At 49.0% G+C, this 64054-nt stretch overlaps 3 protein-coding genes and 1 non-coding gene across 5 annotated transcripts; 3 read left to right on the top strand and 1 right to left on the bottom strand.

The window, feature by feature from the left end:
* The first annotated feature begins 901 nt into the window (after nt 1-901).
* On the top strand, nt 902-17896 carry NLRC3 (NLR family CARD domain containing 3). The gene is made up of 17 exons (XM_069486214.1): nt 902-1094; nt 1192-2941; nt 3910-3996; nt 6676-6759; nt 7340-7423; nt 8824-8907; nt 10259-10342; nt 11062-11145; nt 11773-11856; nt 12349-12432; nt 13004-13087; nt 13471-13554; nt 15663-15746; nt 16198-16281; nt 16935-17018; nt 17438-17521; nt 17790-17896. Exons 1-17 carry the CDS (start codon nt 917-919, stop codon nt 17878-17880), a joined length of 3198 nt encoding a protein of 1065 aa, XP_069342315.1. The 5' UTR covers nt 902-916; the 3' UTR covers nt 17881-17896.
* Nucleotides 17897-20063: 2167 nt separating this feature from the next.
* On the bottom strand, nt 20064-50360 carry CLUAP1 (clusterin associated protein 1). 2 transcript variants are annotated; one of them, XM_069486215.1, is made up of 13 exons: nt 50319-50360; nt 47026-47137; nt 46059-46143; nt 44996-45175; nt 41806-41901; nt 38420-38503; nt 33752-33885; nt 31621-31762; nt 29415-29487; nt 26361-26468; nt 23989-24044; nt 23668-23724; nt 20064-20387 (listed from the first exon to the last, which is right to left on the bottom strand). In XM_069486215.1, the coding sequence occupies exons 1-13, from the start codon at nt 50338-50340 to the stop codon at nt 20238-20240; spliced, it is 1299 nt and encodes a 432-aa protein (XP_069342316.1). In that variant the 5' UTR covers nt 50341-50360; the 3' UTR covers nt 20064-20237. The 2 variants fall into 2 exon arrangements, with proteins under 2 accessions (XP_069342316.1, XP_069342317.1); XM_069486216.1 differs by lacking the exon at nt 23668-23724.
* Nucleotides 37301-37404, top strand: LOC138394921 (U6 spliceosomal RNA). The gene has a single exon (XR_011235438.1). It is a non-coding gene; the product is annotated as a U6 spliceosomal RNA (small nuclear RNA).
* Nucleotides 50361-57775: 7415 nt separating the features above from the next.
* C14H16orf90 (chromosome 14 C16orf90 homolog) lies at nt 57776-59360 on the top strand. Its single transcript, XM_069487168.1, has 3 exons — nt 57776-57791; nt 58319-58672; nt 59203-59360. The coding sequence occupies exons 1-3, from the start codon at nt 57776-57778 to the stop codon at nt 59358-59360; spliced, it is 528 nt and encodes a 175-aa protein (XP_069343269.1).
* Nucleotides 59361-64054: the final 4694 nt, after the last annotated feature.

Here is a 64054-nt window from a genome sequence, read left to right on the forward strand (position 1 = left end):
ATAGTAAGAAAAGCAGTAGCGCAGCTGCTCTGAGAAGTAGCTTTCCCTCCCTTTCAACTTCTCCTTTCTATTCTTTTCTGATTCATAAACTTTACTTTTCAGAGAAGTTTTAGGATTACAGAAAAATTGATGGGAAATTACAGAGATTTCCCTTATACCTTCTGCCTGTGCCCCCTCCAAATTCCACCACTATCAACATCCCCACCGTGTGTGGTCCGTTTGTTACAATCAAGAAACCTGCACTGACACTGCACTATCACCCAAAGTCCAGGATTTACACTGGGGTTCACTCTTGGTGCTGCATATTCTGTGTGTTTGAACAAACACATAATGATGCCTATCCACCATTAGCAGTGGTTACTACCCTAAGAGCAGTGTCACTATCCTAAGGATGCTCTGTCTCCACCCCTAGCCCCTCCACCCAACCCCTGACCTCATTACTGGCTCTATGTCTCCATACTTCTGCCTTTTCCAGAATGTTAGTGGGAATCATGCGATGCAATCTCCTAGACTAGCTTCTTTTGTTCCTCCCTCCTTTTGAGAGAATCTACTTATAACTTCATCACCATTTTCAGGTCACAAATGAAGACACCAGGGCACAGACCAGCGACACAACCTGCCCAGGGTCACCCAGCTGGTAAGTGACAGGGGCCTGGGTGCGAGCCCAAAGCCCCAGTTACTATCCACTTGGCCCCTGCCTCCTTGTGACTGTTTCATCATCTGGAAACAAACTGCCCTTCCAGCCCCTTCTTGGAGGCCAGACCAGTGGGCCACCTGCAGGCTGGGGAAGGTGGAAGGGGAGGTTCCCCGGCCCCTTCCTGGGAGTTCACTCACCCATCTCAGGCCACTGAGTGGGGGCAGCAGACAGCAGAGTTGGGCCCTCTCTTCACAGCTCCTGGTGCTAATCCCAGACTCCATGAGGAAGCAGGAGGTGCAGACGGGCGGGGAGGCTGGCCAGGGCCATGGCACCAGCTCCCCAGCTGAGCAGGTGAAAGCCCTCATGGACCTGCTGGCCGGGAAGGGCGGTCAAGGCTCCCAGACCCCACAGACCCCTGACAGGACGCCGGACTCCCTGTTGGGGCCCCACAGCAATGGTAGGACTGGCTTGGGAGGCCACAGAGGGGTCTACCCTGGCCCTCTCCCCTCTACCCTTCCCTGACCCTGCCCTCCCCTCTGGCCTCTGTCCTGCAGACTCAAGGATACAGAGGCACCGAGAGGCCCTGCTGAGCAGGGCGGGAGGCGGCCTGGTGCTGGGCAGTGCCTCGTCCCGGCTTCCCACCCTCCTGCTGGTGGAGGGCCTCACCGACCTGCAGCTGAGGGAGCACGACTTCACACAGGTGGAGGCCACCCGCGGGCGCTGGCGCCCTGCCAGGGCCATCGCCCTGGACAGGCTCTTCCTGCCTCTCTCCCGGGTGTCCATCCCACCCCGCGTCTCCGTCACCATCGGGGTGGCCGGCATGGGCAAGACCACCCTGGTGAGGCACTTTGTCCGCCTCTGGGCCCGAGGGCAGGTCGGCAAGGACTTCTCACTGGTGCTGCCTTTGACCTTCCGGGATCTCAATACCCACGAGAAGCTGTGTGCAGACAGGCTCGTCCGCTCTGCCTTCCCGCACATCGGGGAGCCCAGCTTGGCGCTAGCAGCCCCCACCAGGGTCCTCCTGATCCTGGACGGCTTGGACGAGTGTAAGACGCCTCTGGACTTCTCCAACACTGTGGCCTGCACAGACCCCAGGAGGGAGATCCAGATGGACCACCTGATCACCAATATTATCCGCGGCAATCTCTTCCCTGAAGTTTCCATCTGGATCACCTCCCGCCCCAGTGCGGCTGGCCAGATCCCGGGGGGCCTGGTGGACCGGATGACTGAGATCCGGGGCTTTACGGAGGAGGAGATCACACTGTGTTTGGAGCAGATGTTTCCCGAGGACCAGACCCTCTCGGGCTGGGTCCTGAGCCAGGTGCGGGCCGACAGGGCCTTGTACCTGATGTGCACCGTCCCAGCCTTCTGCAGGCTCGCAGGGTCGGCGCTGGGCTACTTGTGCCGCAACAGGCCGGGGCCCCAGGACGCAGAGCTGTGGCCTCCCAGGACCCTGTGTGAGCTGTACTCCTGGTACTTGAGGATGGCTCTCAGCAGGGAGGGGCAGGAAAAGGGCAAGGCGAGCCCTCGGATTGAGCAGGTGGCCCATGGCGGCCGCAAGATGGTGGGGACGCTAGGCCGGCTGGCCTTCCACGGGCTGGTCAAGAAGAAGTACGTGTTTTACGAGCAGGACATGAAGGCGTTGGGTGTGGACCTCGCTCTGCTGCAGGGGGCCCTGTGCAGCTGCTTCCTGCAGCGGGAGGAGACCCTGGCCTCCTCAGCTGCCTACTGCTTCACACACCTGTCCCTGCAGGAGTTTGTGGCAGCCATGTATTACTACAGCGCATCCAAGAAGGCCATCTTCGACCTCTTCACAGAGAGCGGCGTGTCCTGGCCCAGGCTGGGCTTCCTCACGCATTTCAGAAGCGCAGCCCAGCGGGCCATGCAGGCTGAGGACGGGAGGCTGGACGTGTTCCTGCGCTTCCTCTCGGGCCTCTTGTCTCCGAGGGTCAACGCCCTGCTAGCTGGCTCCCTGCTGGCCCCAGGCGAGCACCAGGGCTACCGGGCCCAAGCGGCTGAGCTGCTGCAGGGCTGCCTGCGCCCCGACGCCGTGGTCTGTGCCCGGGCGGTCAACGTCCTGCACTGCCTGCACGAGCTGCGGCACACGGAGCTGGCCCGCAGCCTGGAGGAGGCCATGGAGAGCGGGGCCCTGGCCGGGCTGACCGGCCCTTTGCACCGGGCCGCCCTGGCCTACCTCCTGCAAGTGTCTGATGCCTGCGCTCAGGAGACCAACCTGTCCCTGTGCCTCAGCCAGGGTGTCCTCCAGAGCCTGCTGCCCCAGCTGCTGTACTGCCAGAGCCTCAGGTGGGTGCCGCGTGGGTCGAGGGGATGCGGGGGGCAGAGGAGAGAGAAAAGGACCTGGATGTTCCTACCTTCACCACGCCCCTCTCTGTCCGTTTGCTGGGGCTGCCGTAATAAAGGACCACAAATTCAGTGGCTTCAAACAACAAAAATTTGTTCTCTCACAATTGTGGAGGCCGGAAGTCCGAGACGAAGGTGTCGGCAGGGCCGCGCTCCCTCCGACACCTGCAGGGGACAGTCTCTCCTTGCCTCTAGCTCTAGTGCTATAGTAGCACTGCTCCGGTCCCTGCCTCTGTGTCACGTGCCGTCTTGTCCCTGTGTGTTTCTGTCTTCAGACAGAACTGTCCTCTCTTAAAAGGACACCATCACACCGGATTGCAGGCCCGCTCTACTCCTGTGTGACCTTATCTTAAAGAATTACATCTGCAACGACCCTCTTTCCAATTAAGGCCACATGCTTGAGGCGCTGGGGGTCAGGACTTGAACATATCTGTTTGGGGGACACAATCCAATTCCTAACACCCCCGACCCATCCTGACTGACGGAAGCCGACTCTGCCCTTAGCCGTCCTCCGTCCACTGCCCTGTACCTTGGCGAGTGGGCAGGCCAGGACGTGGGCCAAGGGGCCTCAGGACTGAGAGCAGCTTGGGGGCCCTCAGAAGTGGAAGAGCTCGCAAACGGTGTCCTGCAGAGGCATGCAGTGTGCGGGTTGCTAGGACGACAGCCAGCAGAAAAGATGCCTCTGGACAAGAACCGCAGGGCTCACGGGCACCCCACCTCCCGCCCCCTCTGGGAGAACAGTCCGAGCACGTGGGCATGCTAAGCAATCCCCCAGCTGCAGCAAGGGTGCTGGGGTGGGCAGCAGAGAGGCGGAGGGTGACTCTGCCGCGGACGCCAACCCTGGGCCAGGGCCTCTCCCGCTGCCTGTGGGCGGCAGGACCACACTCACTGTCACTACTCCCCTTTGCCAGGCTGGATGCCAACCAGTTCCAGGACCCTGTGATGGACTTGCTGGGCAGTGTGCTGAGTGGGAAGGACTGTCGCATTCAGAAGATCAGGTAGCGCCCGCCTCGGAGTCCCCCAGGGTGCCCACCTGTCTTGAGAGGTGTGGGGCCCCCTCCCCATCATCCTCCTTCTCTGCTCACCTGGCCAGTGGCGCCTTCGAGGAGAGGTATCTCTGAAGCGGGTGCCTCAGGATGCAGCCTGCTTGTTTCTGCCCATTCCAGAAAGTGCCAGGGACTCAGGTACCTCATCTGTAAGAAGGAAATGACCGGACGCTGTCGCGGGCATGGAAGCATCTCTCTCTGTATGTGCTGACGCAGCACCGGCATGAGCATCTCTACGCTCTTCTCAGCGTCTGCTGTCAAACAGCATTGTGGGCACAGGATTGCATTTTTAATTCAAATTAAGAATTTGAATTAAAAAATTTTAATTTAATTAACATTTAAGTCTAAATTAGTTTAAATAATTTTTAACTTAAAAACGACATCTTTAATGTTGTAATTAGACAAAAGTTCATACAATGACCTATGCCCTTACAAAATCTCTCCTGGAGTACCATTTCCAGATGTGAGTAAGGCGCTGGCTTGTAGCTGAATCGATGCGACGTTCTGAGGGTGGCTGCTGGGGGCCGAGGGAGGCGAGAGTGGAGAACAGGCCCAGGGAGTAATTTTTGATCCTCACGCAGCCTCCAGGTTCTGAAATCATCATTATCTCAATTAACAACAACTTAGACTGAGTCGGGAACAAGAGCCAGTCATTGAGGACAGCGGTTAGAGTTATGGGCTCTGTGTGCCCTTGAGCAAATCACCTGGGGTAAAAATGGGGTTACAAGGGTGAGTTTGGGGGTCCTTATGACCACCCTCAGGTTCGACAATTTGCTAGAAGTTCCCAGAACTCAGAAACGCCATTATACTCATGGTGATGATTCATTACCCTGAAAGGACACAGATTAAAATCAGGAAAAGAAAAAGGCACAAGGAGCCGGGACCAGGAGAGACCAGGCGTGAGTGAGCTTCCGGTTGTCCTCTCCCAGCGCAGTCCTACAGACAGTAGCGCTTACTCCTCCCAGCAACAATGTGTGGCAACAAACAGCAAATACTGCCAACCAGGGAAGCTCATCCGAGCCTTGCTGTCCGGGATTTTTTAGTGGGGGTTTGGTCACAAAGACATATCTGACCACTTGCATGGCTGGCCTTAGTTGACAGCCCCTCCAGAGGGCAAGCTGATATGGGTTGGCCCAAGAACCCTACCATAAATCACACTGTGAGATAAACTGTGCAGCGTGGCCAAGGCCCCCAGGTAAACAAAGACATTCTTATCCGCCAGGACATTCTAAGGGCTTAGAGGTTCCCACTTAGGAGCCAGGGGCAAGGTCCACACCTTTCCTTGCGCAAGGTTAATCCTTCAGTGCAGTTACCTCTTAGGGTGGTTGTGAAGGCCAGGCAGGAGAAAGCACGGGTAAGGGCCAGTCATTATAATATCAACAGGATTACTTTCGCCTTGTTAGCAGAAGATACAAATGTAACTCCTTTAAAAGAAAAATGACAATGACAACTCATTATTAATATTTTTTTTTCCTTCATGGGAGCCTCCAGCATTTTCAGCACATGACAAAATAGTCAACTTTTAGTTTTGCTTAAAGGAAGCTAGGTAGTGCTCAGAAACTGTCCCAAATGAAGCCAAAAATTTCCCCTACGGCCACAGGCTCTTCTTTACCTCTCCCTGGTCAGTTCTCAATGCCATATCCCTGTCTGAAACGTCCAAGGCACCCTTGAGAAAACACGCATGGCTGCTCATTAGATAATATTTATAAAATATTATAAAGTACTGGAGGGAAAAAAGCCTCTTTAGAATTTGAGAACATTTATATAGAAAATGGCTTGGATGAATGGTGTGAACAAAAGTTCTCTGAACAGGAATTTGGAGAAAAGAGACTTTATTTTGGTGAACAGTTTGCAAACAGGGAGACACAGCCTTTCCAGAGGACAAAGCCCAGCCAGTTCGTTCCCCTCATCCAGCTTGAGAATTGTAATTGTAATTCAGTAAATTGAATAACTATATCCCACAGGCTAAATGCCTACAAAACTGTCAAGAACCTCAACAGCTACTGTTTCTGAGACATAAAGCAACATTAAGTTGATCTACCAGCAAATTCCTGGCATCACCCATTCAAGGCAGAAACAGATGTACAGTTGTGGGTTTTTTTAAATTAGTTTCATAATGACTTTACCACTTGCCATTTTGTACCAGAGCAGAGGCTGGTGTGCTGGAACTAGTTAGTACCAGGTCATGAAAGCAGATAACCTTTTTAGGAAGTCTGCAAGCTGGAGATGCTTGAAATTGGCCACGGGGGGAGTATTTACACCGTGGAAATAGGCAAATGCTACAAATCAGTTGTTTTGTCCTTTGTTTTTTCCTGAGAGTCAGTTTACCAGCACAGGCTGGCTGGCATCCCTACAGCAGACTTCTGTAATCATCCATGCTCTCTGCTATGTTATTGGTGTCAAAGCTGCTGTGCTGGATTCTGGCCAAACTTTTCCCTGGGACCCTTCTCCAGGGTGAGGGTCTGTCCGCCTACTCTGGCCCTACCCTGCCCAGGGGCTTTCCTTTGGCATCCTGCTCCCGCAGTCACCTCATCTCCACCTGTGTCAGCCCTGTTTAATCACAAGCACAGAGGAAGAGGTGACAAGATTTACATGTTTGAAATGACCTCTCCTCTCCCTTGCCTTTGGCAGCTTGGCTGAGAACCAGATCAGTAACAAAGGGGCCAAAGCTCTGGCGAGATCCCTCCTGGTCAACAGAAGTCTGACCTCTCTGGAGTAAGTAGGACACCAAAAGCCACACTTCACCACTGGGACCAGGAAAGTTGTGAGCCATCCTGGGAAGCCTCCTCCCCTCCCCTGACATGACTGGGGTCTTATCCATCCTTCCCTGATTCTCCGGATTCAGCCTCCAGGTTGCACCTGGGCATAATACCCAGATTTTATCTGGAACTGATTCCAAGGTCTTTGGGCTCCTGTAGGAGGAGGACACAGGGAGGACACCCCCTGGCCCACATGCTCTCCTGGGTGGGTCAGAAGGACAGCTGGGCCCCACCCTGTGAAGCACCAGATTCCGAGCCCTGAATCTGGGGTTAGCTTATCCTCATCTCCACTCTTGCCCAAGCCCACTAGCCCATCGGGTCCTGCTTCTTTCCCCGTCACTGGCTGTCTTGGAAACTCCTTCCTTGTTCACTATGCAAGGATCTCTGCCTTGGTTCCACTAAATGTGAAACCTTAAATCCTGACGCATTCCCTCCAAGGACCATAGATGTGAAGGTCGGTGTCACTTCTGTTCCCCTTCCCTCCCTGGGAGTCAGAGGAAAGAGAACAACAGTACTTTCTCTCATCCTTCCGCCAGCCTCCGCTGTAACTCCATTGGACCACAAGGGGCCAAGGCGCTGGCAGACGCTCTGAAGATTAACCGCACTCTGACCTCTCTGAGGTATGTGTCCTGCTGCCCCCAGGAGAGCGCCCAGAAAACCCTCTCCTCAGTGACTGATAGAGTGGGAGGCGACTCAGACTGGCGGGCCTGGGATACCGGCTCCCATCCCACTGGGCACCAGGGATCTTGCATCCTAAGCAAGTTTCCAAGTTCCAGCTCTTCCTCAGTCTTTGTGTGTCGGCCTGAGCAAGGGAGCGAGAAGTGGGGGCGGGGTATGTAGCGATGGAAAGGCAGAATCATCCCTTAGGGAAACCTCAACCTCTTGTCCTCCAGTGCGGGGGGAGCGGATTTCCACGGCCGTGGTGTCAAAGTTTCCCCCCCCGAGACGTTTTCCAGAAGGTGCCCATGGTTTGGTGTGGTTTGCTGTGTCCCATTTAGGAGCCTGTGGTTGTATCCCTCCTTAGTTGAATGGGTACTGCTGTTCTGTTCTAGTTTTATTTGTATCCAAATGAAATTCACATTTTACATTTACCATTTTAAAGTGTACAGTCCGGTGACATGTAGTACCTTTGCAATGCTGTGCAACCATCACCTCTATCTAATTCCAAAATATTTTCATCACTCGTAAAGGAGACCTTGTACCCATAAGCAGTCACTTCCGATTCTCCCTCCTCCCAGCGCCGGCCGCCACCAGTCTGCTTCCTGTCTCCATTGAGTTACCTATTCTGGATATTTCATATACATGAATCATACAGTATGTGGCCTTGTATGTCTGTCTTCCTTCACTTAGCATAATGTTTTCAAGGTTCATCCATGTTGTAGCCTGTGTCAGTACTTCTGTCCATTTTATGGCTGAATAATATTCCGTCGTGTGGACAGATGGCAGTTTGTTTATCCATTCACCCACTGATGGACATTTGGGTTGTCTCCACCTTTTTGGCTCCATGAATAACGCTGCCATGAACATTCGTGTACAAGGCTTCAAGTGCCTGCTTTCAATTTTGGGGGGCCATAAACCTAGGAGTGGAATTGCTGGGTCAGGTGGTAACTCCATGTTTAACCTTTTGAGGAGCTGACAGACCGTTTTCCATGGAGACCGGACCATTTTACATTCCCACCAGCAGTGTGAGGGTTCCAATGTCTCCATATGCTCGCTGACACTTGGGTACTGTGTCTTTTAGCTGGAATGAGGACTACTGATGACCTTGTCATTGTTATCCAAAGAGCATGGGCACCTTGTTCCTAGTTGTCAGGCAAGTGCTTAGAAACCCAGGGAAAAATCTAAGCCCTGGGAAGTGGCGGGAAGGGCCGACTGTTCTCCCCTCACGGTTGGCAGTGAGGGCACGTAGTGGTCAGAACCCCTTCTCACCGAGGTCACTGCTGTGCCCGGCTGGGCCTCTGGGGCACGTGGTGGTGAGCGTTCAGGCCACCTCTGAGTGCACCACTTCTTGCCTCTGCAGCCTCCAGAGCAACACGATCAGGGATGACGGTGCCAGGTCCATGGCTGAGGCCTTGGCCTCCAACCGGACCCTCTCCGTGCTGCAGTGAGTGGACACGCCTCCTCTCACCTCCCCTTCTCTCCCCTTTCTTGCCTCCTCCAAGGGCCTCTCTGCCTGTCTCCCGCAAGGAAGAGTGGATGGGGCGAGGTCCTAAGGCTTTCTGACCCATCTGGATGGCCGCTGGAAAACCTGATGCTTACTGCTTTTCCAGAGAATAGGTGCTGGGGAAATAATTAAAAATAAAACCTCTTGCTAAGCCAGAAGGAAATGTAGGAAAGAACACACACTGTTGTTATTGAATACTCATTAAACTGACTGCAGCATGCATCACAGGCAACCTGCCAATGAGACTGCAGAGACAGAAAGAAATCTCACCCTTTTCTATAGCCGAGTGGATACGACCCATCCCACAGGCGTTCTCAAGATAAATGACAACTGTTCTCAAGCAAGAGGACCTGGCAGCACCATTTGTCATACATAGTTCATCCTAAATTCACCTGATAATTAGAGTGGCCATCTGTGTTCCCTACTTCCTTTTATCCAAAGGAAAAATAAAACTTCTCATATCTTTATGATATGTAGGCACGTAACTAGCCAGGTGCCTAGCTAATTCCCACAGAGGCAGGGAGACGGGGACTCTATCTTTCCCTGACGTTTCAAAGAGATGGCCCCAAGTCCCTTACAACAGACATTCCTGGCTGGGAAACTGGCAAGAGGATGATTTAGCTTTTTAAAAAGATTTACACACATCTCAAAGGGACAGAGAAAGGATTTGCAATCTCAAGTTTTCTCAAGGAAATATTCTAGAAAGTGTGTGTGTGCATGGGGGTATCTCTGTCATTTTTGGAACCAGGGAAAATTACATTTTTTTTAGATTTATATTTAGCCTCACACAGGAGAGGCCCTGCTCTGTCTGTCCTAGGATGAGAACAGGGGCTCCCCGGCAACATCTCCCTCTACCAGATTGCATATAAGAGGAAGTAGCTTTTTGAGAAGAGGAACTGAAGCAGAGGGTGTCCCTAGGGTCTCGTGGAGGCAGGCTGCTGGCTGGTCTGGATGGGAGGCAGACTGTTGGGTGAGGGGCCAGCGGGCCTTGTCCAAGGAAGCCCCCACTTGGGAGGTTGCTGGGTATCACCTCACCCATGAGCTCTGCTCTCCAGCCCCTCACAAAGGGGCCCCAGCACCCTGGCCACTGACTCTTCTATGTAATAATGTCAGCCTACCAGCATCACTCTGGCAACAGTCCAGACCCTTCCAGGAGATCCCTGTCCCCCTGCTGTGATAAATGGAGAGGGCACCCTAGTTGTCTCTGACCTCTGATCTTGAACCCAGACTGTCCTTGGCCTGGGAATGGCTGTGGCCAGCTTTGCTGAAGGGTGCCTCTCTCCTCACACAGCCTGCAGAAGAACACCATCGGGCCCGTGGGAGCCCAGCGGATGGCAAATGCCCTGAAGCAGAACAGGAATCTGAAGGAGCTCATGTGAGAAATGCAGAAGGGCCAAATTCACATGCTCAGTGACTAGCACAATGACACACCCAGCCTAAGTGTTTGTGAGCATGGGGAAGGATGCACGGATGGATGGTTGGATGGCTGGCTGTGTGGATGAATGGATGGGTAGATGAGTGGACGGATGGGTGGCCAGCTGGCTGGCTGGGTGGACAGATGGATGGTTAGGTGGGCCAGGGGATGAATGGGTGGGTGGGTAGGTGGGTGGCTGGCTGGCTGGGTCAATGGATGGATGGATAGATAAATAGGTGGGTGGGTACATGGAGGTGTGGGTGCAGGTTAGCTGGCTTTGGACTCCAAAGCACTGGACCAGGGGAATGGAGAGCCAGATTCCCAGGACTGGGTGAGCCCCACCTTCTCAAGCTCACATTTACTGCTTTCCCAGATTGCAGAAAAAAACAGTATTTCCTGGCCATCTTCACATACAGTACCACAAGTACCTCTCACTAAAGGGTTGACCCTGCCCTTGCCAGAGAGTCAAGGACTTTGCTGCCTTGATCTCTGGTATACAGCAGGTGGTCACCTGCAGAGACTACAGGCCAACAGGCCTCAGGCAGAACAGACTGTGCGCTGGGCACCCTTGAGATGTCAGAGACAGCCCTCCCCTGAAGGCCTCCCTGGGCCCAATCCCCAGGCCCAGCCCTGCCTGGCTGCTGCAGGCGGCCAGCTGATCTGTGTCCTATCTCTTGCAGGCTCTCCAGTAACAGCATTGGCGATGGAGGCACCAAGGCCCTGGCCGAGGCCCTGAAGGTGAACCAGGGCCTGGAGAGCCTGGAGTGAGTCTGCCTGACCGCCCCTTGGGGGCGGCGATTCACCCTGCGTTTCCCATGCAGCACATTCTGGGCTGGCGGTCCCAGAAAGGGGCTGCTTCCCTGCCAGAACCCCCCACAGCCACCTGGGCACGTTCCCATCTCAGTCTCTCCTGCCCCACGCCCACCTATCAGCTCTGTTTCCCTGGACAGCAGAAGCTAGGTAGGGTTGGCTCTGGAGTTTTCAGAAAGACAAGCTCCAAGTGCCCTTGGGAAGGTAGCACAGGTGGCTCAAGAGGGAGTTGGTGGCGGTGGCCTTGGTGGGGAATGGAGGAGTTTGGTGTTGCTGCCAAACTGGGGACATTGCTGTGCCCCTCTCTGGTGGCTGCACACCCAACACCCCATGCCGAGGCCATTTGGAGCCACCCACATCAAGGCAGAGTTTGAACTTTAGGGCTCGTGCTAAACTCACCTGCCCTGACCTGGCAGGGGCTAGAAGGTGGGGGGATGGGAGAGTAAAGAGGGGTGAGAGCAGTGTGGGGTGGCAACTCCCTGGGGCCCCCCAACTCCCTGTTGAACCCAGTGCCTGGACCGGGTGGCTCCCTCTGGGTCCTGGGACCACCCTACCAAGGGTGCCCTGTCCTCCATCTGCAGCCTGCAGAGCAATTCTATCAGTGACGCGGGAGTGGCAGCACTGATGGGGGCCCTGTGCACCAACCGGACCCTCCTCAGCCTCAAGTAAGTCCTAGCCTCCCTCTCCAACCAGGGTGTCCCTTTGACCAGGGGTCTAAAGGGACCTTGGTGCTGGGAAGCCTGTTATGAGGAAATCTATGGCCGGGCAGGCTTCCCGGCACCCTGTCCCTCTTCCTGCTCTCTTGGGAGGCAGAGGACAGCTGCAGTCCTCAGTGGGCCCATCCTGCTGCTCCCTTCCTTGACACAAGCCCCACAGGCGCCCCTGCCTGCTCACCAGACTCCCTGAGGTCCTGTCGTCCTGTGCTCGTCCTCCTGGACTTCCCTGAACAGTTGATGGTCCTAAAGTGGGGACGCTTGGCTGGCCAGCCATCGGGCCTGGCAGCTAGAACTGGCCCCTTCACGCCTCGCCCACACTGCTCACAGCCAGGGCCCACCTGAGGTTTCTTGGGCTTCGAGCAGCCTACACACCTGGGCTTGTCTCTGGCCAGATGCCACCTCTGCCAGGTCAGCAGCTCAGGGGCCTCTCTCTTTCCTTAGCCTGCGAGAAAACTCCATTAGCCCCGAGGGAGCCCGGGCGCTCGCCCACGCACTCTGCACCAACAGCACCCTGGAGAACCTGGAGTACGTGGTGGTGGTGAGGGTGACTCTTGAGGGCTAGTTATGCCAGTGGCCACGCCAGGCAGAGCCCTCAGCACCGCTGCCATTCCACAGGGCTGGAGAAGGACCTGGCTGGGGGAGGGTCAGCTAGGAGACCCGGCGTCTGGGGGCAACTCTGACCCAAGCCCCAACTCTCGTGGTATAAATCACACGAGGACGAGCTGGTGCAACATGCTGCCTCACCTCGTGGCGTGGACAAGCACGTGGGGGGAGCTCTGACGAGTGGATGTGGGGCCACTGGGTGGTGTGTCCTGCAGGCAGCTCCACCACATCCTGGCTGTGTGCCCTGTCATCAAACCCACTGAGCTGAGCCTGGTACACCCCCACGGGACTGTTGCCAGAATTCAGTACAGCAGTCCAGGTCACGTGCCTGGCAAATAAAAGTTCCGCACAAACATGAGCTCGAAAACTCTGACACTGGTGTAGGCACAACGCAGTCCTTGGGGAGCAGGGGGGTGGTCTGGATTCCCTGGTGACCAAGGCAGAGGGTTTTGTGGTTGGGCCCCACTCACTTTCTCCTGTTCCTTCTTCCCAGCCTGACAGCCAACCTGCTCCACGACCAGGGCGCCCAGGCCATCGCGGTGGCAGTGGGAGAAAATCGTGCCCTCATGTCCCTTCAGTGAGTCTATGGCCCCCCTGCCCCACCCCGTCCCCCTCTGCAGAGCTGCACGGCAACACCCAAATGGATTAGGCATAGATCAGTGTGGCTGTGGAGCACCCCGCAAAGGTCTCAGGGGCCTGCCCAGGCCCGCCTGCCTCCAGCAGTTCCGAGTCCTGAGGCTGCTCCGCAGACAAGTGTTAGAAGGTGGGTGCCCACGGCTGTGCCTCAGGGCGTCCGATGCTTCAGGACGGGCCATCTGGAGAGTCCTTACTTGAGCCTGTCCCTGTGGCTACCACTAACCAGAGCATGCACGTGGCCCCTCTGGGGACCAAGCCTGAGGGGGTGGCAGAAATTCTGTCACTGCCTGGGCCACCTGGTCACGTGTGTCTGTGTCTGCCCAGCCTGCAGTGGAATTTCATCCAGGCCGGCGCTGCCAAGGCCCTGGGACAAGCACTACAGCTCAACAGGAGCCTGACCAGCTTAGAGTGAGTATGGCGCCCCCAGGGGCTGTGCGGAGGGGCGTTCTGGAAACCTGGTGCCGCCAGGCACAGGGCTCAGACCAGTGGCCTTCGGCTCACAGCCACCTTTTCCTAAGGCCAGTGGGCACATTTCAGTCCTCACGTGCTTTTTAAAATATATATGTATACATATTTTTATATATATGTATATATACAGCTTTATTAGGATACAATCCACCCAGTTAAAGTATGAAATTCACTGGTTTTTAGTATATTCAGTTACGCAACCATCACCACAATTTTAGAACATTTTCATCACCCCCAAAAGAAACCCCGTACTCATCCGCACTCACTCCCCATTCTCCCCTCCCCCCACCGTCACAACCACTAATCTACTGTCTCTGTGGATTTCCCTATTCTGGACATTTCATATAAATGGCATCATACAACATGTGTTCTTTTGTGACTGGCGTCTTTCACTTAGAATAATGTTTTCAAGGTTCATCCACGTCGTAGCCTGTATCAGTACTTTTTTATATGGCTGACATGTTTCCACTGTTTACACAGCTTACTCATCTATTCATCAGTCAATGGATACTTTTTGGCTGCCAGGACTGACGCGGCTGCAGACATTAGTGCACGAGTGTCTGTGTGGACACGAGCTTTCATTTCTCTTGGGCAGATACACCTGGGAGCAGCATTGCCGAGTCACCTGGTCATGTCCGGTTTAACCTTTTGAGCCTCACCTGTTTGTCACCTGACCATGGTTTCTTCTCCTTCAGCTTCCAGGACATCCCCTCTCTGGCTGGCCCTCCTCACTCTGCTTCTCTGTCTGAGTCTTCAGTGCTGGGGTTCTGCAGGGTTCTGTCCTATGCCATCTTCCCTGGGATGACGTCTCTCTTCTGGGAGCTCTCCTCTTCTCCCAGGGCTCCCTACGACCTCCCCCAAGCTCCAGACCCTGCATCCGAGCCCCTGCACACCTCCCCTCGGGCGTCTCACAGGTACTGCAGTCACCCACATTCTCTCCCCCACAGGCCTGCTTCTTGGTTCCCCATCTCACAAATGGAACCAACCAACCAACTGTGCATGCTGGAAAGATCAACTCTGCTCTCACCTCCCACTCCCCATTCATCTGCAAGTCCCAGCCATTCCTCTCCCGGTACCCCTCCCACCCACACGCGTCCCTTCACCCCCACTGCCACCATCCAGGCCACGGGCACCACTCACTTGCATTCTGTAGCAGCCTCCACACCAGTCCGTCCTCTCTCGCACTGCTGGCCAGGGACCTTTCCAGAACGTGAATGTCCCTTTCCTGGGTGCCCAGCGCCTGCAGAGTGAACCACAGCCCCTGAGTGGCTTGCGAGGCCCCTTCAGAGCTGCTTCCTTTGCACCTCCCCAGCCTCGTGTCTCACCACTCCAGGAACTCAGCTCCATCTGTTTGGGTCCCTTGGATGCGCCAGGCCCTCTCCCCCGTTATCCTCTGGGCTTTGGTTTAGCCTATTTCCGGGCAGCCTTCTGTAACCACACACTGACAGTCTTCCCTGCAGCCTGCACGTGACCTATCGTAACTGCTCATTTAATCACGTCTGCCCGCTGAGTGGGCAGAACGGTGCCTGCTGACTGCACAACACCCAGCACACAAGACGCTCTCAGACGTTTGCTAAAATCACAAATGGAAACTGCTCCCTTAAACATGCCAAGGTCCACATGAACTAAACTCAATCATTTACTGCTCCAGGCCTGCTATTTTCCTCCAATTTGGGAGGGGGGAAAAGATGTAAAACCCAGACTAGTACAAATGGCCCAGGAATTGAGGGCTTTAATTTTCTGGTTGGCTTTGAAAAGCATACTCTGTTTTTGTCCCGAGTCCCTGTTGACAGTACTTTCCATGTGTCCTTTTTCTGCTTGCCTCTGACGGTTCAGACTCATGCAGACCCCAAACCCCTGTGTGTGTCAGTTGTAAGGCCATGGGCTATAATGGCCATACAGGAGGGGCAGTTATCCCAGGTAGGCCCTGGGAGCGAGCGTGTGTCTGTGGTATGTGTCGTCAAATCTGGAAGGTCCAAGCCCGGCAGGTCCTTGCTAGAATGCTCCTGGCGTCCCATGTACCTTAAAGGGTCATGCTCTGTGTCCAGTTTACAGGAGAATGCCATTGGGGACGAGGGAGCGTCTGCGGTGGCCAGTGCGCTGAAGGCAAACACAGCCCTCACTGCTCTCCAGTAAGTGCTTGTGCACGGCAGCCCAGGAAGCCGGCCCCTTCACCATCCTTTCATGCTAAACGTGGTTTTGTTTGCAAGTCAAGGAAGGTGTGTTTGACTTCCCTAATATTATAGGAGATATTAATATTAGGAATCGGGAAATCAAACATCTAGATAGTAATAATTAGGGGTACAGTGAGCATTCTCCCTCAGCCTTCCCAGGAGACTACCTGTTTCCTGTGTCCTTAGCATCCAGAGATGATCTGTCTTAGGCGTCAGCATAGGCAGGAGACGCCACATTGCAGGAGACGCCGCGTTTGGACAGGCCACTGGCCAACAATACCCAGGGCTATTTCTCCACTTTCAGCCCTACGTCGAGGAGTGCTGACAGTGAGGGGGCAGTCTGGAGGGCACGGGCTCAGGGCAGGTGCGGGGGCTGGGGGGCCGCCCAGCTGACCGCACCACCCCTCAGTCTGCAGGTGGCCTCCATCGGCGCCGCAGGGGCCCAGGCGCTGGGGGAAGCCCTGGCCGTGAACAGAACCTTGGAGATTCTCGAGTAAGTATTCCGTTCTGCAGCTACATCTTTTGACCAAGGAAAACCAAGCTGTTGATTTGAAATGGATCCGGGGAAAAAAAACAATTTACATAGCAACTCGAATCACTTTAATGATCTCATTTCAGATCAAGTGGGCCCAGCTTCCCTGTTCCCACTTCACACCCTTTCCCAGAGTCACTGTCCTTTGCCGTCCTCTCCTTAAGTTCCTGCTCTACCACTTGGCCTTGCCCAGGCTGATCTTATCTGGAGGCCCTGTCCAGGGGGCCCCTGGCCACCGATCTTGTTTTCTGAGATCTAAACTCTTAGGATACGGGCTCGGTGTGTCCTCGTCATCCCTGCTTTTGCTGAGGCCACTGGGACCTGTGCCTGGGGTGCTGCCTCTCCTGCCTCGGCCCAGGTTTCCGTCTGGAATGGAAGGGAGGACGAGGGCTCCAACAAGACACCAAGGCTAGGCCAGCCACCCTCTTCCCGTGTGCCCTGCTCCCTAGAGCCCAGCTTTGTTCTGTCGCTGGGGAGTGAGGAAACAGCAACCCTAACCCTTGTGACCAGGAAGTCTGTTTCCGCCACCAAGTAACCCCACACTCACCTGAAGAGGTATCGTTATCCCCTCTCAGCCTGTCCCCTTGCCTTAGGTTTCCTGTTTTTCCTGACAGCTTGAGAGGAAACGCCATCGGGGTGGCCGGAGCCAAAGCCCTGGCGAGTGCTCTGAAGATAAATTCAAGTCTCCGAAGACTCAAGTAAGTGGCTGTAGAGACCAACTGGCGTCCCAGGGCAGCAAACTTCTCTGCTGGGTCTTCTTCCAGGGGATAAAATGTTCCTCTCATCTCCTCTCTAGCTACTTCCTTCTGAATAAATAATAAATCATTCCCACTAGTCTGATCATTATAATCCACATCCCATTGCAGTTAGGTTGTTTCTTCTGCTTAAGTCAGAAGTCAGTCACGTATCATCTGCATTTACGGTCTTACATCCTCCATGGCATTTGGGTGGGGCAACCTGGCTACCTGTAGACGCCAGTCTCAAGGGTCAACTGCCACCTAGCGGTTGCCATGGCGCCTATGGACAAACCAGCCCCAGAACCGCTGGTCCTCTTTGCTGCTCCCACAAGATGATGCAGTGTTGCTTCCTCGGGTGTGTCCATCTTCTCTCTGCCTAGTCTTCAAGAGAATTCCTTGGGGATGGACGGGGCAATATGCATCGCCACTGCACTGTCTGGAAACCACCAGCTCCAGCACATCAAGTGAGTGCGGCTTGGCAGCTTCTGCCCTTCCTGCTCACCCTCAGAACTGCTCCCAGGTCAGGCCCTGCCTTTTGCCCAATTCCAGGAGCCAGCTGAGCCCAGGCCCCTCAGCAGCTCTTCAGGGAAACCCAGTCTGAGAGGGAGCCACCATGAGCCTTGTCCATGGGAGGGGTCCCGGAAGCAGAGTTCTGCCCTTTCCACAGTGCTGGTCCACTCTGCTAGGGAGAACCTGCAGGCTCCGAGCCCTGCCCTAACCCCTCTCTTCCAGTCTCCAGGGAAATCACATTGGGGAATCTGGTGCCAGAATGATCTCGGAGGCTATCAAGACACATGCTCCCACGTGCACTGTGGAAATGTGAGCAAAATGAGTTCCTGGTGGACCACACAGGAGGACAGATACTCAGCTGGAAGCTTTCAAACAAAAAGACCCACCTCTGACCGGCCTTCCTGAGATGTGGGAGCAATGCTGACCCAGCACGGGAATTGTTCTGCCCAGAGGAAGGAAAGGTGCTACCCAGGCAGGTCGTGAGCACCTCCACTGGTCCAGGACCAGCCCAGGCAGGGGAAGGTGGACACTCTGCTACAGCACAGAGAAGGAAAGGGGCTGCCACCAAGGGACTCAAGGACACAGGCCTGAGCAATGTAGGAAGCTGGTCTTAGCTTATTTATACCCTAAGGTCTTCATATGCCCCCAACTTAAAAAAATTTGTATTACTATCCTTTTCCACTCACCTGGTTCAAATCATCCCACTCTGAAATGAGTTGCCATCCACAAGTCCATTAAGAGTATCAGTTTATTTTTTAAAATTATCATTAATTTTTTTTTAGAGACAGAGTCTCACCTCACTCTGTCGCCCAGGCTAGAGTGCCGTGGCATCAGCCTACCTCACAGCAACCTCAAACTCCTGGGCTCAAGCGATCCTCCTGCCTCAGCCTCCCGAGTAGCTGAGGCATGAGCCATGGTTCCAGTCCCCAAGTCAGTTAACCAGCAGGAGGAGCATGATCTAGAAGCAGGTGGAACAATTAAACACCCTCTGCAGCTGCTGCCTATATTTGTGGATGTGTTATTTGTAGCTTGGGTTGGGCTTCCCAGTCAAAGCCCAGTAGAAGAAAGCATATGACACACAAAACTATATTTGTATGTTTTTCAAAATATAAGTCAAGTCAGATTGAGGTAAACCAAATCTGTAACAGCCACGAAGATGCAGTGACTCTGCTGCACCTCCAAAGCCACGCGTCCGGGGTGGTTAGCGTGGCTCCCAACACACTGACTTCTCTCTCAGCTTTTGGTTTACAGTAGGGCACACCACAAATTACCAGCAACTTAACGGAAGGCTGGGTGTTTTTTTTAAAAAGGGTAATCTCATACATAAAATTTAGGGAAAGAGAAAAAAAAAGCAAAGATGACAGAAATAACTGTCACATAGTCTCCTAAAATTGACATGTATCATAACAACTTGGGAACTTTTCTTGAATAAGTATTTATGTGCAAATAAAATAATTATACTATGTCATAATTATGTTTTCATGTTTCATATATGTTTTCAAGTAAAACTTATTTAATATAAAAATATGGTACTAACTGCATTTATTAAAAGATAAGTTACTTCAGAAGTCTTCTGACTTTATAATTGTACAGTAAGTGAAAACGGCTGCATGCTTTTAACAGTAAAGAAAACCGATTCCACCTGTCACTTCTCATTTCGCAGCAGGGAAATTCTGCTCTCGCCATGCTACGTAATTCAATTCTGGTTTATTCTTTAAATTAGAAGTGAGAATCTGTACTAACATTTTTTCCTTAATCGGCTCCTTCCTCTAAGGAAACCAACCTTCAATCCTGTGTTGGGGACTAATATCTTACCACACCTTAGACAAGACAAAGCTCCTTTAGAGACAGGCCAGGTGGGAAGGAGTGTCCCGGCTGTCACCGCCCAGGAGTCCGGGATCTCTGAAGGGGTAACCGGGTCAGCAGAGTTTCCAAACTCAGCACAAACCACGCAAACATGAAGGTGGCTCCAATCAAGGTGGATCTGACTCCCAGCGGAATGTCAGTCTTCTGAGAAAAAATGGAATATTCACAATCTAGAGCTTCTTCCTACCGCCTCATTTTTCAAGGAAAGCTGGTTTTCATTTAACTCAGCTAACTTTCTTTCAGCAAAGTTTAGTTATTAAAATACATTTAATGCTTGGTATTGTGGACACGCAGAAGAAAGAAAATAAGACTGTAAAATGAAAGAAAGGCCAGAATTAACAGCTGATGTACAGTGGATGTTCTGAACTGTGCAGGTGACTAACAGCCAGGTGTCCTCCACAAGCCCAGACTGAGTCCTGTGCCACATTCCAGCCCCAGGTTTGCTCCTCTCTCAGACGAAATGTATCACCACAGAAACAGCCCAGACTTACATGGTGTCAGCTGTCATTTCTTCTCAAGTTTTTGTCCTGTGGATGCGAATCACTGAGAACACATGCATTTCCCAAGTTTTAGGAGATAAACAAGGCAAACAAACAAAACACATCTTAGGCGTTTGCTTTAGTTCTTATTTAAGCTTCATGGGAAATAAACATAGGAGGCCAAAGCAGAAATAAGTGTTGCTTCAGTAACAATGAGTCCATCTGGCTGAGTGAACAAAATATATGTTACCTTCCTAGCCTTCTTTCTTCCCATTTACCTACAAATCTGAGGGTTTTAATCTGCATGGGTCCCCTGGCAAGAGGGTCAGAAGTCATTGTCACTCTCATCCAGGGGTTCAGGTTTCCGGACTCTTCGACTGGGCTTAGCTGGTGAGAGCACAATGCTCTCATCTTCTAAATCATCATCGTCTTCCTCATCGTCTTCCATGTCAATTTCACTGTCCTCTGAGTCATCCTATAGGAAAAAGACAGTAAGTCCAACTGGGGGCCTCACTTGTTATTGACATCTTGTCACAGAGACCCCGCCTCACTTTTTACTAGCAGTTCGAGAGGGAAGAGCACAGAACCTTGCAGCACCCCCACCCCTGGCTGAGAAGCAGTCAGGCTGGCGGGGGTGGGAGGCGGGGGGTTAGAGTGGGACCACCATCTATAGACTGCTGGCTGGAGCTTAACATCCAACCAGGATCCTCCAAAGACCAACCTGCATCCGGTTTGGTGATGCAGGGCTGGCTTTCCCATGGACATCTCAGGAGCACCCTGGATGTGCCCTGAGCGTCACCGGATGCTGGGGACCCAGAGACCCACCACTGGATGGCAAGGAGGGCAGGGGCTTGGAGAGAAGGGAGGGAGGCCTATTTGGCTTTTTCCAGACTGCGGATGGACAGCAACACAGGCAATAGGTGTGCAGAGCAAAATGAAAGACTCCCCCTCTCCCACATCGTCTAGATCTAGGGTGACCAACTCGGCCAGCTTTAAAACTGCAAGTCCTGTGTCCCACACAAGCCTGGATGGTTGGTCATTCTATCTAGATTATTCCATCAGTGCACATACATGCTATAATCTCCTTCTTGGGAAAGCAAAAACAAAACCCACCTTCCTCTCCAGCTACTCTGCCCTCTCTGTTTCCCTCACAGCAAAAATCCTGGGTGAGCTGCTGAACTCACAGTCCCCTCTTGTTCCCCTCACTGCCTCTAAGCAGTTAGTGTATCCGAACCTGGCTCTCCCTCACTGGCCCCCAAACTGCTCTTGTCAAGACTGAAACAGTCAACGGATTCATATTCGATAGCTAATTCTCAGTCCTCATCTTGCTTGGCCTACATGTGGCATCACCCCTTCTTCCTTGAAATCCATCTTCTCTGCCCCCAGGGACCTGCCTGCAGTCTAGGTGCCCCCTCACTGCTCGGTCTCCCTGGCCTGACCCTCTCCCTCCCCTGACTTCTGCAGTGCAGGGGCAGCTTGAGACTTGGGGCTTCTCTCTTCTCTTTCTTCTGTCTCTCCCCCTAAGCAACAAGTATCCTTGCGGCTTAAATACCATCTAAATAGGGGTGGCTCTCAAAATTCGATCTCCAACCCAGAGCTGTCCCTTGAACTCCAGACTTGAATTCTGACTGGCTACTCAACAGTGGCATGTGGATGTCTACCCGGCAACTCACACTCAGAATGTGCAAAACTGAATTCTTGATCTGCCCTTCAGCCCCTTCCTCAAGTCGGCCCCAGCTCAGGAAATGAGAACTGTGCTTTCAGTTGATTAGACTATAACCAAAGCATCCTTCATTTCTTTCCCTAACACCTGATGTCCAACCAGTTAACAAAACCCTAGAAACATATCCAGAATCTGACCACTTCCCAACCCCTCTGCTGCCCACCTCAGGCTAAGCCACTATCACCTGTGACCTACACAACTACAATTGCCTCCTAACTGGTTTCTCTCAAAGGTGGGTCAGCTCTTGGCCCTTCTGGGCTCACAATTCTCCAGTGCCTTCCTGCCACACTAGAGGGAACGCTGAGTCATCACATCCTGCGAACCTCTGTCTCTCCTCCTGCACCCAGTTCACACCACCTCAGCCCTGTGGCTCCCTCCTTTCCCTCAGGCCTCTGCCCAAACACCCCCATATCAGAGGTCGCCCAGCCACGCCAAAGACATCACTCCCTGTCCCCTGCACCTGCTTATTTCTCGTCTAACACTCATGCCCTGATGTGTGTGCTCCGCCGCTACTGTCCGAGTCTGTGTGAGCAGGGCCTTTGTGTCTACTCCCTGCTGTGTTCCCCACCATCCGTAACAGTCCCTGGCATGTGACAGGCACTCGACAGATACATGCTAAGTGACTGAGCAAAGGATGAATCCTGTGCCTGGGAGGATGCATGGACATGACCTGCTTGACATAAACAGCAACAACAAGGCACAGAGATCTAAGCTGCAACTAAATGTTCATTCCGAGAAGCGCGAAAGCAAATCCTAAGGGACGAGGCGGATGGCGCTTTCCAAGCCCCACCAGCTCCCAAGCCAGACTCTGTTTCCATCTTAGATGGATGAGATGGATGGATGGAAACTTTTTAACCATCCATGGTCTACCTTGTTAAAAAAATATATTTTTGAGGTGGTCTCTCTGCTTCTTTACAGACTATCTCCTATGAATTCAAGGCCTGATCTCTGTGCACCCTGCCCAACAACCCGAGTGACTGCTCCCCCCTGTGAATTTCTGTAACAGTGTACACTGTGGGTAAGTGAATCTTTACACAAGAACATAAGGCCCTGGCCAGCACGGTGGCTCACGCCTGTAATCCTAACACTCTGGGAGGCTGAGGCGGGAGGATCACTTGAGGTCAGGAGTTCGAGACCAGTCTGAGCAAGAGTGGGACCCCGTCTCTACTAAAAATAGAAAGAAATTAGCTGGACAACTAAAAATATATATATAGAAAAATTAGCCGGGCATGGTGGCGCATGCCTGTGGTCCCAGCAACTCGGGAGGCTGAGGCAGGAGGATCGCTTGAGCCCAGGAGTTTGAGGTTGCTGTGAGCTAGGCTGACGCCACGGTACTCTAGCCCGGGCAACAGAGCGAGACTCTGTCTCAAAAAAAGAAAACAAAAAACAAACAAACAAACAAGGAACATAAGACCCTGTTTCTGTCTCTGTGCAGCCACTACTGCCATGCCTCCAGCATCCATCTGCTGCAGATGTGACAGGTCTCAGCCTAGCTCCCCTGCACCCTGTGGGCTGAGCAGCACACAGGACTGTAACAAAGAACGCAGTCCAAGCAACAGACAGTGCAGTCCTGACGACTTGATGCCGCCAAGGCCCCCTGGTCTCCCCTCTGGTTAAGTCCTCTAGTCAGTTATCCACCCAGTAAAGCTCAAGGCACCAGCAGCCTGACGTCTCGCCCTCTTGCCCAGCCTCCGCTGAGACCCTGGTCTGGGGAGAGTGCTGTTTCCATGTTCCTTCCCCAGAATGGAGCAGAAGAGAGGCCTGGTCCTGACCCAGCGGGCAGCATTATCCCTTCATTTCTAGGTTACGGTGCCTGGTAATCCCCCAGCCACAGCTTTTCTCATCTCTTGGGTCAGTGCTCTTGCCTCTCCTTAGTATGGGACCTTCGGTTGATTCCATCCCACGCTGTAATCCACTCTGAGTGGCTTCCTGCCCAGGAAAGAGGAAGCATCACTCCTGGGGAAACGCCCTCTGCTGGCCCTGAGCAGGCTGACACACACCAACAAGCGGACGAGGCAAAAAAGAAACCAACCTGCTTCTTGGAGCTGGAAGTCTTGCATTTACCTAAGAGAGCTGGTGCTGCTTCCATCTTTGGAAAGCAAGAATGGAAAGAACAGTGAGAAGGCAAAAAAAGTCGAACAAGCACATTCATTTGAAAAGAAATGAGCCATCAACAAGCAAAGAAAAGAGTCCAGCACCTTAGGAGGCCAACTGTGCCATAAATCAAGCGGTGGGCTGGGCTGAGAACAGACAGTGCCCTGGGCTGCTGGCAGCAACTCAGCTAGTCTAGTCTACGAGGACGGCCCAAGAGCAGAAAGCACAGAACTGCCACAGGGAGCAGGTCGGGACTCACATCATCATCGGAGTCTCCGCCTTGCATTGTGCCCATGACTCGTTTGCCGGGTCTCCCTGAGAACAAAAGCATAAAGGAATCATAAAAACTTTGGAAGATAAGGCAGGAAATACCATTCAAGATTTGCTTTCCGTTAGAAAATTGGGAAGAAGAATCACACCAAAAAATTTACCTAGGTAGCATCCAACTAATCAGAACTGTCAACAAACAATAATGAATTTTCTGCATTTCTACTTGAGAAAAAGAAACAGACAATAAAAGTGCAAATCATGAATTAAAAAAATAAACATGCATCTTGTAACTGTTTTAAAGAAAAATCATTGATCCCCATTACTAGTTGATATGCAGTGCAACTGGTATGCTATCTGTTGAAAAAGAAATATATTCTCCCTTGGACTTGGATCTCTGAGCTTCAGAGAGAAAAAATTTAAAAAACATGTTAAGTACAACAATTAGTTTCATCTTTCAAATACCATCATTATCTAAGGGGTTCTCTATTCCTCCTTTGCAAGTCAATAATGACTGGATGTGATATCTACAGAAACTCAGCTGTCCTTTACCCGGGGCAGGGTCGAGGGGGCACAGAGAACTTGGACTCGAATCCTAAGGCTGAGGAAGGAGCAGCCCTGACTGCAGGCCCCGGCTTTGGGAGAAAGGCAGCACAGACAGAAGCTAGCTTGGGACAGACCTGGAGACAGATGACTGGGCACCGTTTACAGAAACTTGCCCTTGGTCAGACAAAATGCAAAATCCTGTGTTTGAAGTTCTTATTCATATTTTTTGGAAATGGACTGGGTGATTTTACTCTGCAGGCTAAATGGTCAGCAGAATCTAGGAGAACCAGTGCTTTTACAAGGTTATACTGAGCCAATCGCATACCTTTTTATCGCCCTGGCTCCTATCCATCAAATGGAAATCACAATTCATAACCTCTGTCATGAAGCTTTTAAAAAGTAAAAGGAAGAAAAAGGAAACCAGAGCATCTAATTATACTATGGAAAAAGTAAAATGCCATAAATGAAGATAGCTGAGCCTAGAATGAGTGAAAGCAGTTAATAACAAAAGCTAATGTAAATGATGAAAGAAAGATGATTTTACCCCTTAAATTTTTATATATGATAAAAATGCAACTGTGCTCCAAACATTAACAGATGAGGTAGGTAAGAAATGTTTTTAAAGGCAAATATAGGGCAATTTAGTAGTATCTATCAAAATACAAATGTACAGAACCTTTGACTAAAGAATTCCACTTTTAATGACACAACCTAAAGAAACACTTGCAGACATGCACAGATATGTATGTACAAGGGAAAGAGTGGAAATAAATATCCACATGAGAATGCCCAAGTAAATTACGGGTACAGTCACTCCATGGATTATGATACAGCCATTAAAAAGAATGAAGCAGAACTACATTTTACTGACATGAGAAGAGTTCCACTATACATAATTTTAAAAAACAAAAGCAAGTTGCAGAACCATATGTACAGTCTGGTTCTATTTAGGTTAAAAATTTTTCAGGTGATCTTTGTATGTATGTTTGATTGTATGTGTGTAGGTATGTATGCGTGTGTGTGTGTACATGAATGCATGTATGCACATGTGTATATACAGAAAGGCAATTTGTAAGGACACCCCCAGCCACTAGCTGTGACTGCTCTAGGGTGAGAGTGGGACATGAGCAAGACCCCAAGGAGGCATTCATGTTTGCGCCACAAATTTTGTTGTTTGAATCTTTTTTTTTTTTTTTTTTTTAATGGATGGGGTCTTGCCATGTTGCCCAGGCTGGAGTGCAGTAGTGGTTCACAGGTGGGATAACAACACACTATAGCCCTGAACTTCTGGGCTCAAGTGATTCTCCTGCCTCAGCCTCCTGAGTAGCTGGGACTGCAGGTGTGCCACTGTACTTGGCTTTGTTGCTTGAATCTTTTGCAATGAGAAAGAAATTAGAAAAATATTTTTTTAAAGGCAGAGATGCTCACGAAGTCCCTTCTTTGTGCATTAATTCTTGGGCATAAGGGATATAATTGCACTGAGATCAGTTTAGGACCCAGAAAGGGTTAGATTATACAGCTCAGTGGCAGAGCCAATGTGTTCCCATGGCCTCTGTGAGAAGCACCAAGCCACAAGTATGAATCAGATAGTCTCAGGGCCACAGGTCAGAGTACTAGCAGCAAAGATGATCACTGAGCAGTATAAGGGCCAAATCCTGATAAATAACAGGGCAGGATAAACCTGGAGCAGGAAGTGCTCCCAGGGGCCATTCACAGTGTGCTTGTGACCCTTAATACTAAGCAGCCCTGACCCAGTTCTGGCCATGGTGTTCTGTGAGCAGGGCACAGGAGGAGGGTGAGTGAAAGAAGCCGTGGTACCTTGCATGAGTACTTCCATGGCTGTCCGCGGCTTGGACAGCCGCCTCTCTTCCAATTCACTATCGGATTCATCATCATCCTGGATGTCTATGTCTGAGCCATCGTTACCTGGAAGGAACACAAGTAGACAAACAAAACAGTGGCTCTGTCATTGCAACTAAAACGGCTTCTATCCAGTAAGGTTTGCGCACAAAAGTCATTTACACATAGGCTTTCTTTTGATGCATTAGATTTTGTGAGACTCTGGATTTGCCTGTAGATACTTAGTGAAGAGTTAATGCAGACAATGATGGGCTGTGTTTTTTTTTTTTTTTTTTTAAATCAATTTTCCAAAGCAAGTAGGTCAGATGTATTAGTTACAAACACTATCACAGTCTGTAAAAATTTTTTAAATTAACTGGCTAGCTGTCAAGGTAGCTGATGTGCTTGGTTAGTTTGGGGAAAAAACCATTCTTTGTTCAATGTTAGGCTGTGTTACCAGAACTCAAGCTCCTAGATCATAACAAAGATGAGGAGGTGGAGCCTGCTAAAAAGGTAATAAAACAAGACCATAACAAAACAGGACTGGAGGCAAGGAGGCCAGGCTAGGAATGGCATGAGTGGGGCTGTGCTGAGAGAGATGGTGATGTTAGTGACCAGCAATGAAAACTGGTGCACATGATATTGTCCACTGGGGAAAATTCCATCATAAAGATATATATTTTAAAAGGTCATTTTCAGTGCAACAGCTCTTTATATTAATTTTTCTTTTCTTTTTTTTTTTAGAGACAAGGTTTTGTTCTGTCACACAGACTGGAGTACAGTGGCATGATCATAGCTCACTGCAGCCTCAAACTTCTGGGCTCAAGTGATCCTCCTGTCTTAGCCTCCCAAAGTGCTGGGATTACAGGCCTGAGCCACCACGCCCAGCCTATATTAGTTTCTTAAATACTCTTTTTGAGTCTTGTGCTTGCAGGTAGAATATTCCCTAAAGGGAACTTACAGAAGAAGAGTTTCCAAAGTGCGGGGGGATGGGGGGGCTTTCACTGCCTGGCACCTAACATAACTGCACCCAGGGAGCCAAGCAGGTTTTGGGGAAATGGAATTGGAGGAGTCTGCAGTTGCTATTCTGATTACTAACTCAGAAGTTAGTTTGGAAGTAATCGCAAGTCTACCAAGGCCAGGCATGGTGGCTCACGCCTGCATATCCCAGTACTTTGGGAGGCCAAGGCAGGAGGACTGCATGAGCCCAGGAGTTGAAGGTTACGGTGAGCTACTACTGTGCCACTGTACTCTAGCCTGGGTGACAAAGCAAGGGCCTATCTCTAAAAAAAGAGACTTTGCTTTGCCCCTGCTATAAGAGAGATGGAATGGTGGCTAACTCTAGCTGGGCGCTGAGAGAGGGTTTGGTTTCTGCTCTCTTTAGCCCTGGAGAGAAGGGGCAAACCTGGGAGCTGGAGAGGCCATAACAGTGTCCTTCAAGGGCTTCAACACAATTAATTTGAAAAACACTATTTCCAAAAGTCTTTACAGATAATATGATTAAGTATTAACATAAATTAATAACTACAAAATGAAATCACTATTCAGCTTAGTTCACTTTTTACTTCATCCAGGATAATTATGACATTAAACCCTTACCCCATGCAATGCAAACCAAATGATACAATGAATTTTAAAATGAAATACATGTCTCTAAAGGCTCAGTAAGATTTTTTTTCTGACAGCTCAAACCAATACAGACTGAGAACTGAGCAGGTAAGCTAAAGTTAATGGCTATGGTATGAATGTGTCTCCCAAAAAATGTGCTGGAAACTTAATCTCCAGTACAACAGTATTGGGATGTGGGGCCTAATGGGAGGCCTTAGGTCATGAGGGTGGAGCCCTCACGAATGGATTGATGCTGATTATAAAAGGGCTTGAGGCTGTAAGTTCGATCTTTTGCTCTCTCGCACTCTCTCTTTGCCCTTCTGCCAGGGGATGGCGCAGCAAGAAGGCCCTTGCTACATGGCAGCTCCTTGATCTTGGACTTGCCAGCCTCCAGAACCATGACCCAGTAAGTTTCTGTTTATAATGATAATAATCTAATATTAACATTATATAACACATGCATATTACATATATGTGTGTATATACACACATACACACACAGTCAGCCCTCTGTATTTGTGAATTCCACATCCATGGATTCAGCCAACCACGGATCAAAAATATTCAGAAAACAAAAAAATTTCAGAAAGTTCCAAAAAGCAAAACTAGAATTTGCCACATGCCAAGTACTATGTTGAATCCATGTGAATGAAGTGATGTGTAGGCACTGTATTAGGTATTTTATGTAATCTAGAGATGATTTAAAGTATATGGGAAGGAGGAGCAAAAAATAATAAAATAAAGTATATGGGAAGATATGCATAGATATATGCAAATACTGTGCCATTTTATATAAAGGACTTGAACATCCAGGGATTTTGGTATCTGCAGGGGGTCCTGGTACCAATCCCCCCCAGATATTGAAGGACAACACTATATATATGTGATATACACGTAAAATATATAATTACCCAGTTTCAGGTATAGTTATAGCAGCACAAAATGGACTAAGACATCAATGCATGCTGATGCTAAGTTGTCAGTGACATTAAAATTAAGTATGGCTGGCTGGACGCGGTGGCTCACACCTGTAATCCTAGCACTCTGGGAGGCTGAGGTGAGAGGACAGCTTGAGCTCAGGGGTTTGAGATCAGCCTGAGCAAGAAGAGCAAGACCCTGTGTTTACTAAAAATAGAAAAAATTAGACAGGCGTGGTGGTACATGCCTGTAGTCCCAGCTACTTGGGGGGCTGAGGCAGAAGGATCACCTGAGCCCAGGAGTTGGAGGTTGCTGTGAGCCAGGTGGATGCCGTAGCACTCCAGCCTGAGTAAAACAGAGTGAGACTCTGTCACAAAAAAAAAAAAAAAAAAGAAGAAGAAGAAGAAGAAGAAAAGAATATAAATATTTTTTAAAAATATGTAAAATTTCCAAGGCTAAAAATGCTAGTCCAGAATAGACACCTCTGTCTACAAAGTATGGCCTTACTTCCACTCTTGAGCAGTCGCTTTTCTTCTTCCTTTAGCTTGTTCTGCATCAGACGGAGAGTATTTTCAGCTTCCTGTGGGAAAGTAAAAACAAGATTCAGAAGAGATGACCCTTTTGTGGACCATTTCTACTCTTCTTCGCCATTGTGTAAGTGCTACTATGTTTGTGATACAGAACAAGAAAAGATCCAACCTCAAGGAAGGGGAAGAGAACTAACATTTTAAGCAGCTCTAGGGTCCCGAAACTTGGCACCCTTTCTCTCTGAAGTCACCAGCGGCCCTGTCACACTTCCCTGCCTCTGAGGAGAACCAAATGACACAGTTAAATGCCCACTATGTGTGCCTGCGACAGCTGTGGACAAAGAACAGATGCACTTAACTTTGGGACAGGTGCTCTCAAAGAGGAAAGCATGGATTTTATAATTTTTCTGCCCCGCATTGCCTTCAAATTCCAGTCTTGAAAGATGCTGAATGGTGGGGCAGGTCAGATGAGAAGAGAAAGAAAGAAATACTAGTCTTAATTCCTGGGACGGGGCCAGGAGGAGGTTAACACTTATAAAATCCAGCCCTGATTATTGTCAAGAGGGAGAATGGGAGAGGAAATCAGCTGTTAAAATTGTGTTGTTGTTCTAAACATTAAAAAGAAATCACTGTGTTTCAGGCATGGGATATTTCAAGGGAACAGGTATTAAGGACAGAGAGCAGATGCGAGTGTAGGGGAAAGGAGGGGAAACACCTGCTGGAGGCAGGCGAAGAAAGGTGCATCCTCAGCAGTGACTCGGGCACCTACTCGCCATCCCGAGCCACGTTCTTCACTATGTTCTCTGAACCCAGGGTGGCCCCAGATGATACAACAAAATGGTCAAAGTTTCTTTTCACTGGTCCTTTACTGTCCTTCCCAGGTACCCAATGTTTAAAATGTCCTAAACTCCAGGCTCTTCCTGTTGCCCTCAAAATGTGCCTGTCCTGTACCCTGTTTCTCCATGGCCTGCCTCTCTGCCACAGAGTAAAGCTAGTGACAAGTTACTCTCAGGATGATGTGCATCCATACAAATGTGTGGGTTACTTCCAGTCAGCCCTCCTAGACAACAAAACAGCCCTGCCTTATGCGAATGCCCAGGTTTGTAAGAAGGCCAGCACAACCTTAATACCAAAAGCTGTCAAGGACAGTGTGAGAAAGGGAGATTGTAGACCAATTTTGTCAAGAACATGGATTCTAAATGACCGTTCTCAGGTTAAGCAGAAATATCCCAAGAGACAAGGGCAATTCAAAAAGTGATTGTAACTTCGTCCAATTTCCTTTGTTCTGAATTCCACATTTCTGGACTCACACTGGAATCTGAAATTCTCTTCCCTAAACTGCCTTATCTACTGGGATGACAGGAACCGCAAAACAGCTGGTCAGGTTCTGGGGTACACATGTTTCCCACAATCAATAAACTGCCACTCCTCCTCACAGTCTCCAATGAGCTAGCTTATGATTCAATTAACCAAGGCTTGAAAATCTTTACATGAACTGACGAAGCAAGGTTTTAGATCTGTACTCAAGACCATTTACATAATTTGTGGGGATCAATGAAAAATAAAATGATTACAAATTTCAGGACAGTAACAGCAGAGTATGGAAGTAAGCACAGGCCCTTCTAAGTGCAGAGTCTTATGTGACTGCACAGGTCACATGTCGACCTGTCCATACTACTAATTGACTAAACCCTGATGAAAATATAACATCAAAGAGTGGAGGCTGGGCACCGTGGCTCACACCTGTAATCCCAGTGCTTTGGGAAGCTGAGGCAGGAGGATCGTTTGAGCCTAGAAGTTTGAGACCAGCCTGGGAAATATAGCAAGAATCCATCTCTACAAAAAAAATAAGAGAAATTAGCCAGGCATGGTGGCATATGCCTGTAGTCTCAGCTATTTAGGAGGCCGGGGCAGGAGGATCGCTTGAGCCCAGGAGTTTGAGGTTGCACTGAGCTATGATACCACTGCACTCTGGCATGGGCCACAGAGTGAGACCCTGTCCCCCCAAAAAAAGAAAAACGAAAAGATTTGATAACCCTGGAGTCCAGGCTACACTGCGAGCAAAACAAAAGAATTACATGAGCAATCTTCAGACTGACCAGGGAGAACACACATTTACTGGTATTTTTTTCAGTGATATTTATAAACTGAAGGAATGATCTGCACAGAACAGGCTAAGCACTCACCTCAAACCTCTCTTGCTCCATTCTGTGATGGTCCTCAAGTTGTTGTTCCAGGTAAGTCAAATTTCGAAATTTCTCTAGATAAATGTCATACTGCTTCTGCAATTCTTCTTCAATCTTCTCATACTCATCCATAAAGGCTGGCCTAAAACAAGCAAATGAAATAACAAGTGAAAGGTTAATGAACACACAGTGTTTTAAAATTCATATTCAGAGCTCCAGACTCGATCATGGCTTTCTTTGGAAACCTTTAATTAGAGAAGGTTCCTCACTCTTGTAACTGTTTAACACTAATTGCCATTTTCTCCTCCCTCCCACCAAAACGAACATACTTCTTTAAAATAATAAAATATACTCTTTGTACAAACTTGAAATAATCCTGAAAATATAAAGAATGATGTACAAATTACTCATAATCCCATCACTAGGTATAAGCACTTAATATATGACATACATTCTTCCAGACTTTTCTATGCGTAGGTACAGATAAGAATGCATTTTTAAACAAAAATTAAATACATTGCCATAAAGTTTTGTAGTCTTTTTTTTTTAACTTCAGTATACCATAGATTTCAATAGAGTTAAAAAATAATCATATAGCCTACACCTCTCTCAAAATTGATAAATTAAATATATACATTATCTTAGTTGGGTATAATGTTCCACTGTTTGGATATTCTAAAATTTAATCAGTTCTCTAAAAAGAGAAACATAGGTTGCTACAAATTAAAGCTGTTTTTAAATAATATAAAGTTAAAAAATAAAAACCATAACATAAAAACTTGTTTCAATTGATTTGCTGAACTTTACTTTCTTCTCCTTCTTTTTAATGACCTTAAAAAGAAAACTCCACTCTTTTCAAAAATAAAAATGATAAACTAAAAAATAATTTATAATCTTTTGAACTGGAGCAAAAGAAAAACTTTTCTATTAAAAGGATCTGAGGCTTAACAAAAGTGAATTTATGGTTTAAAGGCAGAATTGGTTAAGGAGACAAATCTATCTGGCAGCATTGATTTCCCTTGGTTGGGAGGACACCTTTGCTGCCTCCCTGCAGTTACCCTCTTCCACCACAGGTCTGCCTTGCTGCAGGTCTCAGGGTAGTAGCCAGAGTGAGGGCCAGTACCTCAAAAAAGCAAAACACATTCAGAACAGATGTAGTAGCCGGGAAGAAGAGGGAGTCAAGAAAGAGAAAAATGGGCCGGACATGGTGGCTCACGCCTGTAATCCTAGCACTTGGGAGGCTGAGGCGGGAGGATCACTAGAGGTCAGGAATTTGAGACCAGCCTGAGCAAGAGGGAGATCCCATCTCTACAAAAAATAGAAAAAATTAGTCAGCCATGGTTGTGTGCACCTGTAGTTCCAGCTACTCGGGAGGCTGAGGCAAGAGGATCGCTTGAGCCCAGTGAGCTATGATTATGCTACTTGCACTCCAGCCAGGGTGACAGAACAAGACTCTGTCTCAATTAAAAAAAAAGAAAGAAGGGAAAAGGAAAAGGGAGAAAGAGCAGCAGCACATGGGAAAGGAAAAAAAGACACAACAAGGGAAGGAGGGCACAAAACAAGTAAAGAGAAGAGCGAGCTCCAAGAAATGTGAGGGACACATTTGAAAGGCTCCACTCACTGACCTAGGAGGTGGTTTGTGCCACTATTATCCATCCATATTGCTTGGAAATGTATTTCCAATGAGGCAAAGTAGTAATAAGAAGAAAGATGAAGTACCGAGCGGTGAGGAATTATCAAAGTCTAAATAAAGCCTAAAGTCTACACAGACCAAGGATGGGAGTATGCTTCTGTTTCCACCTGATTTATGGCAGTATCTTAGGAGACCAAGCCTCATGTAACTTTCACCATCTGGGTTTACTTACTTTTCTCTGAGTTCCACGAAGCTATAAAAGCTTAAAGGGCAGTTCAAAGAATTAAGCAGTTTTCCAGACATATTGAAAGCAATAAAGAGAATGAGTTTAGCAGTCTGCTTGTTATGACAGGCAGCACACGCACATTTTGAAGTAGAGATAACCTTACGTAAGGCTTTTTTCACGCTTGAAGAGTTAGCATCATGTTATACCCTCTTAGTCTTTGTTCTAACTTCCAAAGACATCTTTCCACTCATTCTTCAGGTGTTCATATCTACCTGACACTCTGCAGAGTCTGCAGTCGCTTCCGATTTCTTTCCAGTTCTAATTTTCTCTTCTCAATTTTAGCTTCTAAATTAGCTTCATCAGAGGCCACATTATTGAGCAGGTCTTTGGTCTTCTGAACCTGTGCCTATGTTTAATAGGAAATAATGAGACAATGAGCCGATAAGGACCGCCATCTTGACTCTTTGAAGAAAGTGATGTTTCAGCTCTTCGGGCATAGCAACACCATGCTAAACAAGCACAAAAGCAAACAAAGCAAACACTGCCCCAAACAATGACATATTTAACCAACTATCACAGGGAGAATGTCCAGAAAAAATTATCTTTTTTCCACATAAAAGGGGGGTTTTTCTGCCTAGGGAAATAAGTGAAGATGGAAAGAAGAGTGTCCTGATCAAGATAGAGAAAGGCCCGCACTCGTCTGTCTGGCTTGCTCAGTGAGAACTGGGTACACTCTGGAGGCTGAGGCAAGAGGACAGCTTGAGCCCAGGCCAGTTAGAGTTACAAACACCTTACTTAGAGAATAAATGCACACACAAATACAGCTCTCCTAGAGAGGACAGAAAGAAACATGAGTGGCCCTCATCCACTGCCTGCTGGGATTGAGGGAGAAGGTTCCCCTTCCCTCTCCCTGGCAACAGAAGCTTGACTACAGACTAGACTGAAAATAAACAGAGTGAGCACCCTGAAGTCAGCACAGAAGCAGCTCCTGCAGTGGCACCGGCCACGTTGGTATCTGCCAGCCTTTGGAAGGGGGCCTGGGCAGCAGTTGGAGAGAGGCCCTTGGGCAACAAGGCTAAGTAAAGAAAGGGAAGGGAACAAGAGACCATTGACAACAACACAGACGTTCCAAATCCTCTCGTAAGAGAAAGTTCATATGGCCAGGCCTGGTGGCTCACGCCTGTAATCCTAGCACTCTGGGAGGCTGAGGCGGGAGGATTGCTTGAGCTCAGGAGTTCGGGACCAGCCTGAGCAAGAGCGAGACCCCCGTCTCTACTGAAAGTAGAAAAATTAGCTGGGCATGGTGGCGCGCACCTGTAATCCTAGCTACTTGGGAGGCTGAGGCAAGAAGATTGCTTGAGCCCAGGAGTTTGAGGTTGCTGTGAACTATGATGATGCCACTGTACTTTACCCTGGGTAAGACTCTGGCTCCAAAAAAAAATAAACAAAGAGAAAGAAAGTTCATTTGAAGTAGGTAGAGTCAGAGGAAATGCACTGTGTCTTTCATGCTCATGTTTTCTTCTTGTCTGGGAAGCTGGCCAGGTCAGATGCCCTGTGGTTCAGTTCCAGTCTGCTGCAGAGGGAATCTGGAATGTAACTCAGCTGACTACAGACTGCCTCCTCAAGCGCTGACTTTCCAGCCCTGCGTTAAGTTCCTCACGGCCACCATGGGGTTTTCCCCTCCAGTACGGGACATCTGTGGAGGCACCCTGTAGAGGGTTACTGACTGTTTTCCTGCAGGTCTCTGAAAAGCTGTGGGGTCCACAAAGAAAGGACCTAAGAAGTCCAGACACTCTTGATTCTCAGAGATGGTACATTTTAGAAGCAACCACTGTTACTGATGATGAATTAATGGTTTAATTTTTTTTGGTCTAAGTACACTAACAATTCCTAAGTCAATTTCATTAAAATAATCATATCACTAAGCAGCCATTTGCCGCAAGTGCTTTAAAGACCCCAGGAGACATGTGAGTTCACTCTCACAGGGAGAAAGGTGGGTCTCCTTTCTGAACAACTAAAGCTGATGGAGATTATTTCTCTGAATCAAAGTGAATTTATTTGACTTTAAAAAATAAAAACTATTTTTTTTTTTTTTTTGAGACAGAGTCTCACTCTGTTGCCTGGGCTAGAGTGCCGTGGCGTCAGCCTAGCTCATAGCAACCTCAAACTCCTGGGCTCAAACAATCCTCCTGCCTCAGCCTTCCGAGTAGCTGAGATTACAGGCAAATGCCACCATGCCCGGCTAATTTTTTCTACATATATTTTTAGCTGTCCAGCTAATTTCTTTCTATTTTTAGTAGAGACGGGGTCTCGCTCTTGCTCAGGCTGGTTTCGAACTCCTAACATTGAGTAATTCTTCCTCCTCGGCCTCCCAGAGTACTAGGATTACAGGCATGAGCCACTGTGCCCGGCCTTATAAAAACTATTTTTTTAAAGGTATTTCTTCCTCAAATAAGAAAGATCAACACACAAATCTAAGTAATTTTCCCTGGTTTCCTGAAATACCTGGCCTATACTTCCTAACCCCTTTTAATACCTGTGGTGATGTTTTGGTTTTGCTTTCAGAATTAGCAAACATCATGGACATTCTCCAACCAATGGAAAGATATCTTAAGAGATATTCACCAAGAAATGGACTGTGCCCCCTTTTGGATGTTCTTATTTTTAATGTATTAGTGCTAAGGGCACTTTCAGGCCATGTTCACTGGATTCAGTTAGAATGTTGGTAAGCGTAAGACTATGCTATTTTTTAATTAAAATTTACAGAAAAACTGGAGTACAATACAAAGCATTTTTCCCAACCTAGGTGTGCAAGTCAGTCACTGACAGGGTATCCCATCACCCTGAGTACTTCAGTGTCTATTTCCTACGAATAATCTCCTACACAATTGCAATACAACCACCAAAACAGGAACTCGGCCTTGATGCACCATCACCTAATCCTCAGAGCCATTCCAGGGGCCCCACCTGTCCCAGTGAAGTCATCAACAGCAGATGGCAACGACCTAGGGTATTCAGGCATCACCTGTCTGCAGCCTCCTTCAGCCTGGAATGTTTCTCAGCTTGCCTTGACTTTTATGTTCTTTTCACTTTTGAAGAGTATAGGCCAGTTAATTTATAGAATGTCCTTCAATTTGCTTTGTCTGATTAGATTCAGATTGTGTGTCTTTGGCAGCCATATCTCAGCAATAACTGCTTCCTATCAGGCATGAGTAATTTCAATTTGTTCCATTATGACGATGTTCATTTTGATCACTTGATTAAGGGGGTGACTGCCAGGTTTCTCCATGAGAAGTTACTCTTTTCCTCTTTGTAATCAGTAAGCATTTTGTGGGGAGCTACTTTAAACTATGTGAATAACTTGCTCTTCATCAACTTTCAATATAATCTTTTTTTTATGTCAGTGAGAACTCATAATGGTTTCCCATTTCATTCAACTATACTATAAATTAAATCACTATGATTTACTTATTTTGATGCTTAAATTAACCCCGGCCAGGGGAGGCCCATACAATTTGGCCTCTGTGTCCTTTTGACATCCCCCTTTCATCCTCTGAGCACTTCCTCACTTTCTGGCACAAGATCTTGCACTTCTCCTGCCCCAGCTCTGGGATCAGCCATTTTTCCCTAGGAGCTCTGGTTCCTTTTAGGTGGAGGAGAATGGCATTTAGAAGCCAAGATCCAGGTGCTCAGAACTAAGAAATGTGTGAGTGTGGGTATGTTTATGTGTGTGCATATAAATATATGACATTTATATACACATACACATATATTCCTTATAAGTACATAGCTGTATTAAAATACATCAAAATTTATTCCTGGTGCTTGATTCAGCAGCACATTTACTAAAACTGGAATGATACAGAGGTCAGAATGGCCCCTGTACGAGGATGACATGAAAATTCATGAAGTGTTCCATGTTCAAAAAAATTAATTCCTCTATCTCTCTCTATATATAGAAAACTATGGGTATTTAGCCAACACCTTCAATGTCAGGGTTCATTCTAATTTTTTCTTTCCATTTCCATAACTCTCTTCTCCAACAGTGAGGAACTTGGCTCTGTTATCCCTAATGTATTACTTATCTGATCAATCTGCCTGTGTGTAACCAATCTCCCATCCGTGCTGCCATGCCCTTCTCACCATGTGGTTCAGATGCCCTGTGCGGGCTGCCCAGGGAGTATTATTGCTTAATGACAAAAGAATTACAAAAAACCTATGATACTTAGAATTTTATACAACTCACTGCAAAATCTTGTTTTATGCCTACTCTTAATTTACATAAGTCCCCTTGCCTGTGTCTACTGAATAAAATAAATCACTTATGATGACTGACTATCCACGTGGCCCGAGACCAAGCTTGACACGCACCGCTGTGATGAATGCTCATAAGGACACCATGCAGGTGGCACTGCTGTTCTCCCCATTTTATAGATGAGGAAAGTGAAGCACAGAGAGGTTAAGTAACTTGCCTATGATCATACAGTGGCATTCACACTTAAGCAGTCTGAGTGTAGTGTCCACCTGTCATCTGCCTTCCATGTGAATGTTTTAGAGGAGAGGAGCGAGTAACAATTGAGGGTGGGTGAGTAGTGAAGGATGGTGATCATTCTATTTATTAGAGTCTCCCTAGAATTAAGAAAACCTGTAAATGCTCAGTAGTGAGGAAATGGTTAAATAAGAGCATTATTTATTAAAATTATTAAAGAATTAAAAATAATTATCAAATTAAAACTGAGTTTTTAATAACATGAGAAATTGTTCTTGTTTATAATAAGGGTAAAAACAATAGTAGTAACCTAGATATTCTAGACTGCCCTCTGAATTTTTAATTTCCCTACTAACATATCCCTTATTAAGAGGCCTGGCGTGCTCTGTCTTATGCAGGCAGGAAATTGGTATTTCTGATTCTCAGGCGTGAAGACATTAAATAATCTTACCAAAATCTCTTTGATTGCAACTCTCATCACTTTTTCAGTCTCATTTATTTCCAGAGGTCTGCCAATGGCTTCTGTTCTCATTTCCTAGAGGAAACAATAAAATCATTTACATACATTCTCAGAAAAGGAGTTCACAAAACCAATATTCCTAGACCTAGGTATGGCTTATGGACTGATTCTCAAAAGTTTCATCACAATGTGGGTCTCTGACGCAAAAACACTCCTGCCATCACCTCTCCTACAAACGTCTTCCATAACCTGACTGCTTATCTGGCCTTTCTCCCGACCTGGGGGCCTCCTTTTCCATTAGAGGCCCATGTGCCCCTATCTCCATGGGCAAAACTAAACTCAGCTTCTGTTACGTTTTCTCCCAAATTTGTTTACTTATCTGCATTCCATACAGGTGACTCCCGAACTAAGCACAGGACAACTTGCTGTCCAAATCCCCTAATGGCCTCTATAATCTTACTTATGATTAAGTCCCTCTAAATTGCCTATCACTGACAGACAACCATTGAGAACAGCCATCCTGGTCCAGCCCCTAGCATTTACCATTAACCAATCATGGGAGGCATCTGTAACTATTATATGAGCACTGGAAACTTACGAGATATAGGATTTTAATGTAGATGCAGTTATGAGGTTTGCTATAGACTGAATGTTTGTGTCCCCCCAAAATTCATATGTTGAAATCCTAACCTAAAAACTGATGGTATTAGGAGGTGAGTCCTTTAGCAAGTGATCAGGTCATTAGGGTAGAGCCTTCATGAATGGGATTAGTGACCTTAAAGAAACCCTGGAGGGGTCTCATCCCTTCTGCCATGTAAAGACACAGACAGATGGCGCTGTCCATGAGGAATGGGCCCTCACCAGATGTCAAATCTGCCAGCACTTTTATCTAGGACTTGTGAGTCTCCAGAACTGTGAGAAATTTCTGTTGTTTACAAGCCATCTAATTTATTGTATTTTCGGGGGGTACCCTTGCCTTGTTCCAAAGTTTATTGTATTTTGTTATAGCAGCCTCAATGGATGAAGACAAAGTTCCTGGGGCACTTTATCAAATCCACCTTGTGCTCCCTTTGTTCCGTGGCGTACCTCATCTCCCCCACTGGTGGAAAACCACTTGGGGCAGGGAGGAGGACTTACTTGAGGAGGCAGAGGTCAGTGCCTTGCCTGTGGTTGGTGCTGGTCTTCAATAAATGTTTATGGAGTGTGTGAAAAACAAATATTGAATAGAGTCCTTCCTCAGATCATGACTGTATGCAGAATTTTGAGAAGTACTATATTCAGGGTCTCATGGTTTCCCTGGGAACGGTTCAGCCACTCATTGCTTCTTCGTTCATTAGAGGACAGTGCTGAAAGAGCCCCGGCACAACGCTGGTGAAGTCTCACAATGATGCCACAGCCCCACTGGCCATTAGCAAGTGACTCGCTCCTATCTCTGGGTCTCTTAGGGACATGTATAGACACATGTACACTACTGCACTACAAACAGACAGCAGGGAAAGCCTGGAGTTGCTTCGTTAGTCATGTGAATTAGCTAGCAGATGTGAGAGTTCTGTTCTGCCAACTCCCCTTCACCAGGTGGCAACCACTAGGGTAATATATGCAGAGCAGGGATGATGATCTGGTACCCAAGTCCCTCTTCCCCAGACCTCCACTTCCAGTTTGCTCTTAGAGGAGAAATGTAAAGCAAGAGGAAAAATGCCATTACACTGTGGCAGTGATGCCAGAATACAGGCAAGGCCGTGAGAGAGACGGAGAGAGAGCACATGCGTGCGAGTACGCAGTCATGCCTGACATACCTGATAGGAAGTGAATGAATGAAATTCGTTTAATTTTAAAACATTAGATCAAGCATGTATGTTTCAATGCCAAAAATACTTACAGGTAAGGATTAAACACTACTCTATTTCTTCTTAAACCAGTGGGTCCCAAACTCTGCTTCACGTTGGAATCAACTGGAGACCTTTAAAAACCTGATGCCTGGTTCTCAGTCCCAGACACTCTGATTCATCGGTACGGGGAAAACCTGGACATCAGGTGAGTCTAACGTTCATCAAAGTCTAGGAACCACACTCAAACAGCTGCTTAAATGTAGGGGATGGCACATAGTCCTTGGCTGGCACGTGCTGGAATGAGGATTGCAAATAAGTTTCTTTTTTTTTTTTTTTTTTTTTTTGAGACAGAGTCTCACTCTGTTGCCCAGGCTAGAGTGAGTGCCGTGGCGTCAGCCTAGCTCACAGCAACCTCAAACTCCTGAACTCAAGCGATCCTCCTGTCTCAGCCTCCCGAGTAGCTGGGACTACAGGCATGCGCCACCATGCCCGGCTAATTTTTTCTATATATATTTTTAGCTGTCCATATAATTTCTTTCTATTTTTAGTAGAGATGGGGTCTCGCTCTTGCTCAGGCTGGTCTCGAACTCCTGAGCTCAAACGATCCGCCCACCTCGGCCTCCCAGAGTGCTAGGATTACAGGCGTGAGCCACCGCGCCCGGCCTGCAAATAAGTTTCTACTGCAACATGAACTTCAGCTGACTTGGAGTGACTGCCAAGATAACAATGGTCCCAAATTTTGCTGTATGTGAGAATCACCCAGGAGACTTTGAGAACTCCCAATGCCTAGGTCACATTCCATAACAATGATACCAAAGAGCCAGGCTTGAGGCCAGGTAGGGTGTCTCACGCCTGTAATCCCAGCACTTTGGGAGGCTGAGGCAAGAGGATCACTTGAGCCCAGGAGTTTGAGACCAGCCTGGACAATACTGTGAGACCACATCTCTTAAAAAAAAAAAAAAAAATTAGCCGGGCATGGTGGCAGACTCATGTAGTCCCAGCTGCTCGGGAGGCTGAGGCAAGAGGACTGGTAGAGCCCAGGAGTTCAAGGTTGCAATGAGCTGTGACTGCGCCATTGCACTCCAGGCACAACAACAGAGCAATATCCTGTCTTCAAGAAAAGCAAAAAGCAAGCCAGGATTCAGGAGTTTTTGAAGATCCCTAAGTGATTCCAATGGGCAGCAAGGTCTGGGAACCACGAGCTCAGAGAATAGCACTTTTGAGAAGAATGTTGAGGCTGGAAACACCAGAAAAAAGCATCATGATCAATAAAATCTACCATGGACACAAAGGGGACAGTTTCAGCCATGTGCCACACACTTGCCATTCCTAAACTAAAGCTAAAGGCATTAACACCAGCAGATGAGCGCTCACTAGAAGAAAAGCAGCTGGCGGCCTATGTCGCTTTCCCACACGTTACCTCATTTAATCAGGTATGTTTAATTAAATTAGAAGAACTGTAAAGGGAGAACAGGATTGAAAAAGAAAACCCTGAAGAGAAAATGTGCATAGCTAAGAAAGTAATTATTTTATCTGAACGCAGCTTACCCTCAACTCTACCTCCTTGCCCAGCAAGTCATACAGAGATGCTCCTTTGGAGGTGATTTCAGATGCAAGCTGCCTGGCTGCTTTCAAATCTGCAATCTGGAAGGAAAATATCAAAAACAGAAACCTCACTAGCAGATTTTTAATAGGCATTCGGTCACCAGTCTGTTAACGTCAAGTCCTACCTCCAGTCAGGACACCTGACTAAAGACTGTGTTTCGCCAGTCAGCACTCACGTGCTGCAGAACAGTGCTCCCAGGACACCTGGTTAGGAAGCAATGCTCTAAGCACAAATGAGACCAACTGCAAGACAACTGGGTCTCTGTGAAAAACCAAATATCAAGACAAACTGAACCCACAACCAGGAGTTATGGGTGGGAGAAAGCTGAGGTGCTTCCTGTTTGGACTAGGTCACAACTGACCTAGTCAGGTACCCTGACAGTAGTGCAGTGACCAAAGGAAAAGGCAACCTGAGGGACACAAGTCCTACTGTGGCATCCTGATGCCCTCTGTTCAGTCTTCCCCTGTCCCCTCCTCCTCTGTCTTGGACTTTCCTCCATAGAGCTGCTGTGAGGCTCAAATGGGGCAGTATCCACTAAGTACTTACAACAGTTCTGGGCTCCCACTGTGGGGGAGTTATTGCCAGGAAGGCGATGATGATGATTTAGCACCTAGCCCTTTGCACAGGCTTCTTTCTTAGGATGCGCATGTCACTTCCGCCGCCTTGAACATGCCAAATTCTCCAAAGTTCCCAAACATAAGTATCTTCCTGCTCCACACTTACTCTCCCTCCCTCCTAAACAACTAATTCCCACCTTCTCGCTTTCATTTCCTTCTCTTTTGTTTTTTCTAAAGACAGGGTTTTGCTGTTGTCACCCAGGCCAGAGTGCAGTGGTGTGATCGTAGCTCACCGCAACCTCAAAACTCCTGAGCTCATGCAATCCCCCTGCCTCAGCCTCCCCAATAGTTGAGACTACAGGCGCGTGCTACTGTGCTCAGCTGATTTTTTAAAATATTTTTGTAGTAGAGATGGGATCTTGCTATGTTGCCCAGGCTGGTCTCAAACTCCTGGCCTCAAGCAATCCTCCTGTCTGGGCCACCCAAAGTGCTGTAATTAGAACTTTCTTCCCACTTCCTTAATCCTCCAGGTCACTGCTCGCTCCAGCTCCTCCATCTCACCCCCAGCATAGGGCTCCCTCCAGTTCTAGCTGCTTTTCCTCCCTTCCCGGCAGCAAATCCCATTTTCTTTGCAGGATTCTCCTCATCTTCCCCACCTGCCAACAGTGGAGAACGCCAGAGTTCAGTCCCTGGACCTGCCTTCTTTTCTACCTGCACTTCCCTAACCTCCCGGCTGCAATGTCGCCTGGGTGCCTATGCCTTCCAGCCTCCGGCGCCAGCCGGCTCTCCCCTGAGCTCCAGTCTCACACACCAACTTCCTGCTCGTGTCTCCACCTGACATTTCAACAGGCATGGTAAACACAACACGTCCAGAACCAAACTCCTAATCTTCCCCACCAAACCTATACCCTTCCAGACTTCTCCATTTTGGTAAATGGCAACTTCATCCTTCTAGGAGCTCAGCCCACAACTTCAGAGCTATGATGTCTAATGCAGGAACCACTAGCCACATGTGGCCATTTTCACACTTAAATTATCTAAAAATTAAATTAACTCAGTTCCTCAGTTGTGCTCACACGTGGCCAGCGGTTTCGCAGAGCACAGCACAGACACGGAGCTCGCCCACCAGCACGGCCAGTGCAACCGCACGGTGCTGCTTCAAGATCTTCCTCGTATTGTCTTGTCTGCTCTCAACCCTCATCCAATCCCATGAGATCTAGTGCCAAAATATGTCCTAACATCGAGCCACTTCTCCTGCTGAGGAGGCTGGCTCCTCATTAAAAAGCCACAAGTGATTTTTCAGGCCCGGCCATAGGTAATGTCAAGGCTGTGCCCGGCAGCCTCCTGGGGGAAGCTGTCCTCCCCGTGCCAGCCTTGAGGCACAGCCAGTGCCCTGCACTTGGGAGGGAGCTGCAGTCACAGACGAGGGCCCTCGGGCCTAGCCCTGGTGCCTTCATTCCTAGGTCCTCTGAGGCGTGGGCTGAGGCCTCCCTAAGGGGAGGAGGGGGCAACCCTGAAGACACCTTTCCCACCCTGATTCAGGACCCAGGGCTTTCTACTTCTAGTCCTTCCCCTTGGCCTTCTCCCTAACTCAGAGTCCATAAAACTGCTGGTGCCCCTTGTTGGGGGCTCCCTCAATACTGGGATGACCCCATGTCTGCATGGATCCACCTGACCCTCAACTTGTCACTGTTCCATGGGGGAAAATGGAACAGGAGGAGTTGGCGCTTCCTCTGGTTTTAGAGTCTTGCTTATACCATCACAGTGACTAAAGGCTTACCTTTCATTTTTAGCTGGCTGCTGTGGTTGGCTCCTCTGACACCTGACAGCCCACTGAGCTCTTGACACCATCCCCCCATACTACTGGCTCAAAGTCACTGTCACCCCTGCTTTCTAACCCCCCGTGCCGCCCCCTTTAGTGTGATGGGAACCCAGCAGCCAGAGTGATCTGTTTTATAGGAAATTCTAAACATGTAGGTCTCTGCTCAAAACCCAACAATTTTCTACCTCAGAGTAAAAGGCAAAAGTTTTCCAGGTGCCAGAGGGTCTGTCACTACCTTCCTGCTGGCTCTCATCACACGGCCTCCTTGCTGTTCTGTTCCTCCAACACACAAAACGACATTCCCGTCACAGGACACTCTTCCCACCCTCCACCTTCCCTCCCTCGGGTCCCTGCTGAAAATACTGTCCAACCCTGGTCATCCTATACAACACCCGTCCCCGCACCCTCCACCCACCTTGCTCTGTGACCTTCCACACCTCTGCCCTGTTGTCCACAGGCTGACTCCTCCAACTGAGCAGCAGGAACACACAGTTTCTGTACCTTTTGTTCACACCTGTATCCCCAGTGTTGAACACTACCTGGCAAATACCACCCGCCTGCCCCCCGGCTTTCCACAGTGGAATTAATGTGCTGTGGCTTTCTTTTATCCAAACGCTGATGAGCACAAAACTGACAAATCATCCCCAGTCAAGGAGTAAGGAAAGAAGTGGTGCCATGAGTAACCGGCACTTTCCGTTTCAGAATTTGAGGAATAAACACTCTGTCCCTCACTCAGCCTTTCATTGTCCTCACCTTCGAGCCGAGATCAAATTTGAATTTGCTGATATCTTCCTCTCCAATCTTAGAGCCCTCCATCCCTTTGGTCTTCATAGCATTGTAAAGGACAGATGTGATCTTCAATAGTTCTTTCACTGCGTACCCATCTGCTTGATAAAGCTTCTTAGTATTGAGTTTTATATGTGCCTTGGTGGCCTATTTTAGACAAAAAAAAAAGTTTAAGGACCTTTCCATGTAATGTCTAAACCACATCCCATAATCCCATGTAGGTGAATTGAAAATGTCTCTGTTGACATTTGGATATAACCTAACAGTATTACACACCCTCTCGCACTCATACAGTGTGAGTGGGTGCGTAAACTGGTATAATCTTGATGGAGAGCAATCTGGTAACGGACATCAAAATCACAAATGCACGTATCTTTTGACTCAGCAATTCCAATCCTAAGAACTTATTCTAAGCATGTACTCACACACAAACAAAATATGCATAGTTTATTTGTTACAGCATTACCTCAAAGAGCAAAGTTGGAAACAACCTAAATGCCTACCTATATAAATTGCATAAATTATGATATATTCATGAAAGCAATACTACTCAGGTGTAAGAGAATGAGGAAATTGTATTTGGAAAGTTCTCCAAAATATACCACTGACTGTAGAAAGCAAGATGCAAAACAGCATGTACAGTACGCTACCATTTGTGTAAAAGGAAGGAAAAAGAATGTATACTCTTTTTTGCTTATGTATGTAGAAAGAAACTCTGGAATAAATTTAAAATAGTGGTTATTGGGAATGGAACTGGGCTGATGGCAGACAGGGTAGAAAGTCATTTTACTCTATCTCGTTTCATGACACTTTTTATTTTTGAACCATGAAAAATATTATCTATTCAAAAATAAACAAACAAAATTCTTAAATAATGAATTAAAAACCAAAAAGGCTTTGCCAGAAACCTGGCAATGGAATGGTTTTAGAAAGTAAACTCGATTACTCAATTTGAAAGCAGCCCTAACTAGGACTCGGCCCTTTCCACTTTATTTAATTTTACAACTCCACAAAATAAGTGTCAACTAACCATGAACTGGGCAATTGCCTTAATGAAGAAAACTCGGTCTTGTTCAGTCTCAACATCAGAAGGGATGTCAGTCTGAGGTTCGTACCTATCAGAGAGAGAGAGAAAAACACAAATCAATCAAGTAGAAAGTCCACTAAAGAGAAAAAGGGCAAGCGAGAGGACAGTGGATCTACAACAGAAAACTCTCCAAGTCCCCAGCTAAGGTAGTAAGATTAAGAAAAACTTCAAAAGCAACGCCAAATACCAAGGGAGCAAATCCCCACCTATGAACAGGTTTAACTGATTTCCAAAACCAAATGTGGAGCTCAGCTTACAAAATTAAATCTATCTCAGACCTCAAAGTTTCATAAAAATAATCAGAACTGTCCCCCTGGCTGAGAGCTCTTGACTCAGAGATAGACGGTAAGGCTAATTAGCTGGCTTTGAGAACCAGCAGAGTTGTTGAAGTTACTTTCTTCAAGTTACTGATAATTCACCAGGGGTTGGCAGACTGCAGCACTCAGCCTATACAGCCCGCAAGCTCAACATTATTTTTACATTTTAAGAACAAAGAAGATTATGTGACAGAGATTTTACGTAGTCTCTGAATATTATCTGTAACAACATATAAAATATTAATATTTACTATATGGCCCTTAACAGAAAAAGTTGCCAAGAAGAATATTAGATTTTTCACAAGAAAACAAATCTAAATTATTTCTAATCCAGGGTACTGATGAGAGTGTGCAAGGAGGTCCCTGTCACTCTGTGGCGAGGGCATGAAGAGCCTTTCTTCACTGCCTGTTATATTCCCGCTCCCACAGCGCTCTTTAAGCTCAGCTGATTTTTACCAGGTTACAGATGAGTCTGCTAAACTCAAAATTTTATTGAACTATTCCTTTTGCATCACAACAGTAGCCTGTTTCTAGGTGGCTCATCAATAAATTCTAGAATTCATTGTAAGACTCCAATAAAGTACAGTTCTAACCTTTTCACAAGCCAGAGAAGCACTTCGGATACAAGCCCAAAATTGGGTGTGCGGAAATTTTCCATAGAAATATGTCGAGGGTAACCCAGGGCTCTCATCATCTCTGTGAAGTCTGTCCAAGGCAAAATACAATTCAGTCAGTTCCTCGTCACACAGCAACTACTTATTAACTTAGATATTATCTTTGCTTTCCCTTCTTATTCCCAACCCACTGACAGTTTGAGGGACTCGTTATCAACTCCCTAACAGAGAAAGCAAAAAGGAAATAAACTTGAAAACACCTACTCTGCTCCCTGAAAAACATCTATTTCAGTTCCATGGGAGAAGCAGATGCTATATGTGATAAATGGGATTTAAGGATTAGTTGTGAATTTAATTTCTCTCTTGTATATCTCATTTCTTTTTACCACTGGAAATAAGAAATACCTAGGCCGGGCACAGTGGCTCACGCCTGTAATCCTAGCACTCTGGGAGGCCGAGGCGGGAGGATTGCTTGAGGTCAGGTGTTCCGGGACCAGCCCGAGTGAGAGCAAGACCCCGTCTCTACTAAAATTTTAAAAAAATATTTAAAAAAAGAAAAAAATAAGAAATACCTGGATTTATAAAATGTCATGAAGAAAAAATATTTTAAAATGTTAATAGTAGTTATTTTGGGGGGTAGGATGAAGTTCATGTTTCTGAGTTGTCTCTTTTTTTTAGTGAGCATAAACGGCCTTAAAAACACAAAAGTTAAAGATTAGTTGTCTTGTATTTAGAGAAATCTTAAAGAGAGTGGTTGAACTATAGAGCGATATTTAGATTTGCTATGAAACAGATTAAGAAATAGTAATGTTAATACTTGTTAATACCGCCTGTTGGGGTCACCTCAGGAAAATCAACAGTACTTTCAGGAAAGCAGGACTTGGAAACAAACACAACATTGTCTGAGTTCCCATGATGTGCCAAGACCTATATTCAGTGTACTTCTGGCAACGTCTGTCTGCACTCTTCCTAAAGATGGATGTTCAAAACGTCCCATTGACATTCATGAATAACCTGCCAGGACTCTGGAAGTTAGGTTAGATTTCGTCACATAACAGAAGAGAAGGTATGAGCACAGGAAGGAGCAAAGTCACAAAGGGACTCCGTGACTGTTTTTTGGGAAATTTGAGTAGAGAGAGAAAATAAAGCAGCAGCCTTTCCATCAGACAGCCAGGCATTGCTTAAATGCTTCTTATGCTATGTATTAATCGAGTTCTGTTAATTCTGCAGTATTATTGTCAAAATGGAGACAATTTGTGTAGAAGTCTCACCATATATTGCACGGCATTCATTCAAGGTCAAAATATTCTGAAATTCCCTTCTTGCGCACTCTTTCCAACACAACTCCATTCAACATCCCTTAGCAGAGTGCTGGCCTCTCTAAAAACTACGTGGGAGGAGACATCTATCTCGCACAATGTATAGTCACCAAGAACCCTCAAATCCCAGAGGACGGCCGGGCGCAGAGGCTCACGCTTGTAATCCTAGCACTCTGGGATGCTGAGGCAGGAGGATCGCTCGAGTTCAGGAGTTTGAGACCAGCCTAGGCAAGAGTGAGAACCTGTCTCTACTAAAAATAGAAAATTTAGCCAGGTGTGTTGGCCGGTGCCTGTAGTCCCAGCTACTTGGAAGGGTAAGGCAGGAGGATCACTTGATCCCAGGTGTTTGAGGTTGCAGTGAGCTATGATGATGCCCTGCACTTGCTCAGTCTCCAAAAGAAAAAGAAAAAAAAAAAAAAAATCCCAGAGGACATGATTCACACTATTTAGCTAATAGCTGCATCAATAAAATGCATCAATAAAATGTGCTGTCTTCCTAGACATTTACACTGTAGAAAAAGAGCAATTTAGGCCCCAGCAATTTGGTGAGAAAATTGGCTTTAAAGAGGCCCCTCAGGGCACACCAAATTGGCACTTTCTATTCCTACCCAGGTGGAACCAGTTAGTTTAAGTGCTTCAGATTCAGAAAATGATGGTGTATACAAGGCAAGATATTTTTGAGTCACACAATCGTATGTCTTAATCCGTGGTTCCACCCAGTTCTAGCTGTGAGATCTAGACCAAGCTACTTTACCTCACTGTGCCTCAAAGTATTTCATGCAGGAATTATATCACATCTCTGTTAAAATGAGGACTGAAATAAGATATTAATGTAAAAAGCCTGGTGTTCAACAGGTGTCCCACAAAGGAGTAGTAACTAATACTCTCTGCCCCATTCTGCCCTTCCCACCCTCCCAGCAAAGGTATTCCATCTCCCTTCTCCTCAGCAGCCCCGAAGGAAACGATGTAGACCCTGGAGTTCAGACAAACTGAATCCAAGCTCCAGTGGCACCTCTCACCACCTGTGTCACTTGTCCAAGTTACTCGACCTCTCCGTGCCCATTTCTTCATTTCTAAATACAAGGGGCACAGAGTTGTCCAAAGGATTAAGGATTAAGTGAAATGACAGAAACACACGAATAGTACCTGGCAGATCCTTAAAACTGAAAAAAAAAAAAAAAAAAAAAAAAAAATTATCATCCAGAACCCTCCTCAGGTTTGTTGCTGTTCGTTTCCCTAAGTGCTCAGTTAACCCAACTCAAAGATAGTCTCTGAATTTTCCAATATAGTAGCTAACAACACCATGGGCCTATGTAAGTAGAAATGAGTTAAAATGAGACAAAATTTAAGATTCAGTTCAGGCAGGCGTGGTGGCTCACGCCTGTAATCCTAGCACTCTGGGAGGCCGAGGCGGGAGGATCGCTCGAGGTCAGGAGTTCCAGACCAGCCTGAGCAAGAGCGAAGACCCCCCCCCCCCGTGTCTACTAAAAAAATTGAAAGAAATTATATGGAGCTAAAAATATATATAGAAAAATTAGCTGGGCATGCATGGTGGCGCATGCCTGTAGTCTCAGCGACTCGGGAGGCTGAGGCAGAAGGATTGCTTGAGGCCAGGAGTTTGAGGATGCTGTGAGCTAGGCTGACGCCACGGCACTCTAGCCCGGGCAACAGAGCGAGACTCTGTCTCAAAAAAAAAAAAAAAAAAGATTCAGTTCTCTACCCGCACTGGCCGTATTTTAAGCGTTCTGCAGCCACACGCGGCCAGAGCAGCTGGAGAACGTCCTACCACTGCAGAAAGTGCGGCTGGGCCTGGGCGCTCGGCCTGGGGCGCGGCAGCGGGGTACAGGGGACTCCCGACGGCGCGAGCCTCAGCGGGGCGCTCAGGGGGCTGGGCGGGCCAGAGCCCCGAGTCTCTGGGAGACCCACGGGACATAGAGGGCGGGGCTGCCTTACTGCGGAGGTCGCGGAAAGACATGGTCCTCAGTAGCCACCGGTCACAGCCGCTCACCCAGAGCGCTCGGGTCCAGCGCTCACCGGTCTCTATGGCAACTAGCGGAGGCCAGGACGGCGCGCGGATGGGGCCAAAGGAGGCAGGAAACGCAGCAGCCACAGCGTGCGCATGCGCGCGAGAAGCGGCGGCCAACAGAGGGCACTCGCAGGACGCCGGGGGTGTGGCGCTGCCGGCCTCTGCGGGGGCTGCGAACACTGGGGCGTTCGGGTCCCTCTTTCCACACTTTGCAGACATTTGGCACTGGCTGACGTGCTCAGAACATGTATCTGCTATGTGCTCGACACTGTGCTGGGCGCTTTACATGCTGCTTCTCATCTCCTGACTTCTCTAAAGAATGTGTTCCAATCTCAGGAAGCCGGGGATCCCTCCCAGGTCCTCTGCACAGCACACTTCCTCTCTGGCATCTGCGCAATGGCGGGCTCGGCGGCCCGCGGCGTGCAGGGCACGAGGGTCCGGCCAAGGAGAGACCAGGGAGGACTGCCTTCCGCGCACGCGCAGCTGGCTCGGGCTGCACGACAGCCGGAAGTCGGGCGGGAGCCTCGCGCGCAGGCACCGCCCTGGCGCCCCTGGCCTCATCCGTCGGGGGGCAGGTCCCTGCGTCTGGCTGCGGGAGGGCAGCATGAGGGAGGACCCACCCAGCACGTGGCCGGGGTCTGCCCGGGGCTTAGCCGGGAGACCTCCCTGAGGGGCTACCCCAGGAGGGAGGGAAAGGAGGAGACAGAGAAGGGCTGGAGGTGGTGGCGAAATGAGCCCAGCATGGCAGGGTGGGCAGATGTTCCCTTGTCCGCTACCCACATAAACGCCGGTATACTGAGACGGCAGGAGTTAGAGCGGAGAAAGAGTTTAATGTCCCATGGCACCAGGCAGGAGACGGCAGTAATTTCTCAAATCCATCTCCCAGAGAATTTGGGGGCGAGTATTTTTAAAGGTGATTTGGAGAATAAAGGTCTAGGGAATTGGGTCTGCTGATTGGCTGGCTGGGGATGAACTCATAGGGTTGGGAAGCAGAAATTGTCTTCTCGGTAAACAGGAGTTCCTGGGTAGAGGGCAGCAGAACTTGTTGGATCATTTCATTGACGTCAGTTGGTCCTCAACCCCCGCCCGCAACCCCAATACAGAGTCTGGAATTTATCTCAACGATCAGTCATAGGTTTTACAATAGCGATGTTATCTATAGAATTGGTTGGGGAAGTCACAAATCTTGCATTTGTCAAGAATATGTGACACTTAAGCAGTAAGCAGTTACAGCAGTAGGTAACAATGGCTGGTTAACTTTTAACTATATACTTCTATAGAAATCATTCTTTTATCATTATTCCTGTCTTACGGACTTACATTATTTTTACAGAAGTTGTTTCACAGATAGGAAGGCTGATCTGCCAGCAGACGCCCTCTACCGTTTCCTTGGTGGTATTGGCTAAGTAGTATACGCTTACATAGGTGGCACTTACCAGTGGTCAGTCCAACAAAGGTGACAGCACTTAGTGGAGAAATCCACATGCAAATAAATGAACCTCTGCTCTTGCCTGGCACTATATACAAAAAATCAATTAAAAATGGTTCAGAAACCTAAACCTAAAACTAAATTTTCTCAAGGAAATTTGCAGGAAAACCTCTGTGACTGGATGAGGCAAGAATTCTTAGGTATACCAAAAGCACAATCCCTAAAAAAATTCTTTTGGGATGCACCGGACTTCATCAAAATAGAAAACTTCTGCCCTTCAAAGGGAACTATTAAAAAGCAAAATCTCAACAAATTGAGTTTAATGATTGAATTAGCATTTATTAAGCTCTGACGAATGGGGCAGCATCAGTAGGGCATGGCAGAACAGTGGGGTTTTGTAAAGTACCTTTAGCAGGAACAAGGAAACAACATGGTGCAAAAAAACATTGATTAACATCAGTTTATTTCGGGTTACTTTCCGTGTATGGGTTAAGGCAGAGGGGACTTCCTGATCATGCTGGCTTGTTACTGAAAGTTCACCACTTGACGCTGAGCTCACATCAGAAGAACAAGGACAAGTGGTTTGAGGAGAAAGAGAAGTTTATTAATCTGCCAGCAAATGAGGAGGTTGGCAGATTCCGGTCTTAAAGTACCAACGTCCTGTTTCTGAGCAGAAATACACCTTTTAAAGGGGATGGTTCTGATTAATCCCATCTTCAGCTAAAACCATCTTGTGACCTCCAATTAATCCCATCTTTGGTTAAGACACTCTCATGACCTCTGCCTGGACAATTCCCTTGAGCCATTTCCTGTGGTACAAAGAACAAAGGACATCTCCTGCCCCTCCCGACCATTGGCCTGAGGTGGGAATGTCAGTTTTAGTCAAAAACGGTGAGAGGGTTCTGAAGAGACAGAAAATATTTTTACCCCCTTTTCGGGCCATTTTCTCAGTTACATATTCCCACTGTCAATTTTACCCTTCCACATCTATGGAAGGAGGGGTTATCCAGCTACTTCCTGCTGAGTTGGGGCAATGCTTTAGGTGGAAGGTACAGATTATCAGGTGAAAAAGGGCACAGGCAAGAACAACAACCAGGAGGACTGACAAGGTGAAAGGGACTGTCACCTTGCTCACAATGTGTGATACAGGGCTGAGTTAGAAAAGAAACATGGGATCTCTGAATGCAGAGCTATTAGTTGTACCCTGAGAGATCAGCTTCTGCAAATTCAGAAATCACGTACAGAAATACTTGTACCAAGCAAGGTTTAGGATAACACAACCAGCAGCAAGAAAGATCAACAGAAGAGGTAATAGCCCTGGGAAATCCATCACCCCAACATTTTCTTGTGCCCCTACCTTGGAAATTCCTTCCTTCTGGCCCTCCTTGCCATTCCCCCATCCCCAAGCAACCATTGTTCTTTCTGTCACTATAGATTTGCCTATTTCTACAGTTTCTTGTGAACAAATGATGCTACGTCATGGTCCTTTTTGTCTGGCAACCTTCACTCAGCATCACTGAGATTCATCCATATCGTAGTGTGTTTCAATAATTCGTTCCTCTTATTGTTGAGTAGTATATCCATTGTATGGACATGTCACGGTTTATTTACCTATCACCTGTTTTGGGGCATTTTCAGGTTTGCGCTATTATAAATAGAGCTGGTATGAATATCCATGTAGAAATCATTGTGTGGACACATGCTTTCTTTTCTCTTCTTTTCTCTTGAATGCCGAAGAATGGCATGTCAGAGTCATGAGGCAAGTGAATGTTTAATGTTTTTTTTAAATAACTTTTAATTTTAGAATAGCTTTAGATTTATAAAGAAGTTGCAAAGATAGTATAGAGAATTCCCTATACTCCATCTATCCTCCCCTTCACCCTATTGTTAACATCTATACATTTGTCACAACTAATGAACTACTATGGATATATTATAGTCAGCTAAGGTCCATCTTTAGTGGACTTCTTACCTAATGTCCTCCTTGTTTGTGTTCGTGTTTTCTTTTTTTTTTTTAGACAGAGTCTCACTCTGTTGCCCGGGCTAGAATGCCGTGGAGTCAGCAACCTCAAACTCCTGGACTCAAGCGATCCTCCTGCCTCAGCCTCCCGAGTAGCTGGGACTACAGGCATGTGCCACCATGCCCGGCTAATTTTTTCTATATATATATTTTTAGTTGGCCAGATAATTTCTTTCTATTTTTAGTAGAGACGGGGGTCTCGCTCTTGCTCAGGCTGGTCTCGAACTCCTGACCGCAAGCGATCCACCCGCCTCGGCCTCCCAGAGTGCTAGGATTACAGGCCTGAGCCACCGCGCCTGGCCACTAATGTCCTCTTTGTATTCCAGGATTCTATTCAGGACCCTGCATTACATTTAGTTGTCAGGTCTCTTTAGGTTCCTCTGGACTGTGACAGTTTGTTTGTTTGTTTCTTTCTTTTTCATAGACAGAGTCTCATTCCATTGCCCTGAGTAGAGTGCCTTGGCATCAGCCTAGCTCACAGCAACCTCAAACTCCTGGGCTCAAGTGATCCTTCTGCCTCAGCCTCCCGAGTAGCTGGGACTACATGTGCATGCCACAAAGCCCAGCTGGCTTTTTTGTATTTTTAGTATAGATGGAGTCTCGCTCTTGCTCAGGCTGGTCTCGAACTCCTGAGCTCAAGCAAGCCTCCTACCTTGGCCTCCCAGAATGCTAAGATTATAGGAATGAGCCACTGCACTCAGCCTAGTTTTTCTTTTTATGTCATATCTAAGACTCTATTGCCAAATCCCTACATTTTCTTCTAAAGATTTTATAGTTTTAGCTCTTACATTTAGGTCTTTGATCTATTCTGAGTTAATTTTTGTGCAGGGTGTGAGGTAGGAGTCCATCTTCATTCTTTTGCATGTGGCTATCCAGCTGTCCCAGCACCATTTGTTGCAGAGACTATGCTTTCCTATACTGAATGGTCTTGGCACCCTTGTGAAAATCAACTGACTACAAATGTATGGGTTTATTTCTGGGCTCTCTGTTCTACTCCACTAGTCTAGATGTCTATCCTTATGCCAGTTCCACAGTTTTTTTTTTTTTTTCTTTCTTTGTTTTTTGAAACAGAGTCTCACTCTGTTGCCCGGGCTAGAGTGCCGTGGCATCAGCCTAGCTCACAGCAACCTCAAACTCCTGCACTCAAGCAATCCTGTTGCCTCAGCCTCCGGAGTAGCTGGGACTACAGGCATGTGCCACCATGCCCGGCTAATTTTTTTCTATATATTTTTAGTTGTTTGGCTAATTTCTTTCTATTTTTAGTAGAGATGGGGTCTCTCTCTTGCTCAGGCTGGTCTCGAACTCCTCAGCTCAAACGATCCGCCTGCCTCGGCCTCACACTGTTTTGATTACTGTAGATTGCAGTAAGTTTTGAAATCTTACTAGGCGTCCTGAAATTTTGTTTTCCTTTTTCAAAATTGTGGTTGGGTTTTCACTGCAATCGTCTGCAAGAGGCTGGTCTCGTGGAGCGCCTGGAGTGAGGGTTCTCGATCCCAGCCTTGGGGATTATTAAAATGAATCTTCGGAAGCAAACCCCTAGTGACTTCTTAAAGCAAATCACCTGATGGCCAGTTGTGGTCAAATTAAATTCTGGAGTGGCACCTGTTAAGAAAGGTCTTAAATAATTTTATTTTATTTTATTTTATTTTTGAGACAGAGTCTCACTCTGTTGCCCAGGCTAGAGTGAGTGCCGTGGCATCAGCCTAGCTCACAGCAACCTCAAACTCCTGAGCTCAAGCGATCCTCCTGTCTCAGCCTCCCGAGTAGCTGGGACTACAGGCATGCGCCACCGTGCCCGGCTAATTTTTTCTATATATATTTTTAGCTGTCCATATAATTTCTTTCTATTTTTAGTAGAGGTGGGGTCTCGCTCTTGCTCAGGCTGGTTAAATAATTTTAAAAAATTCTGGAGTGGATTATCGAAGGGTCCTGGCTTGCCTGGATGGCTACATGAATATAGCCCTGGAGCAGACAGAATATGTAAATGGACAAGTGAAGCATAAATGTGGGGATGCATTTATCCAAGGAAACAACGTGTTGTATATAAGTACAGAGAAGAGAAGGATGTGAAGACACCAAGAGAGCAATACTTTTCATTGTTGGGTATGTTTTTATGAATTTTTTTTCTAATTTTTTGGTTCTTTCATGATATACTTTGTCCTGTTTTTGTAATAATTGGCAATTTTCATTGACTTATGAGTAAGATAAATGTATAAAATTGTGGATTTAATTGTGTTCTTTCACGTTTAAGTCTCAGTCATTTTCTTTTACCTTTGTGTCAGCGTACAGAATGCTAAAAAAAATTTTTTTTAAAAGACAAATAAAAAGAGATTGTTGTGGTTATTTGGGCTGCCTTATAATTACACATGAATTTTGGGGTCAGCTTTTCCATTTCTGCCAGTGATGGTTAATTTTATGTGTCAACTTGACTGGGATGCCCAGATAGCTGGTAAACATTATTTCTGAGTGTGTCTGTGGAGTGTTTCCAGAAGAGATTAGCATTTGAGTTGGTAGACCGAGCAGACAAGATTGCCCTCACCAATGTGGGTGGGCATTACCTAATATGGGGCCTGATTATAACAAAAAGACAGAGAAATTCACTCTCTCTTCTTAAGCTGGGACATCCTTCTTCTCCTGTCATCGGACATTGCAGCTCATGGTTCTTGGGCCTTTGGACCAACACGAGCTGTCACCGTCACCAGTTGTCAAGCCTGCAGGTTCAGACTGAATTACACCATTGGCTTTCCTGGTTCTCCAGCTTGCAGATGGCAGATTGTGGAACTTCTTGGCCCCCATAAGCATGTGAACCAATTCCCCTAATGAATCTTTTCTTATCTAAAGAGATTTATTTATCCCCTAATAAATCTTCCCTGTGTAAGTATCTACCTACCTGTCTATCCTATTGATCTGTTTCTCTGGGGAGCCTGAATATACTGCCTAAAGGCCATTTTGGCTTTGCTAAGGACTGCATCGAGCACTTTGGGGAGTATCGCCATCTTAACAATGTTAAGTCTTCGATCCATGAACATGGGCTGTTTTTCTATTTATTTAAGTCTTCTTTAGATTCTGTCAGCAATGTTTGGTAGTATTCAGAGTTAACTCTTGTACCTCTTTGGTTAAATTTATTCCTGTTTTATTCTTTTTTGTTCTTTGCTAGTGTCTAGACATACAGCTAACTTTTGTGTGTTGATTTTATATTCTGAGAGGTTTCTGAATTTTATTAGCTGAAATAAAGCTCTACTGGGTTATCATCTCTACTAGATTTTTATTTTTTCCTTTTGAGTGTGGATTCTTTAGTTTTTTCTATATATAAGATCATGTCATCTGCGATTAGAGAAAATTGAATGTTTAACGTTTTAAGAAACTGCCAAACTGCCTTCCAAAGTGGTAGTACCATTTTACAATCCCACCAGTGTGTATGGGAATTCCAGTTCCTCCACATCCTTATAAACAGTTGGTGTGACCCACACAATACATGGTAACTGACTTACAGGAAAATGAAGAGTTAGAGAAGTTAAGTTACTTGCCCAGTCACTCTGAATTACTTTTTTAGCACATTCAAAGCACTGACCCAGGTCTCAGCAGATCTGTGTCCCTAAACACTCATTTCTCACCCACGAGTGAGGAAGCTGACCCCGAGAGATCTCCCTAGAGACTGACTTCCAGCCAGAGCTCAGTCTGTTTCCTGTGGCCTATCCCAAGCCAGAGGGACCAGTGCTTCCCCTGGGGTTCCGTTGCCTTCTTGTGCCCTCCTGCTGCCCTGCCCCTGCCCTGGGCATCATCCTCCCCCAAACTAGAAGGCCGAGGGTCTTCCCTGTGACGTCATAAGAGCCAGTTGCCATGGGAGACCTGCAGACTCACCCCCTAGGTAGGGGAGAGCAGGGCCCTGCTGCATGCGAGGCCTGGCCACTCCTCCCCCACCACGCTGGCCCTCCATGGAAGCCTTGGTCTGTGCGTTCTCTGAGCTGCGCATAAGAGAAGGTGCTGGGCTGTGGGGAGGAGTGACAGGAGAAGAGATGTCCTCCCGTCCCTATCTGGGCCCCAAAGCCACTGGGGTGGCCTCAGGGACATGTATGCTTTGGAGAGTGGAGTGGTCACTGATCCAGGCCATGTGAGCTTGGTCACTTCCTCCTGAACCCACTATGCAATTTCTCTCCTGGTACCATAGTACCCTTTCTAGGGCAGAGGACACAACAACGTGCAATAAAGTGCTCTAAGTCTTAAAAGGGATTTTGGTACCAAGGTCCCAGGCCTCACAGACCTCCCTGCTGGTTGGGAGAGGGAAGAGGAGCAGTGTGTTGGGCACAGGCAGTGAGAAGGGAAGGGACTGCGCCCACTCGACAGACAGCTAAGCCGAGGCTGGGCAGACTGGGGGTGGAGCCCCCCATGTGAGCTGGTCTCAGAGGCATGTGACTGCGTTCTCCTGTCACAGCTGCTGCGGCCGGCTGGCTACCACCCTCCTGCTCTCCCCTCTGCAGATGCAGTGAGCTGGGCCCACGGACACCCCAGCCACCCTGACACACCACCCAACATCTACGAGGGGGGGCTGGGGGCCCAGCAGCAGCAGTGCCCCAGTGCCCAGGGAAGCAAGCCCAAGAACTTCCGGCTGCGCCACCTCCGTGGCCTGGCTCTCTACCTACCAGGCCACATGCAGCCCGCCGGCCAGCGTGAGAGCCACTGGCTGGGCCGGCTCATGGCAGGGGGCTGCCTGCCACAGCCTGAGGGCATAGCCTGGCCCCTGGACCTGTCACAGGGGACTCTGGGCCCAGGTAACAGCCACTGCTCAGCCCTTCTGGAAGCCCAACTGCCCAGGGACAGCCTGGGAAACACAGGTGAGCTCTGTTGAGGCAGGTCTGACACAGAGGGGAAGACTCCAGGGACTCAGATGGACGTTTCTCCCCTCCCAAGCCTCCTACAGAGGGAGCCTGGTGGAGACTATCGGCCAGGACACCCCCACCATGACGTCACGCCCCAGGAGGCCAAGATCCTAACGAATCTGCTCCCACCCTGTGCCAGCGGGGGGAAGGGGCTGTGAGGCAGACAGGAGGCTCTGGGACAGAGTTCTGGGTTCCTGTCCCAGCTCTACACTTGATGCAGGACCTCGGACAACTCTCTCCCTCACTGGGCCTCAGTTTCCCCACTTGAAAAATGAGAGGTTCAGGTTAGATGAGGGTCCTTCCAGCTTGAACCATTCATTTCCCTCTTCCTATTCCCTCCCCTGAGGGTTTTAAGGAAGAATTACTGCCCCTCCCTTTCTGTTCTTAAGGAAGTCAGGGTCTGGGGACCCTAGGGGTGCTGCCAGCCTCCCCTCCAGCCTCCCTTGGGTTCCCCCCTGTGACTCCTTTCTTTCCTCTTTCCTCAGCTTCCAGCTCCCGCATGGACCCAGCCAACGGTGCCCCCTCCCAGTCCGGTCCCCCCGAGGGCTTGGGGCTCAGGCCCAAGAGGTCCTGGGGGGCCTCGGAGGAGGCCACATGTCCCTTATGCAAGAGAACCCGCTCTGGGGCCCTGGAGAGGCTGTAGGGATCCCGAGTGCCTGGCATGGGGACAGGAGGGGAAGGATGGCCAAGGAGGCAGATCCAAATCAGAAGGGCTCAGCCCCCAGCAGCGGCCCCTGCACACTGAGATGGCCCAGGCAGCCGTGCGGCACCAAAGCCTGGGCCAGCCTGGGGAAACGTGAGGGGGGGCGGGAGGAGGAGGTCCCGAGGGGGGACAGAAGAAATAGAAGCATGGCCGTGCCCTTGCAGCCTGCTCAAACTCAAGTCAGCCACTTGCACCTGGGAGGCTGGGCTGAGCGGAGAATCGGGTTCCCGAGGGGCCTGGGGGCCCTTAGGTCTCAATAAAAGCCAAGGCCTGCACATTCTTGTCTGTCTGTCTGCCGTCAGGCCGATTCAGTCAGAGGAACAGTCCGTGTGGCTCCCAGGGGTGTGTCTGTGGCGCGCCCACCCTCGGCTGGGGGGCATTGGCTCTCGGGCCAGCAGAGCCTCAGCAGCCCAAATGCAGCGTGCATGGCCATCCGGGCCGAGGGGCAGAGGACAGAGGAAGGCCAGGGACGAGGGAGGGACTGAGGAAGGCCGGCCGGTTCAGGGAGGAGAGCAGCCCAGGCAGAAATGTTGGCCCGGACCCCAGCTGCCCCTCTCCGAGGGCGTGGGTGAGGTCACTGCTCCGTGGTCCCTCCAGGCAGGACAAGCACAGCCCCTCTCCTCCCTGCTGGCCTGGCTCCAGGCCCCCAGGCGTGGGCTTCCTCTGTTCCACGGTGTCCCAGCCTCAGCTGCTGACATTTGGGCACAGGTCAGTCTCTGTGGTGGGGGCAGTCCCACCACAGCATCCCTGGCCACGACCCCCAAGATGCCAGTACTACTCTCCTCCCAGTTGTGACAACCCAGTGTCTCCAGACCTTGTTCAGTGTCCCCTGGGGGGCACAATCCCTCCTGTTGAGAACCCTCACTCTACAGTACTGGGCATCAGTCCTGGCGGAGAGGATGGGGACAGCGGGCTTGCCTCAGTACCCCCTGCCAGTCCGCTGACTTCCCATCCAGGCGCTAGGGCTGAGCACAGCCCCTCCCCCGGGCTCCTGCGTAATGGTGCCAGGACAGCTGATGCCCTTCCTCTCCCCTGTACCCTGGCTCCACCCTGGACATCTCCTAGGTCCCTGGGACAGTAGATCCTGGGGACTTCAGTCCTTGGGAGGTTTTTAGATGCTTCTAAGTGTATGGGTGTGGCCCCGGGTGGTGGGAGCCTGAGGCTGAAGCAGTCCTCAGGTGAGAACAGGTATTTGGACGCTACCCCTGAGAGCAACTGTGCTGGGACAGGTGTGGGAAGGATGCAGACAGCCAGCCGTCCACCCATGAGTCACCCAGGGCGAGGGCAGCTCCCTTCCCTCCCACAACACTCTCCCGCGACGTGGAGGCCAGGTGGACCTGAGGGACCACTACGCAGGACAGACATTAGGGAGGCTGCCGAGGGAACACAAAGGGATACCTGCCCCAGCCACCAGCTGAGGACGCTGGGCAGAAGTGAGACCATCCAGAAGCTGGCAATACAAGGTCCTTGGAGACCATCAGGGGCCCAATCCACTCACTTTTGAATGAAGAGCTGAGGCTCAGAGAGGAGCAGAGATCACCCCGGGGTCCAGATGTTAGGATGGCCAGGCTGTGGTCAGTAGCCACCCTGGTGATCCCTGACGAGCCACGCATGTGTCCTGGTATTGTGGCCCTTGGAAGTTCCCTTCCCTTGTTGACTGGGGGCTGGCTCTGAGTCTTGCTTTAGTAGAATGTGGTGGAAGTGAAATGGCGTCTCTTGCGCAGGAAGGAGGCCTGGCAGCTTCCAAGGAGGCCAGTGGCCATGTAAGGAGTAGACTGTCCTGAGCCTGCTGCACAGTGGGAACCACCTAGCCCAGGGAGGGAGCAAGGCTCACACCATGGCCACGGCTGTGCTCTGTGAGCAAGACCATCTCGGACGTAGATCCCCCAGCCCTGCTGGCCTGTCCCGGCCGATGCTGCCAGGAGTGGGCTGGGAGCCGAGCGACCAGGAATCTTGGTCCTTGGGGAGACTGTGTCCTAGAAGTATGAAGGCCCTTTGTGTGGACTGCTCAGAGGTCCCTAGACCCCCAGCCCTGCAGGAGATCCTTGGGTGGTGTGTGCAGGCATGGAGGAGACTGGCTGGTGGCAGGAGACCTGCAGGCATCCTCTGCCGCCATCGCAAGGCAGGCCTGGAGCAGAGCTGGCTCCCTTCAGGGCTGGTCTGCGGCCTGTGTGAGCGTCCTGCTTCTGGGTCACGTACCCAGGGCCCGCACTTTCTGCCCCACGGCGGGGCTGGGAGCCTGTGCTGGCCCAGCTCTGTGGTCCAGGGGATGATTTAGCAAGGGGCAGGCCTGGCGCATTGGCCGCCCTGCCTGACCCCACTGAAGCAGGGAGGCTGAGGGCTCGGGAGGTCATGGCTGCCTTCAGAGCAAGGCTCAGCTTGAACCCTACCTGGGCAAGTTGACACTTGGTCACACAATTGACCAAGGGCCCCAAGGAAGTCAGCCCTTAATCGGGAAGTTGACCCACTGTCAAAGGACACTATCCTTTCCTGCAATAACCATGGCCTGTTCCCCAGCAGACGCTGCTGTGGGCCACACTCCACCGGTTCATGTGGTTCCACGTGCCCTGGGGCCTCGACATGGTGTCCACTGTGTCCAGATTCCTGACTTCCTGGGCGCCAGCCCCACCCTGGCTCCGCTTTGCAGGTGTCCCAGATCCTGTCCCTGGGAGGGCCCTAGGGAACAGCACGTTCCTGGGCTGCCAGCCGAGATCAGAGGCGGGAACAGTGTAAACAGAGCGGTACATGTAGGCTTCGGAGGGGGCCTGACCTGGGCTGGATGCTTGGGCCACTGTCCACAAACCCTGTGCAACTCCTAGGCCCCCAGAGCCAGTTCTCATGTGTCTTCCTCCCCGCAGGGTGGCCAGTTTCAACAACAGGCCGGCGGAAGCATCTGGCCCCATGCTTGGTGGGCACCCTTCTGCGGAGAGGGCACTGGCCAGGATCCCTGCCTATGTGGCCGAGTTGCCCTTGGAGCCTTCTCTGAGCCAGGACAGAGCCCTCAGGGGGAGCCACAGAGCTCTCGAGGTCCAGAGCCAGAGACACACCTGGACAGACAGGCAGCTGCTGAGGACTCCTTGATTTAAAAAAAAAAAAAAGGAAAACAGTTCCCTTCCCTAGGTCTGCATTGTCAGAGTGAATGACATGACACAATCAGCCCATGTAGCTGGAAGCCATCCTTGGGACCTGCCGGTGACAGCAGACCCCTGCCCCAGCACTGCTGCTGGAGGCTGAGTCCACAGGGCAAGGCCCCAAGTGCAGCCAGCTGGCGCTGGAACAGGATGTGACCAATTAAGGTCTATTTATTTGTAATGAGACAAAACACTACAATCGTTCAACACTGGGCTGGACACTGCAGTGACTCGGGGACAGGAGGGAGGGAAGGGAAAGGCAGGGCAAGGCCTCTGAGCTCGGTTATAAATGTCCAAGGCAGAACCTTCCAGAAGACTCTTCCCTTACCCCATGGGGCAGAAATAAAAAATCACATGATCACCGTTGATTCAGAGTGGAGAGGACACCCAGCGGCCTCAGCAGGCAGCCGACATCAGCAGAGGTTCACATCAGTCAGCAGGACATGGCCCTCCCACTGGCCAGCACTGTCGACGGAGGGGACGCTTTCCTGCCCAGGGTGTGCCTTCATCTTGAGGACCCTGTCCCCCTGCTGTGAGGCCAGGAGGCCCTGGGCTGGCTCTAGCATCCTGAGACCTCCAGGCTGGCAAACTCTGGGGGAGCGAAGGACTCAGGTCATTGAGGCCCCATCTGCCCAGGCCGTTCCCCCTTTTTCCTCCTCCTCCTCCTCCTCCGGTTGGCGCAGTGGGTCGCTGCTAGGACCCTCTGCCATGGCTCTTGTGACACTGCAGCTACACTGGGTGGGGCTGCCCTCCACCCCCAGCTGCTCTGGTGGGCAGGGCAGGCAGCAAGCAGCTTCCGGGGGGATGCAGGGTGGAGGGAATGCTAGAAGCGTGTGATGCACGTCCGCTGCAAGCACACTTCACGGCACTGACACGGCCTCTCTGCTCTCAGATGCTGAGAGCCCACAAGGCACGTAACTGCCCGCTGCCCCCAAGGCCAGGCCCCACGAGACCCACAGCAGCCTAGAAGCTTGATGTCGAGCTCAGCGTCCTCCTGCCGCTGGCCAGGCCTTGCAGCTGCAGCTCATGAAGGATGAGTGAGGTGGGGAGAGGACCCCAGAGCCTGGGCAGCACCTGTCTCTCAGCCCAGCTCCCAGCAGCAGGTCAGCTGAAGGGAGCATTCCATGATCCAACGGGAAGGGCCATCTCCCCAAGGCGGCAGGAACTGTCCAGCAGAAGGCGCTGAGGAGGCGGAACTGTCCCATCGTCTGACCGCCTGTGCCAGGGAGCTGAGCCCCAGAGCGCCTCCTCCACTGTGCCCACCCCTCGCCAGCCCCTCATGGAGGGGCAGGGCCACCCCCCACCCTCCAGGCTTCATTGGGCTGGCTCTGGAGGGGGGCCTGGCATTCCCTTTATTGTGCCCCCTTGTCCTGAGGCTCCTGTGTCCTTAGGGTCAAGTATGTCCACAATACTTGCGTTCCTCCCTCGCAGCAGAAGTTCCCTCTGGCTCTGCCCGAAGGAGCTGAAGGGACCGGCAGTGGAGCGGGGGCAGCCGGCGAGGGA

This window comes from Eulemur rufifrons, chromosome 14 (genome assembly GCF_041146395.1).
Source record: "Eulemur rufifrons isolate Redbay chromosome 14, OSU_ERuf_1, whole genome shotgun sequence".
Classification (NCBI taxonomy): domain Eukaryota; kingdom Metazoa; phylum Chordata; class Mammalia; order Primates; family Lemuridae; genus Eulemur; species Eulemur rufifrons.

Excerpts from the sequence above, each read along its gene's own strand:
- NLRC3 (XM_069486214.1), top strand. The coding sequence starts at position 917 with ATGAGGAAGCAGGAGGTGCAGACGGGCGGGGAGGCTGGCCAGGGCCAT. Across the intron at positions 11,857-12,348 it reads CGGACCCTCCTCAGCCTCAA|CCTGCGAGAAAACTCCATTA; the intron begins GTAAGTCCTAGC and ends CTCTTTCCTTAG. Across the intron at positions 13,555-15,662 it reads AGGAGCCTGACCAGCTTAGA|TTTACAGGAGAATGCCATTG; the intron begins GTGAGTATGGCG and ends CTCTGTGTCCAG.
- CLUAP1 (XM_069486215.1), bottom strand. The coding sequence starts at position 50,340 with ATGTCTTTCCGCGACCTCCGCA. Across the intron at positions 41,902-44,995 it reads AATTTGATCTCGGCTCGAAG|ATTGCAGATTTGAAAGCAGC; the intron begins GTGAGGACAATG and ends TTTTCCTTCCAG. Across the intron at positions 33,886-38,419 it reads TTGCAATCAAAGAGATTTTG|GCACAGGTTCAGAAGACCAA; the intron begins GTAAGATTATTT and ends TATTAAACATAG.
- C14H16orf90 (XM_069487168.1), top strand. Across the intron at positions 58,673-59,202 it reads GGACAGCCTGGGAAACACAG|CTTCCAGCTCCCGCATGGAC; the intron begins GTGAGCTCTGTT and ends CTCTTTCCTCAG.